We start from the raw sequence: 72,089 nt of genomic DNA, 5'->3' as shown, positions 1-72,089 counted from the left end.
CTTCCTGTCATAGTTGGGGAGAAAAGGAAGTCAGGGTGCAGGGAGTTAGTCATCTCAGAAAATGAAAGCAAAATTGACCCTTCAAAAAATGATATAAAATAAAATCCTGTTTAAGTGATCACATGCATGGTTGTGAATGCTGTGCCTCTCTCGTATTTTACATCTGGCACTTGTGGACCTGACTCTCTAATTACACTGGGGTTCAATACATGATTTCTGTGGTGATTGCATCTGTATGCGAAAAATTCTTGATTTAATATCCTATATCTGACAGAAGGTTAGGCCAAATATTTTTTCTCAGTAGTTTGACCTTTCCATTATTGTTTTTGGCATAGTGAATTCAGGAAAATAATACCTGTTAGCATTACGGTGGTCTTACAATAATGTTCTCACATCATTCAATTACATATAAAGTAGTGAGTGAATGATTTATCATTAATCCCTTATAAGAAAGAGGATTAATATAAGTTGATTAAAGAGATTGAGTTCTCAGGGAGAAAAAAGATCTATACTCAGGTTGTTCCAAAAGGAAAAGGAATATAATCCGGTTGAGGTATAAAGACTGAGTCTTTTAAGTCGGGGTTGGGGGGGGTGGTAAATCTTTTCCTTATTTCCTGAGGCAAGGTTCACTGCCTTTTTGTTCTTCTTAATTACTTTATTACATCTTCTTAATTATACCTTTTCCATCCCTAGAGCAACACTTCTCAGTGCATTCTCCAATGTAAAATCAAATGTCCTACCTATTTTGAAAGTGCTGCTTTGCATCAATTCTAAAACTTCTACTGTATTTTAAGTATGAAATTCTAAAAATTATTCAGACTTTCTCTGTTCGTAGCTTAGAATATTACATAGTTGCCTGCCTGCCTTAGAAATACAATTACTTCCTACCTGCCTTAGAAAAACAATTACTTCCAATAAATTTTCTCATTATTTTAGATTTGCTTAACTGTGTTCCTCTAATAAAGTGAAACATGTGAACAGGAAATTTATTCTTCCTAGGTTAAAAAAACCATGTATTTTGAAACGGGAAAGCTATCCACAATGTGGCCAGCAACGGGAATATTGCAGCCCTGTTTGTGTTACAGCACTTCTTTTAGCCTTGCCATTCAGTGGGTCCTGAGTTCCTGTCCTGTGACCAGGAAGAATGAGATATGCAGACAAATGGAGGATGAGCAAGTTGAAGAGGAGCTTTATTGAGCAACAGAACAGCTCAGAGAAGACCCACAGTGGGAAGCTTCTCTTTGTAGCCATGTTGTCCTGACAAGTGTTCAGCTCCTAGCAGAGAGGGTAGCTCCTCTCTGCAGGCAGGCATCCCAACAAGTTTCAGCTACCAGCAGAGAGCTTAGCATCACTCTGCAGCTGGTCATCCCATCCTCTCTCCATCCTCTACTCTGCTCTGGCTGAGCCTGGGGGTTTTATGGGCCTCAGTGGGGAGAAAGTGTGCATTGATTGATCCATGGGCAGCCATGGGCAGGCCTGGAAAAGGCACCACAAGTCCCTACTTTAGTTTGAGCCCTGCTGGCTTCAAGTTGGGCCTCACTGGGGACTGGCCCCCTTCCACCCAGGAGCCAGTCTGCCTCCTGCTGCTGTCCATGGCATCCAGGCTGCTTGTGCCAAGGGACATGTGCAGGCCAGCACCAAGCCACCCTCTGTCCCACCCCTCTGGTTCCTCTTCACCCCCGCAAGACACGCATCTGCCCAAGGTGCCGGGATCTGAGTGTGCATACACCCAGCCAGGCTGTGACAGTGCCTGGGCTTGGCCCCAATCCTGCTTCAAGATCAGAATGGGCACTGGGAGTGGGGAGAGGCCAGCCAGTAGGAGCAGGCACTTCTGAGCTAGCAAGGGAAGGATGGTGCCTTCCTGGATCCACAAGAGCACACAGAAGCCCGGTTCTACAACCCCAACTGGAAGGGCAGGGCTGCTAGCTGCTCCCAGCTTCTACTGGCTCCACAGAGCATGCATCCTGGCTGCGCCCCCTTGCAGCCTGGGCCGGGAGCTCCATATCCTCGCTAGAGCAGGGCCTGCATTCAGGGCATAGGCAACATGGCCAGGAGCTTCCCATATTGCTTGGGTGCTCCCAGGCAGCCCAGAATGGAGCGGATGGTGGGCTGCAGGCCCTGGTCCCAGCCTTCAGGAGTGTCAGGCTCAGCAGTCACCCATGGCAGGGCAGAACCCAGGGATGTGGTTCCACACAGAGCTTCCTCTGGAGGCACAGGAACCAGGCACCCTCTGAGGGGTGGGTGCAGTTGCTGCGCCACTGGCCAGGTCCCAGAAGCAGGCACTGCTCCCACTTCCCATCCCTGGTCCGAGAAGCATGGCCCCAGCTCCACACCCCAGGCTTGGCCCCTACAGTCCACGTGCGAGTGCCGCACAGCCCCAAGCCCAGCTCTGCCTTGGGGCCGCTCTCTTCCTGACTGTACTGCTCCCGCATCAGAGGGCAACCCAGCCCAGCCCCATTGAAGCAGCCCCCAGGGCTGTGGGGTGGCTGGCCACCTCCTTCCCGTGACCTCCCTGCAGTGGCCAGCGTGATGGCAGCAGCTGCTCCAGATGGCCCTGGCTGCCATCATTTTGAACATATCAATATGTGTGTGTGTGTGTGTGTGTGTGTGTGTGTGTTGGCTTAAAATATGCTAGATTTCAGGCTTTTTTTTGTACAATAACAGTGGGACAGCAAACACTTAAAATTGATAGAAAATATAATCTTCTTTCAACTGTGGACAAAACATGAATCCCATTCCACATTATTGCTGCGAGGTACGGCTCTTCGCACGGCTTTCCTCACACGGGGCACCAGTTGAGGTATTGCTCCTCCCACTTCCTTTGCAGCTTGCCCCATGAGGGGCTCTATCTGCGGGTAGTCTGTTTCTGAAGACCCCTAACGTTCCTCGTACGGTTCCTCACACGGTTCCTCACATGGGGCACCAGTTGAGGTATGGCTACCCAAATGATGGATGAATAAAACATACACTGACACACAGATGTTCTGCTTTGCAAGTCCTGCTGAGTGTCCGACCGCCTACACACCAAAAGAGGTTTGTCACTGCGGACCCTGAGCAGTTCACACTTCAGGCATTTATTTAGTATAGTATACAATTAACAACAGAAGCTTTGAGTCAACACACTTGCGGATAATTAACATGGTTAAGAGAGTAGTTCTACGAGTGATTAAAGCTCAGGTATCCCTGATCTAAGGTAATTACCATTAGGGGGCAATCCCTAGTCGACCTCCCCCTGAGAGGGCCATCTGGCTCAAAGGTTAGTTAATGCAGGTAGGGTAAACAGACTTAACTGGGGGAGCCTCTGTTGTCCCTAGTATTTACCCTATGACCTAAAGGTAAGAACCGGCTGCCTTCAGCGTGTTCAATTATTACAAGCTATGTAACCTTTTGGCCCTCCAAAAGGTTTGTGACTATTCCCTATAACTTTCCCTCGTATTTCCCTTTAATATTTCTGCCACCATCCTGAGTGAATCCCAACATACCTGCAGCTATAAACACAGCATCCACAGTAAAGAAAACGATGCTATGAGCTATAATAACTACACATTCAAAATTTCCCATAGTAGTTTTCATTTCAGATATTTTGTTTTCTTTCCCTCATATATATGTGAGTAGCTTTTAGGCTATGTCACCAGTATTTTGATTCAGAAAACAATGGCACTGCACTTACAATTCTTAGACTTAGAAGAGAAATAACACTGTGGTCATTAAAATACTAAGTATTGTCTAGTGACATCACTCAGTTGAAATGGAGTGTTCAAATGAGTTTATCTGAAATGTACATTTAATGTAAAACATTTGATATACAAATTATGTAAAGGGATTTTTATTGATAAATACAGTAATCTCCTGTGATTTTAATACTTAAGTCCTTTTTAAATCTCAACTGTTCTAATTTTAGAAAAATCATCAAGAGCTCTAATTTAAGATGAAGAACTTTTTTTTTCCTACTCACATCTGCTTTATTTTGATTGTCCAGTACATACTTTTTATGATTTTATCATAATCGGAATCAATTATCATAGTAGGAATCAGTTTGTCCCAATGAAAATATTTTTCTAATGCTCATCACTGCCAGTAGGAGAACTTCTAATTGACTGGAATTAGCAGAATTAGAGGTTGAGTCATTGAGCTTGGCATGATCCTGAGCTCTACTAGAAAATTAGACAGTTTTGCTTTGAGTATCTCACAATCAACTAAGACAAATAATAAGACAGTTACTCTGATATCAATCTAAGTACAGCCACATGATGCTTCTAAAGGTAAACGGAGAATACATGTAATACATACTTAAGGTTAAGATTGTAGGTGATTGCTCAAAGTAATTGTACTACTATGTTGCAATGAATATGTAATCATTTTTAATTGTGATAATTAATTCAGCAAACTAATAACCTACTGCTACATAATTTTAAATAAGCACTCTCCAGTTGATAACTTGATAACTAGAAAGTGTGCAACATGTTCCATAAATTCAATGACCATGAAAGATTAATATGTGTGTGTGTGCACACACATACACACACAAAGTGAAGTAACTTTAGGCAATGTCTTGGGATATTTATTGCCTATGCAGAATCCAAAGAAAGTAAATCAAAAACTAATGTTACTGCTAAGGAATAAAAACAGGAATAAAAATATGTATGATATAAGTTCATACATATTTTATGAAAAATGGCAATATTTACCAAAATTAAAGCTATGTAAATAAAGAGAACTCTGAAGGAATCATTGTCAGAAATTTTTCTCTAATGCACATTTTTCTGTTTTTGATTTTCACTTCTTCCCATCAATCAGTTAATGAACATGTGTGTCTATATTTTTATCACTTTATTAGTCATTGTTTAAAGAACAAATAAAAAGTGCAGAGCACATAACTTGTTTTTCTTTGGGGAGCTTACAAATGAATGCATCAAAATGAACTGTGAGACTACATATTAAATGTTCACTTGTGTTGCTCAAATATTACATATCTCAGGAATTCTGATACGTTATTTATTTCAGCTGTAAGAGACACAGTGCATATTGTACGCTGCCACCCCTTTTGTCTCTAGAAAGAGAATGAGAGGAGCATTTTAATTTAGAATTAAAAAAAAATGTGATCTAAACAAACTCTGCTTTATATGTGAAATGACAGGGACTGAGAAGATGTGGGGGGAATTACTAGAATCAGAACAATAACTACGTTAAAATAATATATATATAATATTAAATTCTAAAAAAGGAATCTATTTTTAAAATAATTGTAAAGAATTTGTGTGTGTATGTGTTGTGTGTGTGTGGGTGTGGGTGTGTGTGGGTGTGGGTGTGTGTGGGTGTGGGTGTGTGTGGGGGAGAGAGGGTGAGAGAGGGTGAGAGAGAGAGAGACAAAGAGACTGAGCATGCCATGTTTTACAGAGGGTCTCCCACAAGACTACTGCATGAAAAGTGAGAAAGAGAAATTTATCTTTCATTCCTTCCATTTCTTTATCTTCTGTGGGGAAATACAATTTATCAATAATAGAAACCAGCATTTGTCTGCTAGATCATTTTTAACAAGTATAGAATTATGTGTAATTTATTGAACAATTTAAACCAAAAATTACTAACTTTATGAATTCTACATGTTAGTATGGTCTGGAATTCTAATTTTTCAAAGTGGAAAAAACATGTGAGATACTCTGTCAAAGAAAGTGGAAAGTATCTTACATTTAAAAAATCTCAACCATGACCTATAAGAAGTACCGTATTTATGCAAATATAAGGTTTTATAACTTCAACCAAAAGTTATGGAGGATCCTTAAATAATTTTAAGGAATTTAGTCATGGCCTGATTCACTCTTTCAAAGACAAGTTTAGTTACTATGGCTTATAAGTTAACATACCTGGTTATATTGGGAAAATTAGAAGATTACTGTAATGATATTAATCAAAATTGTGATGACTTATCTAAACAAACTGACACAAGACTCATAAAGGAAAAGATGGAAATAAGAATGAATAATTGGAAATTCATTTTATTACCAGTATTCATGTTACCTTGATAATATAAATTCACTCATTAATTTAGATCTTCTTAGTATCTTTACAGTTTTATATTTTCTCCATATTTCACATGATACTATATTTGTTTTTATTTTAATAGTTTTGTAGATTATCAATATTTTAAATATAATCTACTTTTTGTTGACAGTGTGAAAATGCAATTTCTTTTTGGTATGTAGTTCTTTATACAACAAACTTGCTGAAGCATCTTAGTCATCTAATAATTGATCAGTATAATCTTTTTAGCTTTCCAATGATAGCATCTTCAAATGATAAAATTTTAGTTTTTCATTCCAATTTATATGCATTATAATTTGTTTTCTTCTCTTATTTTAGCAGCAGAGACCTTTCCCTATTTTAAATATAAGCAGCAGTTAGTATATATGTTTATCCTGACTTTATAGAGGATTCATTTAAAGGATTATCATTAGGTTCATTATAGATTCTGATAGATAACCTTAATAAGTTTAAATTACATTAAAATATTCCTTTCTGTTCCTAATTTGTTAGATATTTTAATAAAATACTGCCAGATGTTATTGACTTCTCTCAGCTGTCAAGGTAATTATATGGTTTTATTCCATTAAGATATTAATGGAAAAATTACACTAATAAGGTTTCTTTTTACTTTTAAACAAAACTTTCATTCCAGAAATAAAGTAACTTGGTTTTAATATGTTTCATCATTTACATTTTCTAAATTCTGTTTGCCAGTATTTTATTTTTTGATTTTTTGCATTTGTATTTATTGAGATTGGCCTGTATGTATTTTTTCTGAGATTGTTGGTATCTGGTTTTGATATTAAGGTTGTATCAGCTCCAGAGAATAAACTTGGATGTACTCTCTGATTCCTTCTTCTCTGAAAGAGTTTATAAAAAAACGAAAATATTTCAAAAAGTTGTAAAACTTTTGAACAGCAACAAAAACATTAAAGCGATTTTTTTTAAATAATAATTTTTACCTTAAACCACATAGGTTTGGCAATTTCTTTTTGGGATGAATTGTCATCGCAGATGTAATTCCCTTAAAGATTAAAGTGTATGTCTCTATTTCTTCTTGAATCAGTTATTAGGCATAATTTTCTTTTGATTTATTCATTTCTATTATTTTTTATGTTTACTGGCATGAAATTGTCTATAAATTTCTCTCATCTGCATTTAAACTTCTGCAATTTGTGGCAGTCCCTTCTATTCCTAATATTGTTTTTCTCTTCTATTTGTTTTACAGCCAAGCTTTTCAGAGATATTTATAATCTATTAAACTGCTCCAAGTAAAAACTTTTATTTCTCTGATTCTATCTAGTGAATCCTTCTTGTTTGTTTTATTTAATTCTCATCCATTTAGTAACTCCTTTCTTTTACTTGGTTTTGGTTATTTCTTGTTGGTTTTATTGGGGCTTCACTTATCATCTTTTGAGTATTATTTATTTCTAAAGTAAATATAAAAGGCCATACATTTTGCTTCATGTGCTACATAGTACTACTTTAGCTGATTTCTACAAATTTGATATGTAGTGACTTTCGTTATTTTTCAGTGATAATTGCTTTTTTTTTTTTTTTACCACCATTGATTCTTTTTTGAATCATACATGACATAAAAATGGGATTTTTATTTTTCAAATGCTGATATTTTATGTTAACTTTTTGTTTGAAACATTGCATTGTAGTCAGAAAATGAGACCTATGTGATTTCAACTTTTTAAAATATGTAATGGCTTTATGCAAACCTAAGAGAATATATGATCTTGATTGCTTGGATATAGGGTTCTGTGTAATTCCATCTAAGTCTTTATGTTTTGTTCTTCTTAGTCTCTCAACAACTCAGAAATGTATGTTGCATACTCCACAGATATGATGGTTTATTAAATTTCTCTGGAATGTTTAGTCAGTGTTTCTTAACATTTTGAGAAAAATTTTTAATAGCTTATAAATTGTAATAGACTAGTTTTTAGAACTGTTTTATGTTTACAGCAAAATTGAAAGGAAGGTACAGAAGTTTCACATATATGCTCTTCCCCTACACATATATGGCATCCCCCATTATCAACATACCCCACCAGACTCGTACATTGGTTACAATTGATAAACTTACATGGACACATCATTGCTATCCAAAGACCATAGTTTACATTATAGCTCATTTTTGGGATTACACATTGTATTGGATTGAGCAAATTTATAATGATCTACCTACAACTGTAGTATCATATGGTGTGGTTTTATTGCCCTAAAAATCCTCTGTGTTCTGCCCCTTCATCCATCCCTTCCCCTTATCCCTTGGCAATCACTGACCTTTTTACCATCTCCATAGTTTTGCCTTTTCCAGAATATGATATAGTTGGAAAAATATAGTATATAGTCTTTTCAGATTGGCTTCTTTTACTTATTAATATATGTTTAAGTTTTCTACATTTTTAATGGCTTGTTAGCTGATTTCTTTTAAGCACTGAATAATATTCCATTGTCTGGATGTACCATAATTTATTAATTCACCTACTGAAGGCCATGTTGTTTGCCTGCAAGTTTTAGCAATTACAAATAAAGTCGCAATAAACATGTGTGTACAGGTTTTTGAGTGGACATATTTTCAACTACTTTAGGTAAATAATCATATAGTAAATATGGGTAAATAATGGGTAAATAATCATATAGAGCTAGACTGCTAGATCATGTGGTAAGTGTATTTCTAGTTTTATAAGCAACTGTCTTCCAAAATGTCTGTACAGTTTTTCATTTCCACCAGCAATGAACTCAAGTTCTTATTGCTTTTCATCCTTTTAAGCATTAGGTGTTGCCAGTGTTCTAGATTTCGGCCATTCTAATGGCTGTTTAGTGGTATATGCATTTCCATGATGACTAATATCTTTTCCTATGCCTATTTCCCATCTGTGTCTCCTATTTGGTGAGGTATATGTTAAGGTCTTTGGCCCATTTTTCATCAAGTGGTTTTCTTATTCTTGAGTTTTAGGAATTCTTTGTATATTTTATATAATAGTCCTTTATCGGCTATATTTTTTGAAAATATATTTTTCCCATTCCATGGTTTGTCTTTTCATTCTCTTGACAGTGTTTTTAATAGGACAGAAACTTTTAATTCTAAAGAAGTCTAGCTTATTAATTATTTCTTTCAGGGATCATGGCTTTGGTGTCATATCCAAAAAATGTTGCCATACTCAAGGTCATTTAGATTTTCTCCTACGTTATCTTCTAGGAGTTCTATAGTTTTGCCTTTTACCTTTAGATCCGTGATTCATTTCTGTTAAGTTTGGTGAAAGGTGTAGTAACGTCTGTGTCTAGTAACTTACAATTTTAGAATGATCATAGTTTTCTAGTGAGTTGAAATATACATATATCACTATTCAATGACCTACTTTTCCATCGAAATTGTGGGTGTTCTTATTTTACCTGATGTTAATATGGCTAACATAATTTTTATTTGATTAGTATTTTGCAAGTATACTAACATTCTTTAAATTTTAGTCTGTTTTTATGCTGCTGGTGTTTTACTCTAAAATACTTTTATTGTATTTTTTGATGTAATATTCTATATTTTAGGTGGTACAATTAAATACTTTAAAATGTTTTTCAATTACATATACATTTGAATTTATTTCTACCATTTTGTTTTATACTTTCTATTTGTTCTTATTTTATTAAACTTGTTTCCATCCTCCTCCTCTTTCTCCTTTATTTCTTTTTTATTTCTTAATTCTTTTGAATTGATTTTTCTCTATTCTTGTTTCTACCTGTACTTGTTTGGAAGTTATATGGTTTCTTATTTTATTTTTTTGGTAGCTTCTCTCAAAATTGTCCACATACAATTAACAAAGTTGAAAAATAATCAATGCACACATTTACCTATGTAACAAACCTGCACATCCTGCGCATGTACCCTGGAACTTAAAGTAAAAGTTGAAGAAAAATAAATAAATAAAAATAATCAAGCTTTTTAATTTTTGCTTCTGTATAATAGAAGACAATTAGAATTTGTCTTAACAGCCTACATATCCCTACAATTAGCATTTTGGTGCACACAATTTGAATTTCACAGATATTCTCTCATAGTCCTAGAAATACGTTATTCTATTGCCTTCTGACCTCTGTTGTTCAACAGCCAGCACTATGTTGTGAATGACTGCTATGGTCTGAATATTTGTGATGATTTCTATTGCAAGCAACTCTCCCAAAAATGTGCCCATGAGACCAGACTCCATTAGTGTTCAGCCAGAGCAATATTGGGAAAAGAAAAGATACAGCTTCATGTTAAGGAAGTTCTAGTAATTATGAAGCCATGTTTGACTTCACTCTCGGCTCATAAACACTCTTCATTTTCAGACAGTGTCAGAGAAGGATAACATCTGTTCCTGCATGTTTCTGACAATCAGTTTCCATGATATCTGTGCCCTACTTACATCCCCTTGTTAGATATCTGCTAAAGATTATAACATGAAGTCTAACAAACCAAAACCATAGCTTAACTCAGAAATTCATGGTATAGTTTTATTTGAAAAGCAAATACATTCTTCATAAAATATAGGCCACAATTTCTAGAGGATATACAGGGTCCACAGTAAGAGCTTCTACATCTGAGGCACTGTGATGGCTTCAAAATTCCTGAGAGTAAATTTAGTAAGAACAAATATGAACAGTGTAGGGAATGATAGAGGCCATGGATGTTTATGGTATGTGAGTTTTTGAGTTGAGGTGTTATGAGAAAAGAGGAAAGATAGTAAGAAAACCAGAGAAGGTGAAGGATGCGCACATACACTGAAATTTTATTTGTACATGTAGGTATACAGTAGTAGCAGGAATGGAGTTTCCTAGGACAATGGAATGAAAAAACCAAATGTGATTTCTAAGAACTGACCTCTAAAAAAGAGTAGCTGTAGCACAGTTGAGGAGGAAGCCAGTCACAATGACCTTCCCATAGGGATACAGTCCCTATTGTCATGAACAACGTTCTTTGTGAGCATGAATATATCTGGCTCATTAAAAGTTCTACTAAATAGCCTATTTTGCCCCATAACCCACTGCTCAGAAGCCATCTTCATTGTTCTAGCTTATTCTGTTACTTAATGAGAAAGTGAATGCAAAAATAATAATTATAAAAGCCTATACTTCCATAATACTGACCATCAGTGATAGTACTAAGTGCTTCACAAACATTATCTTTGAAAATGTGCACACAGTCTCTGTGTATTAGGTGCAGTTTTATCCCCATTAATATATAATAAAACTGAAAGAGATATTAGGTAACTTCCTCAATGTCTGAAAGAACTGGGATTTGAAACTAGACATTTCTACTTTGCTATAAAAATCCTACCTTATCTGGACCCCAAATCTATACTTTACAAATTAGAAAATTGACACTGGAGTTGTTAAAAGGTATTTCATGGGCTATATTGATAACAAAATAGCAGAGACCAGGTTAGAAAGTATCTTGAATTTTGACTTTCAACCCTAAACCTCTAATGTAATTGGCAAAAGCAGCAGTATAAACTAGAAAGTTAAGGAGATTTAAAAATAAAGTTGTGACAAAATAAAACATAGGCATATCCTGGAAAGAAAGACACAAAAACATGGTGCTTCTGGTAGTGGGTGAGTTGCAATACAGGGTTCTATACTTTCTCTACTTTACCCCTTATGGATTTTCAGTATATTCAACCTGTCCATGAAGTTGCAGCTCTTCCGGAAAGATTAAAAATGGACCAGCTACGTTAGAAGTCTGAATCACTATTCTGTGTTTATTTACTGGTTAAAGTTTATTATTTTATGAGCATTATGATAGGTACAGGGTGTATATTAAACCACCTATGTCAGTTCAACATTGTATAGCCAGGTGACACAAAATTAACTCTAGACTCACCTCTTTGTTTCTTTAAAAATATACAAAAACCTAAAAGTTCTCATGTATCTTAAGTTACTTAATGTAAACTTGGAAAGCTCAACAGCTATAATACATAATATCACCTTAATTTTACTCAAACTGAAATAAATCATTATATCTTTCAAAATAATTTTATTTCCTGTGGGTAAATAAAAACAGTCATTTATTTTGTTTTTTAAATAATCATAAAACAACCATTTCAGACTAGTCACTCTTTGATAAGTTTACCTCATCTAGCTAGGAAAGTCAAAATTCTCAAAAGATTTAATACAACTTTTAAGAAGTAAATGAAGCTAATCATTGGCAAAGGCAATTTGAGGAAAACCTAGAAGGCAGATGGATAAAAGGCAGCAGGAATCTCTTCTAAAAACTTGTTCAGCGGTAAAATAATAATTTCTAAATATGTTTTTAAAAATTGATTTGGTGGTATTTTGATTTATTTGATGTATGTACAAATAACTACATTCAATCTAATACATAAACCATTCTTCGTTTGTTAAAAATTACATGAAGCAATGTATTCAATAGGGACACTGGCCTAGCTGCACACTTTGATATAGTTTGGCTGTGTTTCCCCAAAATCTCATCTTGAACTGTAGTTCCCATAATCCTCACGTATTGTGGGAGGGACCTGGTAGGAAGTGATCATGTCATGGGGGTGGTTTCTCCCATGCTGTTATTGTGATGGTGAGTTAATTCTCACGAGATTTGATGGGTTTGTAAGCATCTGGCATTTCCCCTGCTTGCACTTCTCTCTTTTGCTGCCCGTGAAGAAGGATGTGTTTGCTTCCCCTTATGTCATAATTGTTAAGTTTCCTTTGGCCTTGTCAGCCATGTGGAACTGTGAGTCAATTAAACCTGTTTCCTTTATAAATTACCCAGTCTTCAGTATTTCTTCATAGCAGCATGAAAATGGACTAATACAGTACATTGGTACCAGGTAGTGGAGCACTGCTATAAGGATGCCCAAAAATGTTGAAGTGACTTTGGAACTAGGTAACAGGCAAAGATTGGAACAACTTTATCAGGCTGAGAATGGATGAGGATCAGAGATGTGACCAGTATCTCCAAAGGTGAAGAGTTCACAGAGGAGGGGATAATGGGGTAAAGGTTGGAGATATTAAAGCGCAAATTACGTTAATAAAAATATAATTTTTATGTTTTACTGAAGCCACCTAAGAAATCTCAGTGTAAAACACACTCTTTTAAGAGAGCTTTTGTTGTTTCTTTTTCATGAAATAGAAACCACAGGCAGATATATGGGCAGTGGAGGCAGTAGCTCACCTTTCTTAAGGCTACAAAAAGAATAAAAGGGCCATCTGTGTCTCCCCTTGCTTCTTTCCAACCTTAGCATAAAAAGGAGAGGTAGTCTTGCAACTCAATCCCTTTTATGGTAAAAAAGAAGCAGGTGAGCCTCCCTGTATTTTTGTAAGTTAGAGTGTGCATGTTGGTCTGATTCCCGAGGAAGTAGTAACTCTCTTATCCTCTTTTATTCTGCCGAGAAAAGGATTGTGAGTGTATGTGTGCTGTATGTAGAATTGGGTGTGTATAAGTGGGGAAAAAACATATCTGTAAATGAGCATAAGGTAATTAGCTTTGTTATTTCCTTCTCCAGGGGCAAGAAACAGGCCAGAAGTAAATAGAAAAATTATAGTCCTCAAACAGGTCTTCTTTCTTTGGCAGCTAAGAAAGTAAGCACTCATGTAATTCCCAAGATTACTACAATTTTGGTACTGAGACATTCATTGTCTAGTGTTCTATAGACTTATATTTATTAACAATGAGAAAGAAAAAAATATATACCTATCTGCTTAGCCCCAAGAATCTTGTCTTGCCTAACCGGATACATCTCCTTTTCTGGAGAAATAAGTGACTATATTGGTTGGTGGCAGTTGTGTATGAGAATTTAATTTTGTGCTCATTTTGGTTTCAATTGTGTTCACACAACAAGCGACAAGTAAGTTGGAGAATCTTGATTTGAACTCAAGTCTTTTCTTTCTGATACTGGAGTTCATGATTTCACCACTGTACTACATTTGTATTGAAAGTTGATTAGTTGGTTTGGGGACAAATAAATAATTAGAGATGAAACAATTGTGATAACAATTACATGACTGTATTTACCAAGTACAATTGGCTCAATAAAATTAATCTGTTTTCTATACTTAGGACTGAAAATTCGTATTATATGTCACATAACTCTATGATTATTAACATATACCTAAAAGCCTTTCATTCAGAAATACCTTTACTGAGTACATTCTAAAGGCTAGGATCAGTGTTAGTCTATAGTACCAGTGTTACAGAAAAGGGGTCCCAATCCTAACCCCAAGAGAGGGTTCTTGGATCTCACACAAAAAAGAATTCAGAGCTAGTCCACAGTACAAAGCAAAAGAAAGTTTATTAATAAAGAAAAGGAGGCTGGGCTTTGGTGGCTCACACCTGTAATCCCAGCACTTTGGGAGGCCAAAGCAGGTGGATCACTTGAGGTCAGGAGTTTAAGACCAATCTGGCCAACGTGGTGAAACCCCATCTCTACTAGAAACACAAAAAATTGTCCGAGCGTGGTGGAGTATACTTGTAATCCCTGTTACTTGGGAGGATGAGGCAAGAGAATCGCTTGAACCCAGGAGCAGAGTTTGCAGTGAGCTAAGATCATACCACTGCACTCCAGCCTGATGACAAAAAAAAAAAATTTTTTTTTTTTTTTAAAGTGAAGGAATAAAAGAATGGCTACTCCAAAGTCAGAGCAGCCCTGGGGGCTGCTGGTTGCCCATTTTCGTTTTTATAATTATTTCTTGATGATACACTAAACAAGGGGTAGATTATTCATGCCTCACATTTTTAGAACATATAGGGTAACATCCTTACATTGCCACAGCGTTTGTAAACTGTCATAGCACTAGTAGGAACATAGCAGTGAGGATAACCAGAGGTCACTCTTGTCACCTTCTTGGCTGTGGTGAGTTTTAACTGGCTTCTTTACTGTAACCCGTTTTATCAGCAAGGTCTTTATGAACTGTATCTTGTGCCAACCTCCTGTCTCATCCTATAAGTTAGAATGCCTTAACTGTCTGAGAATGCAGCCTGCTAGGTCTCAGTCTCATTGTACCTAGCTCTTATTTAAAAGGCATGCTCCAGTTCACATGCCTCTGACATTTACTCCCTCCCCTTCATAGGAGAACCTTTTATCTTAAGAGAGCAGAGGGATGAAGATCCATCTTATGTAACTTTTTCTGCTGAATAAAGGTGATGATATTCCTGCCTAACCATGAGGGTCTCTTGTGTTTAGAATAGAGAGAAGCTCAGTCAGAAAGTGTTGGTATGACTAGTGCCATATATAACTCCGAGTTCTGACAAAAGATGATATCTGGAAGACTAATAAGTATTCAATATAATAAAACATTCAGTAAGCTTGTCCTGAATACCTATGCAAAGAGCAAAACAGCAATATATTCCACAACAATAAAGCAAAATAAGTAAAATTATCCCAAGTAAACTAAATCATAGGGCTTTCCATGAAATGGGCAACTGTTGGAACCAAGCTGATATGGGGTTGCTAGGTGATTCCAGCATATGCCCAGGATAAGAGTACTGATCCAGATTTTTCATTACCCATCTCTCTTGCTTCTTATGAGCAGCAGTTAGAGATCACTGGTTTGTTAACAGGAATACTCAGGATTACCATAAATTGCAGAAACATAAAAACAACTGAGGAGACTAGAATCTAAAAGCCAAATATAACATAGTTCTTGAAATGTAATATTTCTCTCTCTAGTTTCCCATTTTTACTAAAGACAAATCATAGTGAGACTGATTTGCCTTATTATACTTTGCCTGATTATTTGTATAAAGTACAGCAAGAATAATTATTTTTCATATAGGCTTTTTAAAATTGGTTTTGATGAAACCCTGTTCTATAGAAAAAAATCTGAGATAAGACATTTTTGAAGTTGAACCCTGCTATTTGTACCCTCAAATACCTAAGAGTTGGGTAAATTTCTCTTCCCTCGGGTCCCCAGATAACTTGGGGTTCCTGGAACTGTTCAAAAGTGAGATTCTTGGTTGGGCATGGTGGCTCATGCCTGTAATCCCAGCACTTTGGTAGGCCAAAGTGGGCGGATCACCTGAGGTCAGGAGTTCAAGACCAGCCTGCCCAACATGGTAAAACCCCATCTCTACTAAAAATACAAAAAATTAGCTGGGCATGGTGATATACACTTGTAATCGCAGCTACTCAGGAGGCAGGAGAATTGCTTGAACCTGGGAGGTGGGGGTTGCAGTGAGCCTAGAGTGCACCACTGCACTCCAGCCTGGGTGACAAGAGTGAAACTCCATCTCAAAAAAAATAAAAATAAAAGGAAAAAAAGTGACATTCTTCACTTACCACAGGTCGGGAACCCTGTACAGGGACTGTGTAGGCAAGGTATGAGGCCAGTTCCCCAAAGGGCTTTTATTGACTTTACAACTCAAGTTTGATTCCTTAAAGGAAAGCACACCATTCCAGTCAAAGCCTTGGTAAAATGATCAATTTCTCTGTGTCTCGTTGAAAACAAAACAAAACAAAAAACAAAACAAAACAGATTCTTATTGCACTTACACAAATAATTATAGTGTCATAAATTAAGATACTCACAAATAGTTACCAAATTCTGGAGAAATCAGGTAGAGAGAAACAAATATACTCCAAATTTGGTTTACAGAAGTACACTTTACTCAATTTCTACAAGCTGTAAATAGCTCAAAACTTTCCTTGACTCTGAAAAAACAAAGCAAAGGATCAGCAACATTTTAAGCAAAAAAAGTTAAAAAGTTTACTTCAGTTTTCTATTGGTTCAGTTAATTCAGTTTACTCTTATTCTGCTTGATATTCATGAACATTTCAGCTTTCTTTGAGTATTGAAAGTTTTCCCCTCTATTTTAATGTCATAATCACCAAAGATATCAGAAACCTGCATTCAAGAACACCTGCTAGAGTTTCATAGCTGATTATAAACCCACCCTCTAAAGAGGGTTAAAACAATTATTTGTAGATGACAAAACATCTTAGGACAGTCACTATTAAAGTCACAATTGATAATGAAATTTGGTTACTTCTGTGGCATATAACAATTTTACATAACAATTACAACTATTAATAATATACCCTAAATCATATTAGAATTATAGGAGTTTCCTATTATTATGGAACAATACCAATAACATATTTATACAAATATAGTCCAAAGAAAGCCAAGCATCATTTCATATTTGACAATGCTTCTTGTATGATTTTTATGCCAAATAAGCCAAATTTCACTGTTCTATTAGTGCATTATTTATGTCAAACTCAATTCTTAATAAAACTTTATAGATAAATCTGTCCAAGCTAAATCAGCTTGACCATAAGGTAAGATTCTCATAAACTTTTTATAAACCTTTGAAATTTTTGTTAAAGAGTAGATCATAAGCAGATTTTTGCTCTCAGAAAAACTTGTTATGCTTTTATTTTAATGTTCAGTTTACAGAAAAACTGAATAATACCCCTTTAACTTTAGCCAATATGTTCACAGAAAGAGTTTCTTTTACAATTAATTTTTTTCATAAACCTTCCACAACTTATGCAAACCTTTAGCTTTATTCTATTTAACCTAAAACCATCCTTTAACCTTTTAATTTAGGCAGGAAATCCACATTCCCATGCCTTCTTATAATCTTTTACCAAAAACACACTTCACTTTCCTTACGTGCCCTGCATGCAGAACTGTTTCTTTGGTAGTCTTAATTACGTGTTACACTGTGAGCTCTTAGTGACTTTTACATTTAGTGAAAAGTTGTTAAGTTCAGGATTTTAATTACCTACTAGGTATGGCGCCTAGGACAGCATACGGAAGTACAGATAAGGCCTACTCTTTCTAGTGTTTAACTCCATGTGTCCCAGGCCTTACCTAGCTGTAAAGCAGGCAGGTTGTACAATTAAGAGTCATAGTGACATTTAATTAAACATTTAGGAGGCTTAATCACCTTTAAATTGTACAACATTTCTTGCATAAATTCCCTTTTTTAAAACAACCAGTTATTTTACTTTAAGACAAGAATATGCCATACAAGACCCTTTCTTATATAAAATCTCTTTAATGTACAAATCTCTTTGCATAACTAGGAGGCATGGCTAATTCCCTATGTCCCCAAGCCTTATCTACAATATAATGGTCTGAAATAAATTGAACAATTTTCAAGAGTCAAAGAAGCAGTTTATGACTTTAAAGCATTTAGCAAACCTAATATCTGAGCTGCCTAATTTAAACCAAAAGTTTACATTTTTGAAGATACTTCTATTTTACCAATAATCTTTGAAGGTATCATTGTTTCCCAAATATTAATTAAGTCACATGAGCTAAATAAAAGGCATCACATTTTTACTTTTCTGACAAAATATTTGATTTAAGCTTTTATTATTAAACCAATTAAAGCTTGTTCATATGTAAACATCACACTCATAATACATAGAAGACAAAGGATCATCCCCTAAGCCAGGAATTGAACCTTGAACCAGAGGGACACCACATATACTTTATACACACACACACACACACACACACACACAGACATACACACACACACAGACATACACACACACACACACGCCAGAAGTCTGTCTGGTAAGAAATTCTTACCCTTTGACCAGGATGCCAAGCTTCAGGGTTCCCTTTCTCTGACCCTTCTGGGGTCCTACTGACCCTACTCACCCTTCTGGTTGCACCACAGCCCTGGGGGCCGAGTCACAGCCCAAAGGAAAATTATCTCTTTCATTTCTGGCCAGAATAAGATACCTGTGACAAAACATATACATTAGCCACTCTTCTTAGCACCCAATATCAAGCTGGCAAGGCTCAAATTTGCCCCCAGTTGGGCCCCCATCATTATTAATCCAATCTCGGACCAGGAGCTTCAACATGTGATCTCTGGGAAAGAAGGTTACCCTGAGTAGTAGGAAAGAAAAGAAAGGGAAAAGAGAGACAGTAAAGCTTTGCCTTGGCAGGGTGGGGTAGGCAAAGCACTCAGGGAGGCCAGAGAAAGGCCTACCCATTGCAGTGACACTTAAATTTCAGTTGGCTGCTTGTTGGTCACAGAGGGATCTTTTCCAGCAGTCCCATCAGCTCTCAAGTTTTCCCTTTTAGGGAGGCAAAAGCTCCCCATGTCCCACGATCCTGTGCATGCCTAATCCTGTCACTCATAGCTGTCAGCAAAAAGCGCAAGGCATATCAATCCAGAGAGAACAGCAGTTAACATCCCAGAGTGCCAAACCCATTCTCAGCTGAAAGACTTTATAGAGAGGGAGTTTACCGAGAGGGGCCTCTAACCACTGAAATTTTTGAAGGGACTCTAACCTTCCTAAGTTGGGCCTCTAACCCAAGGTCGGTGAAGCCTCCTTACCTTTTACTGAGACGAGCCTTTAACACACTCTGTCTTAGGAGACACTCTCACTCCCTTAAGTTGGGCCTTTAACCCAGTCCCATCTTTTACCCGGATACATCCACCCCGCTTACCCAAAATCATTTAATCAGTGCTGCAGTCTATTTCCTTTGGGTCGGGGTCTCCTCAGTATTGTCCCTTCAAGGCTTGCCAGAAAGATGTTACTAGATCCCACCAGATACTCAAAGTTAGCCTTTGGGTCAGGGATTTCCTTAGCATTGTCCTTTCCGAAGATGTTACAGGATAGGGGTCCCGATCCAGACCCTGAGAAAGGGTTCTTAGATCTCATACAAGAAAGAATTCAGGGCAAGTCCATAGAGTAAAGTGAAAGGAAGTTTATTAGGAGAGTAAAGGAATAAAATAGTAGCTACTCCATAGGCAGAGCAGCCCCGAGGGCTGCTGGTTGCCCATTTTTATGGTTATTTCTTGATGATATGCTAAACAAGGGGTGGATTATTCCTGCCTACCCTTTTTAGACCATATAGGGTAACTTCCTGACATTGCTACGGCATTTGTAAACTGTCATGGTGCTGGTGGGTGCACAGCAGTGAGGATGACCAGAAGTCACTCTCATCAATCACCATCTTGGTTTTGGTGGGTTTTAGTCAGCTTCTTTATTTCATGCTGTTTTGTTAGCAAGGTCTTTATGACCTGTGTCTTGTGCCAACCTCCTATCTTATCCTGTAAGTTAGAATGCCTCAACCGTCTGGGAATGCAGCCCAGTAGACCTCAGCCTTATTTTACCTAGTTCCTATTTAAGATGGAGTAGTTTTAGTTCACAAGCCTCTGACACCAGCACTTATGATTGTGCATATTGTGCACTTCACAGTTCCAGGAAGTAAATTTCATATCACAGCACACAACATAGTGTCCCTAAGTGGGATCTTGAAAACAGTCAGTATATGAAGAGGAAAAGTCAGAGGTGTTGCCATGAAAGGACACTGAGCTAGTGTTGAGTAAATAGATTCCTTTTCTTCTGAACATATCTAAAGAAGGAAGATCCAAATTCTATGAGCCTACTTTTGAATATTTCACTTATTTTCTAATGTCAAAATTTTGTTTATTCTGGATATTACTTTATCTAACAATGTCCCTTTGCTATTACCATCCTTCTTCCTCATTAAAGATAAGTCAGGGCATACAGGGAGATCAATATTTAGATGAGAGACTTCAATTGTGCAAAAGGAAATGAGAAAAAGCATTCTGGTGACACCTGTCAGTGGAACACAACTTCAGAGAGACAAGTAGATTCATCTTCATTCTAATCCCTGACTTCTCAGGTGGATGAGCTATGATGAAACAAGGGAGGTCAACGATGTGAATCTTACCATTGTTTCTATCACAAGAGAAAAATTATAACCCTGTGGACAGGAACTTATATGGATGCAAATAACTGCATTAAAAAATGTCTGCTTCTTTGAACTCACACATTCAGAAGAGGGGTAACTGGAAAAAAAAAATGCATGTAGAATTTGCTGGTAAATGAACCAATACATTTGGAAAATTTACACATTCTAATATTAAAATGCATGTCTCTAGATGAGAAAAGTAAAACAAATGTCCTCAAATTATAAAGTAAACTAGGAAAAACATTCTTTCTCATTTTTAGTCAACTCTAAATATATATATTTTTAAATTCCTAGAAATTTAGTGATGTTGAAAGAATCCAAACTTCTTAAATACTTCTGTGTAGACTGGATGATATGCATTCAGGACCAACTATAGAGAAAGAAATGCATTCACTGTGAATCTTTAAGTCTTTAAAAAATCTCTTCTCTGTGTATCATTTTATTTGTTAAGCCTACATGACTTAGAAGTCACAAGTAGTTTTCTGAGCCTGACTTTTTACCTAATACTGATAAGATCTTAACCAAATCCCTTAGAATCTCTGAATATGTTTCCTCATAGGTAAAATTTGAGCTATTAAGAGATTGAGAATGCCGACAATAAATTATTATTTATGAGTTGAGGGACAAACCTAATGCCTTTTTTTCCTAATGTAGTATCTCGGAGCTGGTAAATTTGGTAACTGAATGAACAAATACATGAAAGAATGATTCATGAATGAATTAACCATAGAAATCTTTGAAGCAAGAGTGATTTTTTTTATTTGTGCTTCTAAGTATGGTCCTCAAACTGGTAGCTTACCATCATTTGAGAACAAGTTGGAATTGCAAATTTTCAGACTCCTCCCTAGACCAACTGAATCAAAAACACTGAGTATCGGGGGGAAGCAGAATTCATATTTTATTAAGTTTTCAAGGTGATTCTGAAGCATTCTAAAATTTAAGAATCTCTTCTCTAGGTTGCTTTTCAATACTGATTTGGAGTTTAATTAGTTAATTAATAACGTGGTTTCCAGGTAACCTATGTACATTTAAGTAGAATTTTTATGTGACTAATACCTTATGTCAAAGTTTGCAAACTGCACCTCGTCATGTGCCATACAAAAGTGTTCGTCTGGTGCATGTGCTTGGTTATCAACACTTAAACACTTACTGTATGCACACTTCTCATGAAGAATCTAAATCTTTAAAATGTTGCCCTGTTGTCTTCATGACAAGAATATGCTGGACATGGCCGGGCGCTGTGGCTCACGCCTGTAATCCCAACACTTTGGGAGACGGAGGCGGGCGGATCATGAGGTCATGAGATCAAGACCTTCCTGGCTAACATGGTGTGAAACCCCGTCTCTACTAAAAAATACAAAAAAAATAGCCGGGCGTGGTGGCGGGCGCCTGTAGTCTCAGCTACTCAGGAGGCTGAGGCAGGAGAATGGCCTGAACCCGGGAGGCGGAGCTTGCAGTGAGCCATGGCGCCACCGCACTCCGGCCTGGGGGACAGAGTGAGACTCCGTCTCAAAAAAAAAAAAAAAAAAAAAAAAAAAAAAAAAAAGGAACAAACCTGCAGTTGTACCCTAGAACATAAAGTAAAATAAAAAAAAAAAATAAAAAAGAAGAAAGAAAATAATAATAAAAAAAGAATATGCTGAACTTTAGCCTCTCCATATTATTACCATATTTTTCTCCCAAAATGGAGACCATGTATCAGTTTGTTGCTTTATTGTTTTGCTTGAGCTATTACTTTTCTTAATCTCAAACTGTTTCATGAATGTTCCATGAATGTATGGGTAACCCATCCTCCCAGTTTGAGGCCCAGTTTACATCTTTTGTCACCACATAATTATTCATAGCCTCTTCTTTATTCCCCAAAATATCTTGGTTCGGATGATAACTGATGGGTCACCCTATTCATAGGCATGAGTTTTTGCAACTCCAGACTTAATGTCAGCCCTGTTCAAAGTTAATATTGAAGATAATCTCTCTAATTAGAGATGAAAGTAAATGTGACTGTAGGCACGAGGAAAGGAGAGAAGAAAAGTTAAGGGGCATAGCTCAAATGACCTGTTCAAGAATAATATTTTTTGAAACATTGTATCTTTTCTTTAAATCTATGTAATATTTCCTTCTGTGTTATTATATTTACTCTAAAATTAAAAGACCAGCTTTAAAATGAGAAACATAAAGGGAAAAATGTCTTTAAACTGTTTCAATCAGTTAAGGAAATGCCTTTGCACTAAGTATATTTTAAAAATTTGGCATGAATTGAAGAATAATAAACATCAGATTAAACTCCCAATCAATTTCACTTCCTTTCTTTGTCAGCACAATATCTTGAGAACCCTGGCTTTTATGAATATATGGATTAAAAATGCAATATTGTTTTCACTGGTTTATTTGTCATAAGAAGCCCTAAACATAAATGTTCACAATTTTCACAATTTTGCCAAAGACTATGCATAGCTACCAGGTGGAGGCCTTTTGGGTAGTTTCCTGATGTTGCTGAAAGGTTGCACATAAATCAGTTTGTTAGTTTTTTTTAGATATATTTATAATATTTTTCCAGCGTGGGAACATTGTTGATAGTAACATTGTTTAAGTGACACTGTAAATCTAATTTTGAGCTTCTTATAGGTTCCACAGTCAATTTTCTTCTTTCAAATCTCTTAATTTGTTCTAAGGTTATTTTCTTATATAAATAAAACCATGTAGGTGTGCATTGCAGCAGTTTATTGAAATTTTATTTTTTAATGAAAGCTCAATATGTATATTTTCTAAAGAGAAATTAATTTGTTTCCAAGAGTCTCTGATGGAAGATTATTTTTCTCATGAATAAACCCTACAATTCCACACAAATAAGGAGACCTTATTAAGTTAACATCAGTGTAGTACAGCAAGTGTTCAATGTTATTCTCATTAAAAAAAAAATAACAACAACCAGGATTTATATTCCTTTTTATAAAGTGTTGCTTGATTTTAACACATCTCTGCACATGTACACACAGATACTACTTTTACATTTTAAATGAAATCAAATAAGTAAACAAAAATAACAAAAGCCTAATTATTGTAAGAGAAATTTCTTCATTAGGGCTTTATTTTTGCTGTATGTATTTGAGATATGCAGTTGACCTAATTTCTAGTGTCCTTGCATAACGACACATATTTCTTTTCTGCCCAGACAGCATGGTCCATATCTGCAGCATGAAGCCTCACCATTTTCTTCCCTATGACTCTATGATATAACAACTCATCTTCCAAGATGATTTTAAATTTCACACCAAGTAAGAATTAAGTAATTTAAACATTTTTTGCTAGAATTTGCTTGTCCTTAAATTCATTCTAAACTTGATTCTCTCTTTTGGGTTGCAAAAGATTATTACATATTGTATGCATGTATTAAAACTTCATAGATACTCTATAGATATTAGCATATAATGTAGTATAGACCCATGAAAATTAAATATACTTTTTAAAAATTCTACTGTTTCCTTTAAGCTTTGTAGATTGTATCTCATATGCTGCTGCTAGAATAATCAGATATAGGGCTTTCTCACAGGACAGATGGTAAGGTTTCAGCTCATTTGTATCTCCGTAACAATAAACACTATATTTTAAACAAACTTTTAATTATAATGACTAAATTTCTTTGAAAGAATGTGATGGATAGGATATGTTCTAAGCACAATATTTATATTAACTCATTTAATAATCAAAACAAGTATGTAGACAAATGGGAACTGTTGTGCATTGTTGATGGGAATGTAAAATGATATAGACAAGTAAAACAGTATGGTGGTTTCTTTAAAAAGTTAAAAACATTCTTGCAATAGTTTGCTGAGAATGATGGTTTCCAGCTGCATCCATGTCCCTACAAAGGACACGAACTCATCCTTTATTATGGCTGCATAGTATTCCATGGTGTATATGTGCCACATTTTCTTAATCCAGTCTGTCACTGATGGCCAAATACTGCATGTTCTCACTCATAGGTGGGAATTGAACATTTAGATCACTTGGACACAGGAAGGGGAACATCACACACGGGGTCCTATTGTGGGGAGGGGTGGGGAGGGGAATGGGATAGCATTAGGAGATATACCTAATGTAAATGACGAGTTAATGGGTGCAGCACACCAACATGGCACATGTATACATATGTAACAAACCTGCACGTTGTTCACATGTACCCTAGAACTTAAAGTATAATAATAATAATAAGAAGAAGAAGTTAAAAACATAATTACCAGTAATCCTAGTTCTTGGCACACATCCAAAGGAAATGAAAGCAAGCAAGATCTCATAAAAAAAAATTTGCATGCTCCTGTTCATAGCAGCATTATTCACAATAACCAAAAGGTAGAAGCTACCCAAGTATCCACTTTATTTTATTACTTTTAAGAATTATAGTATCTGTAAAATATTTAGTACTAAAAAGGAAAAAACAATCTTATGCAAGCTACAACATGAATGTACCTTAAGAACATTATGTTACATGAAATAAGCCAGTTACAAAAGGACAAATACATTCTGATTACACATTTATGAGGTATTTTGAGGAATCAAATTTATAGAAACAGAAGTACAATGGTGGTTACCAGGGATCAGAGGGAGGATAAGTTGTTCTTTAATGGGTATAGAGTTTCAGTTGTACAAGATGAAACAGTTCTGTAGATTGATTGCACTGTAGTGTGAATATACTTAACACTGCTGAACGTACACTTAAAACTCATTAAGATGGTAAATTTTATGTTGTATGTATTTTCTCACATTCAAAAGAAAAAGGAGACAACTGAAACAACTGTAGAAAGAAGATGCTGTTATTCCCAGTGGGGCAATGGAGGCACAGAGAGGCTAAATTTTCTGTCCCTCTCACAAGGCTGGTTAATGATTGTGTTTGGGATTTAAAACCCAGGGCTTGTGCTATAGCCCATCCTCTTGCTCACTAGTCCTCTCCCACTGCCTTCAGTGTGTTTTCCTATCTTCACAAATTGTGGCTGGGTTAGAATAATCACCTTGTTCATGGATAAGTTTACTTAAGGAAGCCTGAGGTACAATTCCACAGGTTTCCAAAATTTGTCAGATTTCAGGCTGTCTGAATGTATTTTATTGTCTTGCCTATTGAATTGGTTGTAAATTTACACTGTAAAATAATTTTCAATAGCAGATTTATATACTCAAATGAAAATATAATTTGTTCAGCTTTTGTTTTCAGTGTTCACTACTGCAGAAAGTTGACCTATACAGACTCTACGTCTGTGGAATGTGTCAGTTGACTGCATGAAGGCTGGTAGGAAGGGGAGGTGGTCTGTGGGAGCCAATGGCTTTATGTGTCATCAAAAGGAGAAAAGAAAATCCTAGTTTATAAAATCACAAAATCATATTTAGAAAATAAACAAGTTAGTTTAGAAAGTTAACTTTCTAAGCTAGGGCATCTCAGAAAAGTCAAACATTTCAGGTTCTCAATCAAAGAGAGATATGACAGTCTCAATGCCCTCCATGTGCCTGTTCCGGATTCATTTGGAGGCATAGTGCTTCCCCATAAGGGCAAAAAAATACAACTATAATAGGTGCACATAAACCCCTTTTCTCTGTATTCTCTCTGTAATACACTTCCACCCTCTTTACAAAATGAAAATAAAACAACCCTGGCTGGCAAAGATTAGGAATCTGTTGGCAGCATCTTTTAAGAAGAAAACATGCTTTACATTTCTTTAATAAATTTAAAAGTTAAACTGATGGTCCAAAGGAATGTGCTACTTTCCCTCTGGTCTTCCTGGCTTTCCCAGGCCTTCATAGGTATAACTCAGGGGCAAGAACTTGGTGGTTGTAGTTGTGTGTAAGTTAGAGACGAGCGCTCTTAACAAATGGATTGATTTCCAGTCATTTCTTGTCTATGTGATTCTGCATACCAAAAGAAGAAAGAGCCAAGAGTTGTGGAAATGATTAGAGTATTTGTGTTTCAGGTGCCAAAGTAATAAATCATTTCATCTTTAATATGTTTGATATTTAATGATATTAGAAACTCACTTTTATTCCAGATGGAAACATACACTGACACATGCACACAAACATGCAAAACCAATTTTTATTTTTGTGTTGGCCAAAATTGTTAGAAGACATTCTTATAAGATATAGAGAAGCAAGAATTTTGATCCACTAACCCTTCATGTTCTTTCCCTCTGCATTTCTCAGACCCTTTGAAGCTTGCAGACAGCTTAAAATCTAAACAACCTGTGCCTGTGCTGACTTATGGCCACCACCCTGATCCATTTCCTGTCTTCCTGGCTTTGCTAGCTGTTGAAACAGTGGAGCTTGCCTCGCGCGTGTGTGTGTGTGTGTGTGTGTGTGAGATTGTGGGTGTGGGTAGTTTAACCTTTTTATATCTTAGCTGCCTGTAAACTCAGTGATTGCTACGTTCAGATCAAACCTTGAACTTGTTTTTTTCCTGGCGCCAGGAGCCTTCCTGGGCTCCCCATTCCCTCCCGGAACCACTGCCATTTCCCATGGTTACTCTACAACAGCTTCACTGGCTGAAAATGAAAACTGAACAAAGGGATTAAATTGTGAGGTAAAATTTGCTTTTCAATTTCTTTCTTTGAAGTTTTGTCCTACCCCCACAAAATATTGTGTGCCTTAGAACAATTTCTGTTTTGAACATATTTTATAATTAGCAAGTCTTTGGCATAATTCCAATTTTCTTATAGAAAACTGTTGTTTATGCTGTCTAACATCTCTGAAGCTTTCAATGTTCAATTTTAGTTGTCTACATTTAGTGGAACTGAAGCATGCAAGGAATGGAGGTCTTCTCATGAAACTGTAAACCACTTACGGAAAAAGAAATCTTTTTCAAGTTTTCGTTTCTCTGCTCCCACCTTTCATCCAGTCCCACTCACATGCATGCATGCAGACATATGCACATACACACACCTTTAAGGTGCATTCCAGAATATAAAATATGTCATTTACTACATTTATTTAAGTAGCTGGATTTGATGTGTATCAGATAGAGCTAAACTTTGCCAGGGTATGACAAATGGAAGAAATTGTTTTTTTCTAACTGAAAGAAAAATATAGTTTTAATGTTAAATGACTCAGTTTCTTCTAAAACAGGCATTGTTTTTTATTTTTCTCTTTTGTTCCATTAATATTCCTTAAAGTCAATTTTAGACATTTTAATTTTCAGCCTATGGCTCATCTTAAATATGAAGTCTTGAGATCCCATGTATAATTTACAACTACTTTAAATTGCCTGCTCCTTTCCAATAGAGTTTAAAATATTTTATGAACTAATTTTTAGATTTTAAAGCAAATGTCATTCATAAATCATCTTTCAGCATATCTAGTTTAATTATATCAATTATTTGATATCTTCCAGTCCTCCTCTCCATACCCTTCTCCCCATATAATTCAGAACTCATCATTTATCCACTGGTCATAACGAGGTAATGCTAGTTCATGCCTAATACCCTGTAGCTTCCTGTATTGGACACACCCACTTTCCAGAGGTGACTAGCATATATTCACAATCAGTTGCCTTATTTTCATCTTCTTACTCATTCTATTCTTCTCCAGCAACATTTTTACAGCATGAAGAGCCTGACCTTTTTGTCACAGGGGATTTTCATTGTCAAAGCAAAAATCCCTTCCAATTTGTAAACACTCTTGTTTGAATGAGATAAATCACAGACATTTTTGACTCTGGGTTGGGCCTACAGTAAATTTTCAGTATGATCACCTGAACAGAGCTGGACAAACTAAAGTCTATCCCTGGGTTGCCACTCCTTTTCTGTGCTTCTTTGAGCAGGGCCTCTGAAGATCTGTTTCCTAATCTTATCCACAGAATGAAAGTAAGACTGATCTTTTCAGGGTAGGTAATGATTAGAGATCATATACACGAAGAAGCACGATCAACACAATTTGTTTTAAAAGACACTGAATTCATTTTGATAAATCATTTACATGCACCCTGTATCATTAGATAATTAAAGGTAGTTTAAAGTCATTTTCTCAAGTTTTAAGTGCAAACAAATTAGTTGAGGATCTTACTAAAATGTAGATTCTGCTTCTGGGTTGAAGTCTGAGATATTACATTTCTAACAAGCTCTCCGATAAGGCCAATAACACATGGGGCTTGTACATGGACTGTAATTTGAATAGAAGTTGTAAATCAATTGGATTCATATAAAAGAATAGAACAAGTTAAATTAAGATGAATAAATAAAGAAAAGGCAAAGGATGAACCAAGACATGAAATGGAACCAGAAATGATGCTATAAATATATAATATAAGCTACTTGCTACATGGGGAATAAATTTGTCTATATAATTTTAGTAGACAGTATGAAAAAGGTATCGGCTCCATCAATATTCTTTCACTTTCGCATAATATGTATGCGTTATAAGAGTTGATAAGCAAAGTTATACTGCTACTAAACATTACATTCTGGAGCCAATGAATAGAGACTCATTTATTTTTCTCAATTAATTCAGAATAGAAAATTTTTGAAATGAGGTGTACCATTGATTTTTACCTTTAGATAATTTGGGAAGAAACAACTTGTTAAGAAGTTAATAAAATAAAATGTTTCAGAAAGAGCTATTTCATTTATCCTGTGGAAATCAAGTCTGATATCTGAATGTACTATGTTGACTCCTGTGGGTACTCATTCCTTTATATCCAAACAGAGAAGGGGCACCATTCTCGAGATATCAAAAGATTCTGGGTGAGAAGTGGAAATCTCATCATTCATTCATTTCTTCATTCAATTTATTCAATGCAAACTTCATCCCAAGTACACTACTTACAGACTTGCTTTCTTTTCTTTCAAATTCCTCCTTTTGCTGACTCCTTGACCATCCACATTAATTGTTCCTTTCTTGAGCTGCTAACATGTTCCACAGTATTTCATGCTGGAGAATATTTTCTACAAGACTATCTCCACTAACAAAATATTACAAAGACTACCTGACATTTTACTGGAAATGGAGGATAACTAAGAAGCATGTCGAAGATAAATATTTAATATAATTTTCCTAAAAGGCTCCATTCACTCAGCTGTCATTGGCATCCTTGCCCCAGGGCCTCAAATGCTCTAAACTTGTCAGTGTCTAATCTATTTTGAGACTGCTCCTCCATTAATATCTTCTATTCCAGATTTCTGAGGCCTACAACTCCATTACTCAATAAACAGTATGAAAATGCAAAATTCAAGATATTTTTATTAATTTTCACTCTATTTGTAGCATAAGATGCTACATGTTTCAGGACAAACCTATTGTTGAATAATGACTTTTACTGGAAAAACAAAATAACACAGCATTTTTGTGTGAAACATATGAATGACAGTGTATAAAAATATCGCATGTAATACATGTCTTACAATATAAAATGAAAAAATGTTTGCCCAAATTTCTTCCTCCTAGATTTGTGTGTGTGTGTGTGTGTGTGTGTGTGTTGATGAGGGTAGTGATGGTGAAGGAGTTGGCTTTGAAATACAAGGCTGTTATCATAACATGTTCTTCCTAGTCAAAAGCATACCTCTTTCTGTACAAATTAATGTTAGGTAAACTAGTTTAAGCTCCAGCTAGCTGTTAAGTTAGTGAGTTTTGTTTGTGGGTTCACAAATTACTTACAAAATATTTACCAGAAACTGTTATGCTTAATCAATTAAGAATTTTTGATTGGCAATTTTTAAAGTTATTTTACTAGAAGCAATACAATTTCCTCTAAGATATTATGCAATTTATGCTGCAATAAGTTCAAATTCTTTCTATCCATACAATAGTAAACGTGTTCTATGTTATTAAATTAACAGGTCTTAAGAAATAAATGGAACACCAATTATGAAGGAATCTATAAATTGTAAAATAAAATAAAATTGATGTAAAATGAAAACCATTATTAAAAGCAAGGCTATGGTTTTACTTACAAAGTTCAGTGGAAACGAAATGGAAAAAATAAATAATGAGTAGATCTTTGTGATGCTAATTTTATGTGTCCAATTGATGGGGCCACGGGAAACCCAGATATTTGATCAAACATTACCTAATGTGCATGTATGTGTCTGTGTGTGTCTGTGTGTGTGTGTGTCTGTGTGTGTGTGTGTGTCTGTGTGTCTGTGTGTGTGTGTCTGTGAGGGTGTTTTTAGATGAGATTAAAATTTTAGTTGGTAGATTGAGTACAGCAGATTGCCTTCCCTAATGTGGATGGGGCTCATGCAATCAGTTGAAGGCTGAATAGAACCAAAAGGGTGACTCTCCTGGAGGTAAAGAGGAATTCTTCCTGTCTGACTGCCTTTGAACACACACATATATGACATTATTTTAGAGGTAGGTATGCAGGCATATTCCAGGATATGTAGGGTGAGCAGGCAAACTGGAGACCCAGGAGAGCTGATGGTTTAGCTCTAGTCAAAAGGCTGGCAGGCTGGAGATCCAGGAAGAGCAATGTTTCAGTTTGAATCTGCAGGTAGGAATAAACAAACAAAAAACAACGATGTTTTCGTTAAAGCTCAAAGGCAGTTAGGTAGAAGGAACACTCCTAGGAGCATCACGCTTTTTGCTCTACTCACACTTCAACTAATTGGATGAAGATCACCCCCTTAGGTAGGATAATCACTCAGTCTACTAATTTAAATATTAATCTAGTCCTAAAACACCAATACAGAAGCACTCTGAATAGTGTTTGGCCAAATGTCTGGGGACCCCATGGCACAGTCAGGTTGATGCAAAAAATTATCAATGACAGTTTCTAAGCAAGCAGAAGTAACAGGAGCACCAAGCATCCAATAAAAAAATTATCAGACATGTAAACAAGGAGAAAAAAGACTACCATAATGAGAAAAAAAACCAGTCAACTGAAAACAACATATAACTATGCAGATGTTACTGTTAACAAAGAAAAAAATCATTAGAATTGTATTTAGTATGCTTAAAAAATTGAGAATAAAAAATATACGCATATTGAAATTGAACATTCAGAGACTAAAACTACAAAGCCCAAGATAAAACATATTGGAAAGAAGTAAGGACAGATTAAGCACTGCAGAAGAAAAGGTTAGTAATTACAGAGACATAGCGAGAGAGAATATCCCAAATGAAACACACAGAAAAGCCTTTTAAAAAACTAAATAGATAATCTCTCAGCTGTGGGCAACTTCATATGGTCTAATATATATGTAATTATAGTCTCAGAAGGAGAGAGGGAGAGAAAAAATATTTGAAGAAATAATGGCTGAAAATTATCCAAAATTGATGGAAACCATAAACTCACAATTCCAAGAAGCTCTATAGAGCTAAAATGTGCATGTGAGTGCGCGCGCACACACACACACACACACACACGAAAATAACCACACCTAGCAACATTATAATCCACTTGCTCCAAATAAGTGATAAAGAAAATAATCTTAGAAGCAGACAAAGAAAGAAGATGAATTACAAACTGAAGATCAAAGGTCAGAATGACAGCAAATTTTCTTTAAGGAAAAATGAAGTATAGCTGAAGTCTTAATAATGAACGGTGGATTTATTTTGCCTTAAGTCCAGATTGTTCAGATTGTTTACGGCATATTTCTGTGAAACATGCATTTTAACTCAAAGAAAGAGATGCAGTTTCATTTCTTTCCAAAACATCCACTAGAGACCTTTGTCCTGCTTGTCACGGAGCCAGTTACTGCTCTTGCAATCTACTGCACCTAATGCCCACAAAATACGCCCTTTGTACTTAGATCTCCATGTGCCCAGAATGTAAAAGGCCAATTTTACTTTGTGACAAATTGCGGTGTCTTAAGACCAACATTAGTTACTCAGATTCTGATTTTTATTCTCTGTATTTCTCCAGAACGACTGTCAATCTATTATATATTTGTACAATCTGGTATTAAGATGCTTTCCCCAAAAGATATTCTGCGAAAAGATCTGAAGTTGGTCCATGGTTGTCCCATGACCTGTGCTTTTGTGAACAACTGGGAAAAAATTGAACAGTTCCATAGCAGACCAGATGACATTGTGATAGCCACTTATCCTAAATCAGGTGAGTTCTGTGGCCTGACAAATTCAAGTCCGACCTCGATTTTTGTTTCTTGGAAATCAACTTGTCCATAAAATAATTATCATTCTAAATAAAGTTAATATTCATTTAGTGCAGTCACCTATTTTAGTATATTAAAATTGGCATTTGGGGCATAGAAAGGGGAATTAAGTTTGTAATAGAATGTGTTAAAATGGTAGTGTTTCCAATAGATTCTTCTCCCTTCTCCTGTGCAATTTGGGTAATTATTTTGAAAATGTTGCCTTTTGTCACAGGTACTACTTGGGTTAGTGAAATTACAGACATGATTCTAAATGATGGAGATATTGAAAAATGTAAGCGAGGTTTTATTACCGAAAAAGTTCCAATGTTGGAAATGACTCTCCCTGGATTAAGAATATCAGGTAAATTTAACCCACTTGGAATTATTATTTTGTAATATTATTTACACAGCATATGCATTATTGTATGTGTGACTTTCACTGAAACTGGAGTAGATTTGGTGACATAAAATGGAAGCTGGAAAACAATGTAAAACTGAGGAATATGAAGAAACTTTATTTTTGTCTGTTGTATATCCAGGTATGATATCAAAGATGAGAGTCTTACTGTACAAAACAATTACAAATTTGATTGATAAAATAAACAATACTTTTTCTGTCTTATTGACTTTTGTTGGGTAGAATTTGTCAGATTAGATCAGTAAGTTCCTAATTTAGGACATTGTTGTAATTAATAAACAAGGAGCAACTTTTCTTAAAACGTAGAATTCACTAATACTATTAATTTTTCTTCCACAAGTATTTATGGAATGCTGGTAAAGAATTATTCACTGTGCTATGGTATAGATACATAATGATTAGAAATTATATATTGTATCATAGGGAGCTTACAGTAATATTGTGATGTTAAAAAGTAAATAACAGTATGTCAATGTTAGTAGTCTTGCACAGCCAAAGAATAGGGTTCTGTGGAAGCGAACGATAGGAAAGCTTACTTTAAATGAGTAATAAAGGCAAAAAACTTAGACAAATTAAAGTAAACAAGTTTAATTGAGCAAAGGACAATTCACAAATCAGGCAGCCTCTTGAGCCAAAATAGCCTCAGAGATTCCAGAACAGCTACATGGTTTACGGAAGGAAGGAATGTGACACACAGAAAACAGAATTGAGATATAGAAACAGCTGGCTTAGTTACAGTTTAGTGTTTGACTTATTTGAACACAGTTTGAAGAGTTGGCCACCTTCAATTGGCCAAAACTTGGTGATTGGCACAAGGTAGAATGTAATATGTTTACACATCCAGTTAGGTTACAATTCACTATGTATAGAGAAACCTTTAAGCCAAACTTAAAATGTGTAAGATGACAGCTTTAGTCTAAATTTAACAAGGGGTATCTACTCCCAATTGAGTTTAAAAAGTACATACTTGGGTAAAGAATATCCCAGGATATAGTCCTGGAAAGCATATTCCAGGAAGACCTTGATGTAGCCTGGGGACTAAAATGATCCATGAAAGAAGGAAAAAGTGGGATGCAAAACAATTGGAAATTAGGCTAGGATAGATCATGTAGGACTTGTAATTCTTAAAATATTTTCTCATTTTATTCCAAGAACATTGAGGAAGACATTGAAGGGTTTTATGCAAGGAAAAATTATAGGGTTTTTGTTTTTTGTTGTTGTTTTAAATACAAAGATTCCACAAGTTGCTTGGTGGAGGCAGAATTGAGGATGCTAGAGAAGATATATTTTTGACTTGTTGATGGACTGTCAAGGAAATATGAAGGAAATGAAAGAATCAAGAATGACACAGTTTTATTTCATCAAGCAAGTGGACTGTGGAACCATTTGCTTGCAAGGAAAAGTACTTGGAGAGGAACACATTTGGGTGTAGGGTTATTAATATTTTAGTTGTGAAATGGTAACCTTGAGATGCCATTGGATATTATAATCAGTTAAAATTATAGTGAATTAAAATGATGGTATTTGGAGCTTATTAAAATATATTCATTAGGCAATGTCAGCATAATTGGACATTGGAATCAATGTGATTGCCCAGGGAAAGCCTGTGGAGCAATATGAGAAGAGAAGGACTGAGCTGTGAAAAACATCAACATGCAGAAGTTAGGTAGAGAAAGAGCGGCTAGCAAAGGAAACTGAAAAAAAAAATGAGCTAAGAGGGAATGGAAGAGTATGGTGTCCTGTAGATAAATGAGAGGGGTATTCAAGAAGTGAAGCTTGACTGTCTAATGCTGCTAGAATCCTGGGATAAAAATAAGTAGTAGGATCGTGATAGACCTGTATGATAATGTAAAGAGAAATATCCAAATCCTCTTCTGTAATGGAGGTGCCCCTCAGCAGACTGACTGAAATAGTTACTTCCATAGGCAGAGACGGATCAACTGGCAGGATGTCAGTCCTTCTATGTCATTGCCAGAAGTCAGAGAGCAAATGCCAATTTTTGTTTTGTTTCATTTTGTTTAAAAAATAGATTCAATTTTTCAGAGTTACAAATCTAAAATCCCAGTTCTTTCCTAAGCCATTAAGTTCAGCTTATAAATATTATTATTTTACTTATACAACAAAAAGAGTTTAATATTTGATCCAAGTTATATTTAATTAAGCTCCTTTAAACACTTGAGTGGCATTTATATAATTAGTATATTTCATTTCCTTGAGCACTTACTTTATCTGACCAAGACAAACCTTCCCAAGTACTTATACTCCAATAAATTAAGCTCACAAATACAGCAAATCTTAGCCATTTTAAATGTTTCAAAACTACATAGAAACTTAGCAATGATTCCACCACTGTACTCCAGCCTGGGCGACAGAGCAAGACTCTGTCTCTAAAAACATTTTTAAAAGAAAATTAGAAATTTAGCAAGATTTCAACTTAAAATTCAAGTATAAATACTCAACATTTTTTACTTAGCATTACAAAGCAAATCCGTTACTCTCACAAAGTTGTTACTCTTACATTTGTCAAGGACTTAAAATGCAAACTGCAAAGATTCTTAAAGCAAATGGTTATGATGAGATGTTCTTAAACGTGCCCATGTTATGGCTTGATGTTCTTAAACATGTCTATCCTTGGAAAGCTTGGAACTGAGGGATTATGCTGGGAGCAAGGAACCCAAATGAGTTCAAGAGTGAGGCAAGACTTCAGAGCCATAGAAAGTATGAAATGAAAAAGTGACAGAACCAAAGTAATCAGAGACGTGGGAGTAAAGGATAATAGATGGAAGGCAGGATTGGGGATAGAAAGGGAGGCTATGCAGCTTTGCCTGACAGTGAATGGCTGGAGTTCAGCAGGCGGATGAGGGTAAACTGCATCATTTAAATCTACTCTAGACCGGGCACAGTGGCTCACGCCTGTAATCCCAGCACTTTGGGAGGCCCAAGCAGGTGGATCACGAGGTCAGGAGATTGAGACCGTCCTGGCTAACATGGTGAAACCCCGTCTCTACTAAAATATACAAAAAATTACCTAGGCGTTGTGGCGGGCACCTGTAGTCCCAGCTACTCAGGAGGCTGAGGCAGGAGAATGGCCTGAACCTGGGAGGCAGAGCTTGCAGTGAGCCGAGATTGCACCACTGCACTCCAGCCTGGGGGACAGAGCGAGACTCTGTCTCAAATAATAAATAAATAAATAAATCTACTCTAGAGAGTGAATATAGATAGTTTTATTGTCTTTACACATTGCTAACACTCATACTTGTGGATATAAAGGGTTCATTTAGAAGACTCACTTGGCAAAATGATTGCAAAACGGGAAATTGAGAACTCTTTCAGGGAAGCTGAATGCGGAACAGGGAACAACAGATGTGAGAAAAACTTCTTAAAAGAAACAGACATAAGTTCATGTCATGGCCATTAAGTAATAACGAGTTGTGGAAGATTACAATTTCTCATTTTTATATGCTGGGTAAACTGACTGTAGTTGCTAGATCAGTAGAGGCATAGTAAAATCCCTGGTGGAGTTGTACGGTAATTTATGTTTACAGCCATTTATATTTGCAAATAAAATACAGGACAATTAATTAATTTGAAATTCAGATAAATATCAATTTTATTAAGTATACAAGCACTTTTCAAATGTTTTACGGGAAATATTCATGCTAAAAACAACCTGCTATTTATCTGATAATTCAAATTTAACTTGGATTTCCACATTTTTTAATTTCCTGTCTGCCAAACCTGTCTCTACTGACATTAAATAGTCTTCTTCATACTGACCATGTGCTAGTCACTGTTCTCTATGGACATTTATGAACAAAACAAGTTACATCTCTGTTCTTATGAAATCTCCATTTTAGTCTATGTTTAGGAGTGAGGTTGGGGAAGGGACATGAGGACATACAGTAAACAAACAAATAATTTAAAAATTTACTAAGTCAAAATGTGTTTTATAGAACATTAAAAGAAAAATGTTGTAATAGGCTGAATGACTTCTTAGCATATGCAGTGAATTATTATGAACATTTAAAACAAAGTATTGCTTTCAATGAGTGAGTCAGATGTAATTTTACATGGGTTTGCCTTTGTATTCAGCGATGGCAAGATGATTTAAGATTATCAGGTATTCCAGAGTTTAGACTGCGTATAAGTAATACTGTGGAACAAAAAGGAATGCATAAGAAGTTTATGTATCATCTCTCTTAAGACCTTAATTTGAAACCAAGTTCTACCATATATTTGTTGTATGACTTTAAAGAGCTAAGCTAATAACTAAAGATTACACATTTTTCCTGTCCATACATATATGGAGAGACATATGACACATATAGAATATAATGAAAATATAGATACAACAGCTGATATTACACTCAAAGTTAATGTCATCTATGCTACAGTATCTGATACAACACAATAGCCAGTTTTAGACTTACTAGTTATTGATTATCTCTTTGGCATGAAGAAAACATTTAAAAAGTCATTTATTGCACAGGTACAAAACATTTAAAAAGTCATTTATTGCACAGGTACAATAAAACTCCAAATTATTTAAGAGGGTATTACTATCTCTCGTTTTGGAGATGGGGAAACTGAAGTACAGAGATTCTGAGATACTTTCAAAGTGTCTCACACTGCTTAAGTGATAGAGTCTGCATTTGAATTCATGGTGACTAACCTCAGAATGTGTACCCTTGAATGTTACACAATACAGACTCTAGTAATGTGGTGAAATGCCTGTGATTGGTTCAGAATTTAGCTGCATTACATAATGCTCAAAAATGTCTTGAAAAACTGGTTGGCAAAATAAGGAGACGTAGCCTTTCTGGAGACTCTAATATTTCTGTATACTTAAACTAAATTTCTAGGTATAGAACAATTAGAGAAGAATCCATCACCCCGGATTGTGAAAACACATCTACCAACTGATCTTCTTCCTAAGTCTTTCTGGGAGAACAATTGCAAGGTATACTCCAGACTCCAAGTCAATTTTTTAGTGTGACCCTATCCCTTTACCCACTCACATAGTTTACTAAAAAAAATTTTTTTTGTTTGTTTAACCAAATACTTGCAACAATCTATACCCACTCACATTGTATGTAAATCTTCAGAAGTCATTTACTTGTGACCATGAAAACTGAGCTACATTGAAATATTTCCATTAAAAATTAAGTTTTAGTCTGAGTTTATATACTCAAGTTTTCCGAAGTTGAGCAGCAACAGAATCAAAAATCTCAGCACAATATTGCTACTTTTATTTCCCAACTCTCCATAGATCGTCAGGCCTTCTGTAAAAACTGAACTTAAGGATGTGAGCTCTTATTTGAAGATTTGGTATAAGTCCTTGGTGAAACATTTGTTCCTGCTTATCTGCTTTGGGGGAAATTTTATATTTCAAATTCTATTGCTTTAATAGTTACAGTGCTATGCAGATTATGTGTTTTTTCTTATCTGACTTTTGATCATTTGTGATGTGTAAGAAACTTTCTTAAGTTGTTGACTTTATGAATGAAAAGTTGTTCATATTATACTCATTATTATTTTAATGGCTGCAGGATTTGTTCTGATACCATTTTGTTCCTGATCTCAGTTATTTGTGTCTTCTCTCTCTTTGTCAGTCTTGTCATAAGTATATTAATTTTATTTTTTTTAAAGCTAGTTTTTTGTTTTATCAATTATTTCTGTTATCTGTTTTTAGTGTCATAGATTACTGCTTTTTTTCTCTATTATTTCTCTCCATCTACTAGCTTTGGGTTTATTTTACTCTCCTTTTTCTAATCTCTTTAAGCAGGAACTGATATTATTGATTTGTTTCTTTCCTACTTTCTAAAATAAGCATTTAGTGTTGTAAATATTTTTCCTCAGTAAAGCTTTAGTTGCATCCCACACGTTTTGATATGTCATGCTTTCAATTGCACTCAATGCTATGCATATTTTTATTTTATTTGAAATTTCCTCATTTACTGCAAGATTTTGAAGTGTATGATTTAATTTCTAAGTGTTTGAGGATTTTTATGTTTTCTTTTTGTTACTGATTTCTAGTTTTATTCCATTTTAGTCAAAGATCATACTCTACATAATTGCAATTCTTTTAAATTTCTTATGGTTCATCTTGTTCTATCTTATTAATGTTTCATGAGCACTTGAGTAGGCTGTGTATTCTTCTTTGTAGTTGGATGTACTCTCTGTATTTTTATTACATCCTCTTGACCAATAATGTTGTTCAGTTCTTTTATATCCTTTCTTGTTTTCTGTCTAGCAATTCTAGCAATTGCCTGAGAGTGGTTTGTAAACATGCTCAACTCTAACTATTGATTCGTCTATTCCTACTTCAGCTTTACTGGTTTTCATTTCATGTATTTTGAAGTTCTGCTATTTGCTATTTGGTATTCAGAATTGCTTTATCTTCTTAACAGATTAGTTCTTTTATCATTATGTAATGCCCCTTGTAATTTTTTTTCCACTGAAGTCTATCTTGTCTTGTATTGATATAACCACTCTTAGTTTCTACTGATTGTTTGCATTACATATTTTTTGCTACCCTTTTACTCTCAATGTATCATTGTCATTTTGTTTGAAGTATGTCTTTTGAACAGCATACAGCTAAGTTCAGTTTTTATACACTCTGCCAATTTTTGCCTTTAGATTAATATGTGTATATTACATACATTTAAAGTAGTTATGGAATAGAGCCAAGATAGTTGACTAGACGAAATCTGGAAGAGCTTCTCCCACTGAAAAAGATCAGAATATCAAGCAGACTGGCATACTCCAAGAAGATCTTTGGATAAAAGGCATTCAGAGTGAATAGAGGGAGAATGCAGATACTAGAGCTACAAGGGGAGGAAGCTAGGAATTCTGAATAGGGTTGTTGAGCACCATGACTCATTCCTGGCCCTGCACAGTTCCTAGAGAAGGAGTGAGTGAAACAGGCATGAACAGCCCCCTTTACCATGGACCTCCAGGATCCTAGCTGCAGGAGACTCCATGACTCCCAGAGACGTTTTAGTTGGCAGGCAGAACTTCCCAGAGAATTGGCAGAGACAGTACTCTACTCTGTGTGGAGTCCAGAGGGTTTGGCACAGGAATAGCTGCAATGGAACACGGCCATAGGTGCCCATCCCCCAAGGCTTTCCATATTTCTTTAGGTGGCTTTAGCTTTTGTTAGCTCACAGGTCTGGAGAAAGCAGGCCTGTCTTGCACATGGGCCAGGGCCAATCTGATCTGACCGCTCCTCTCTGTGCTGGCTTCTACTAGGGCCCCTGCATAGCCACACTCACTTAGTGCATAGCCTCAGCTGCCCTACTGAAGCACTTGCCAGCAGCTGCTGTCATAGTTCTTCAATGAGCAGCCCCTAACTTCCAGTTTTTAGCCCAGATTTTTGCTTTTGCATATGGATCCTTACTGGTGCAGATTCACTTTCAGCCTTCTCCCACCAGTGCACAGTAACCTGCAGCCTACTCCTGCTACCCTATGAGCAAGTGGATGCACGTGGCTGCCCCATCACTACATATGTGCCTCTGGCCCCCTGCTTCCCTGTTGGATTACACTCTCTCATGTCATCTCCAATGCCCCACTGAAGCACTTTTGCCAGCATCCCTGATTGGAATGTTGTTGCCAGTAGTCTGGGAACACATCAGCACCTCCAGCAGAGCAGGTGCTTCACCTCAAGGTGGCAGAGAGCAAAGCAAAGGGTCTTGTTCTAGCTCCCTAGAGACAGAGCACATAGCCCTGGAGTGCTGAATTAAGCCTTGGTCCCCTAAAAGCATCCAAAAAGGAAAACAATCTAATAAACCCAAATTTACACTAGAGTCAAAACCTCAAGGGCAACAAAGAATATAAAAGCAAAAAGCACCGTCCAAAGAAAAGGAATTTCAAAGATTAAAGAAATGTTAGCTGTCACAGATGAGAAAGAAACAGCTCAAGAATTCTGGCAACTCTAAAAGCCAGTGTCTTCTTGCCTGCAAATGACCTAACTAGCTTGCCAGCAATGGTTCTTAACCAGATTGAAATCGTTGAAATGACAGACATAGAATTCAGAATCTAGATGTCAATGAAATTCAATGAAACATAGAAAAATGTTGAAACCCAATCCAAGGAAAACAGTAAAACTGATGAAGAGCAGAAAGAAAACATAGACACACTGAGAAAGAACAAAACTGAACTTCTGGAAATAAAAAATTCACTAAAGGAATTTCATAATACAATGGGAAACATTAATAATAGAATAGACCAAGCTGAGAAAAGAATATCAGAGATGGAAGACTGTTCCTTTGAATCAAAGCAGGCAGACAAAAATTTTAAAAAGGAATTTTAAAAAATAAACAAAATCTCCAAGAAATATGGGATTATATAGACACCAAACCTGTGACTCACTGGAATTTCTAAAAGAGATAGAGAGAGGCAATTAACTTGGAAAACAAATCTGAGGATACTGTCAATAAAAATTTTCTCAACCTTGCTAGAGAAGTCAACACACAAATTACATAAGACAACAATTCCCAAAATATAGAATGAAAGAGGATCTCCCAGGTCAACGTGAAATAAGAATTCTTAAAGACAGCTAGTGAACGGGGCAGGTCATGTACAAAGGGAACCTCACCAGGCTAGCAGTGGACTATTCAGCAGAAATCTTATAAGTCAGACGAGATTAAGGGCCTATATTCTGTATTCTTAAAGAAAGAAAATTCCAACCAAGAATGTCATATCCAATCAAACCACTTCATAAATGATGAACAGATAAAATCCTTTTCAGAAAAGGAAATACTAAAGGAAGTTATTTCCCCCGAGGTCCTTAAGGGAGTGCTAAACATGGAAACAAAAGACGTACCAGCTACCACAAAAACATACCAAAATACACAGAACATTGGCACTATAAATCAATTACATAATCAAGTTTACATAATAACCATCTAACAGCACAATTACAGGATCAAATCTTCACATACGAATTTTGATCTGGAATACAAATGGGCTAAATGAGCAACTTAAAAGGCACAGACTGGCAAGTTGGATAGAGAAGCAAGAAGAGTCTGCTGCCTTCAAACTTCAAGAGACTCATCTCATACGCAACAACACCCATAGTCTCAAAGTAAAGGGATGGAGAAATATATATCAAGCAAAAAAGAGAACAACAACAACAAAAGCAGGAGTTGCTATTCTTATTTCAGACAAAAGAGACTTTAAACCAACAATCAAAAGGACAAAGAATAATATACAATAATAAAAGGTTCAGTTCAACAAGATGATTTAACTATTCTAAGTACATATGCACCCAACTTTAGACCACCCAAATCCATAAAACAAGTTCTTACAGATCTACAAAGATACTCACATAACCACATAATATTACTAAAAGACTTCAACACCACGCTGATAGTGTCAGATCATCAAGGCAAGACACTCAGGACTTAAACTGGACACTTGACTAAATATACCTAACAGACATTTATCCAACAACAGAATATACATTCTTCTCGTCTGCAGATGGCACATATTGTATGATTGACCACAGGCTTTACTCAGCCATAAAGCAATTCTCAATAAATACAAGAAAACCAAAATCATACCAACCACACCGTTGGGCCACAGCACAATACAAATATAAATTAATGCCAAAAAGCCCTATCAAAACCCTACAATTACATGGAAGTTAAATGACCTGCCCCTGAAACAGAGTAAAGAATGAAATTAAGGCAGAAGTTTTTTTAAAAAGTCTTTGAAACAAATGAAAACAGAGATACAAAGACATAACATATCAGAATCTTTGAGACAGAGCTAAAGCAGTACTAAGAAAGTTTATAATGCTAAATACCTACACCAAGAAGCTAGAAAGGTCTCACATTAACAACCTAACATTGCACCTACAGGAACCCGGAAAATAAGAGCAAACCAATACCGAAAGTAGCAGAAGAAAAGAAATAACCAAACTCAAAGCAGAACTGAATGAAATTGAGATGTGAAAGTCCAGACCAAAAAATAAACAAAAACAAAAGTTTGTTTTTTGAAAGAATAAGTAAAATATACCACTAGCTAGATTCATAAAGAAAAAAAGAGAGACGATCCAAATAAACACAAGCAAGAATAACCACCAACACCACAAAATTACAAGGAACCTGCAGAGACTGCTAGGAACACCTTTATGCATACAATCTAGAACAGCTAGAAGGAAAGGGACACGTTTTTGGAAAAATACAACCTCCTAATGACGGCAGCGGCAAGGAGTCCAGAGTGGCTGCTGCCATCACATCAGCTGCAGTGGGGAGACATGGGTGGTGGTGGCAGGAGCGGCCACAGGAACAGCAAAGGCAGCAGTGGGACCCCTGTGCCCCGTGACCCCACAGCAGCCTACTGCACCACCCTTACCTTTGCATGGCCGGGCAGGACCCACTTCCAGGCCCAGAGTCTCCGCTGTGTCGGGTTCCTTCGTTCAAAGTTGGCCAGGGCCGCTGCGCCTGCGCTGTAGGGAAACACAGAGAGGAGGCAGGAGTCCCGAGAGTCCACCCCTGGGACTCCCCCGAGAGGCTGCTGCCGTGGTATCGCCCTGCTACTGCGATGAGGCCGCGCCGCGTCACCCACCGATGGGGGAGCAGCGTGGTTAGACATGGAGGGAAGGGCATAGAGGGGTTCCAAGGCAGAGCTGGGCCGGGGGTGGTGCCCTGCTCCACGAAGCCAGTGGGAGCAGGGAGCAGGCAGGAGTCCCACACTCCTGGGCACAGTTGCAGCAGCCCAAGTAATTGTGGTGGACCCAGGGCTCCCTGTGCTTTTGGGGGCCAGGAGCAGGCAGGAGTACTGCCTTCCTGGGAACATCTGCAGCCACCCATGCGCAGCTGTTGACTGAGGCATTTCTGCAATCTCAGAGGCCAAGGAAGGCCCCCACCTTGTTCCCATAGGCTCAGGGGTGTCTGCTCCCACTGTCTGGCCTCTACCCACTCCCGGAACACACTCCAGTATCGGAGAGTGGTTGACACCAAGCCCAGGTGCTGTCATAGCCCAGTTGGATGTGTGCACACTTGGGGCAGCTCTGACACACCAGCCCCCTGCCACCTCCGTCCCCTCTGGACTTTGGGCACCCAGGACACAGGAGGGAAGCCGAGGGGCTGTTGAGGGCAGGTCGAAGCTGGCCTCCAGGCAACCCTTGGCAGTGACAGCCTTGGTGCTATGAAGGGTGGCAGGCGGTAGACAGGCTCCTGGGCAGAAGGGGGTGGGTCCCAGCTGAAGCCCCACCTTCAAGCTGGGGAGGGCCTGAAGCCTGGGAGCTGGACTGCTGGTCCTGTGGACCACAGTGGGAACTTGTGGTGCTTTTTCTGGGCCCACCCATGGCTGCCCATGGACCACTGGGCCTGCACTTCTTCCCATCTGAGGCCCATAAAACATCCTAGATTCAGACCAGAAGAGACAATGGGAGGAACAGCTACAGAGAGAAGCTACTCACCCCAGGGTCCGCTCTCTGCTGAGAGCTGAACACTCATCAGGAAACCCTGACTACCATGCTCAAGAAAGCTCCTCATCATCTTGCTCACCTCCATTTGTCTGCATACCTCATTCTTCCTGGATGCAAGACAAGAACTTGAGACCCACCAAAAGGCAGGCTGAAAGAGCTGGAACACAAACAGTCCTGAAACAGACACCTTGCTCACCACCTTGTGTGCGACAAGAAAGACAGAAGAGAGAAAGAGAGAAGAGCTGTGGCCCTTCAAGGAGCCCAGACCTAGGAGCACCCTGAGCCAGGGCTGTGACACCCTCTTTAGGGCTCTGTGTTTCCTGGTGTCTCCAAGCTTCTGGGTGTCACTGTGTTCCCTGGTATCAGCTGTGGAAGTTGTTTATGGTGTGCCTGGTCCAGCTGCAACCTTGCAGAGAGCTAGGGCCATGAGGCTGGGGCCATGCTGGTGCCTGGAGCTGCCCACCCCATCGCAGCTGGTGTGCTAGGCTTTACACAATGGCCAGACTACAGGCTTGCTCACAAACCCATTGCTGCTTCACACCTGGCTCACCCTCGGCAGGCATGAGATCCAGGCTGGTAGCATAAGCCAAGCACAACCTTCAAGGCTGAGTGGTCAGAATGAGTCCAGAGGGCCGGAGAAAACCTTGAACAAAGGCATCACTGGCCACAGAGGTTTCCGGCTGGTAAAGCAAAACCCCAAGGATCTCATAACACTAGGATTGAAACCCTCATAAATTTAAATCATGAACAGTCCAATAGCCAGTCCTGAAAATGAATTAGTAATAACAAACCTACCAATCTATCAAAGGCCTGGGCCAGACAGATTCACAGCTGAATTCTATCAGATGTACAAAAAAGAGCCAATACCAATCCTACTAAAATTATTTCAAAAAGTCAAGGAAGAAGGACTCCTCACAACTCATTGTATGAGGACATAATCATTCTCATACCAAAACCTGGAAGAAACGCAACAAAAAAGAAAACTTCATGCCAATATTCCTCATCGACATAGATGGTAAAATCCTCAACAAAACACTAGCAAACTGAATCCAGGAGCACATCAAAGATCTAATCCATCATGATCGAGTAGTCTTTATTCCCAGAATGCAAAGTTGATTCAATACATGTGAATTAATAGGTGTGATTCACACAGCAAGTACTAAAAACAAAAACCACAAAATCACTTCAATAAATTTAAAAAAAGGTTTTTGATAAAATTTAACATCCTTTCATATTAAAAACCTTCAGTAAACTAGTTATTGAAGGACCACACCTCAAAATAATACAAAATAATGACAGCAGTCTATGACAAACCAACATTCTGAACAGGAAAAAGCTAAAAGCATTCCCCATGAGAATTGGAACAAAACAAGGATGCCCACTTTCACCACTCCTTCTCAGTATAGTACAGGAAGATCTAGCTGAAGCAATCAGACAAAAGAAAGAAATAAAAGGCATGCAAATAGAGAGAGGAAGTCACATTATTTCTCTTCATAGTCAATATGATTCTTTAGCTAGGAAACTCCACAGTTTCTGCCCAAAAACTCCTAAAACTATTAACTTCAGCAAATTTTCAGGATATAAAATCAGTGTATAAAAATCAGTAGCATTTGTATACACCAGTGATGTCCAAGCTGAGAGCCAAATCAAAATATAATCTCATTCACAATAGTCTCAAAAAGAATAAAATACTAGGAATATAGCTAATCAATGAGGTAAAAGATCTCTACAATGAGAATTACAAAACATGGCTAAAACAAACCAGAGATGAAAAAAATTAATGGAATAACATTTCATGCCCATGTATAGGAAGAATGAATATTGTTAAGATGACCATACTGCCCAAAGGAATTTACAGATTCAATGTTATTCCTATCAAACTATTAATTATATTCTTCACATATTTAGAAAAAGAACTATTTTAAAATTCATATGGAATCAAAAAAGAACCCAAATAGCTAAGGAAACCATAAGCAAAAAGAACAAAGCCAGCAGGATCACAATATCCACCTTTATACTACAAGGCTGCAGTAACCAAAACAGCATGGTACTGGTACAAAAACAGACACATATACCAATGGAACAGGTTAGAGAGCCTGGAAATAAGATGCACACCTACCTACAACCTGCTGATCTTCAACAAAGTTGACATTAATAAGCAATGAATAAATAACTCTATTCAATCAATGATGCTGTGATAAATGACTAGTAGTATGAAGAAAATTGAAACTGGAGCCCTTATTACCATATACAAAAAAATTAACTGAAGATTGATTAAAGACTTGAATGTATTACCCAAAACTATAAAAACCCAGAAGAAAATTTAGAAAATACCATTCTGGACATAGGCTTTGAAAAAGGTTTCATGATTAAATCTCTAAAAGCAATTGCAACAAAAACCAAAATGTCGAAGTGGGACCTAATTAAATTAAATAGTTTCTGCATAGAAAATGAGAGAAAATATTTTTGAACTATACATCTGACAAATATCTAATATACAGAATTAAAAGGAACTTAAATCAATGAGCAGAAGAGAACTCTATTAAAAACTGGCAAAAGACCTGAACAGCACTTTTCAAAATAGGACAATTAAAACAGAATTACCATGAATCCCAGCAATCCCATTACTGAATAGTTACCCGAAGGAATATAAATTGTTCTACCAAGAGGCACCTGTACTTGTATGTTCATCATAGCACTATTCACAACAGCAAAGGAATAACCTAGATGCCTGATACAGATTGGTTCTGTGTCTCTACCCAAATCTCACCTTGAATTGTAATAATCCTCATGTGTCAAGGGCAGGACCAGGTGGAGGTAATTGAATCATTGGGTTGGTTTCCCTATGCTGTTATCATGATAATGAGTGAGTTCTCGCAAGACCTGATAGTTTTTAAGTGTCTGATATTTCCCTTGCTAAAACTCCCTCTGTCCTGCCACCCTATAAAGAAGGTACCTGCTTCTCGTTTGCCTTCCACCATGATTGTAAGTTTCCTGGGGCCTCACAAGCAATGGGAAACTGTGAGTCAACTAAACTTCTTTCCTTCATAAATTATCCAGTCTCAGGCTGTTCTTTATAGCAGTGTGAGAATGAACTAATACAGTAAATTGGTACTGAGGTAGTGGGGCACCACTATTAAACATACCAGAAAATCTGGAAGTCATTTGGAACTGGGTAATGGGCTGAGGTTGGAACAGTTAGAAGGGTTCAGAAGATGACAGGAAAATGTGGGAAAGTTTGGAATTTCCTAGAGACTTGGAGGGCTCAGAACACGGGAAGATGTGGAAAAGTTTGGAACTTCCTAGAAAATTACTGAATGGTTTTGACCAAAATGCTGATAGGGATATGTACAATGAAGTCCAAGCTGAAGTGGTCTCAGATGGAGATGAGGAACTTGTTGGGAACTAGAGTAAAGGTTACTCTTGCTATGCTTTATCAAAGAGACTGGCAACATTTTTCCTGTGCCCTAGAGATCAGTGGAACTTTGAAATTTCTAAGTGGCAAAGCATTCAACAGAAATCACCGCAAAAAAGTTTGAAAAATTTGCAGTCTGACGGTGCAGTAGAAAAGAAAAACCCATTTTCTGGGGAGAAATTCAAGCCAGCTGGCTGCAGAAATTTGCATAAGTAAAAAGAAGCCAAATGCTAATCACCTAGACAATGTGGTAAAGGTCTCCAAGGCATGTCAGAGACCTTTGCAGCAGCCCCTCCAATCATAGGCCCAGAGGCCTAGGAAGAAAAAATGATTTCACAGGCCAGACTCAGGGCCTCCCTGCTATGTGCCGCCTAGGGACTTGGTGACCTGTGTCCCAGACCTTCCAACTGTGGCTAAAAGGGGTCAGTGTATAGCTTGGGCCATGGATTCTGAGGGTGCAAGCCCCAAGCTTTGGCAGCTTCTACATGGTATTGAACTTGTGGATGCACAGAAGTCAAGAACTGAGGTTTGTGAACCTCTGCCTAGATTTCAAAGTATATGTGGAAATACCTGGATGTCCAGGCAGAGGTGTGCTTCACGGGTGGAGCTCTCATGGAGAACCTCTGGTAGGGCAGTGCAGAAGGGAAATGTGGGATTGGAGCCCTCATATAGAGTCCCTACTCGGGCATCACCTAGTGGAGCTGTGAAAAGAGGGCCACCATCCCCCAGACCCCGGAACAGTGGATCCACTGAGAGTTGTACTGTGCACTTGGAAAAGCTGCACACACTTAACACCAGCTGTGAAAACAGCCAGGAGAGGGGCTGTACCTTGCAAAGCCATAGGGGTGGAGCTGACCAAGGTTGTGGGAGCCTATCTCTTACATCAGTGTAATCTGGATGTGAGAAATGGAGTAAAAGGAGATCATTTTGGAACTTTAAGGTTTAATGATTGCCCCACTGGATTTCATCTCGAATGGAGCCTCTAACCCCTTTTGTTTAGACCATTTTCTCCCATTTGGAATGGGTGTCTATACCCAATGCCTGTACCCCCATTGTATCTAGTAAGTAATAACTGACTTTCAATTTTACATGTTCATAGGCAGAAGAGACTTGCCTTATTTTAGATGAGACTTTGGACTTGGACTTTTAGGTTAATGCTGGATTAAGACTTTGGGGGACTATTGGAAAAGCATAATTATGTTTCAAAATGTGAGGACATGAGATAAGGGAGGGACCAGGGCAGGACGATATGGTTTGGCTCTGTGTTCCTACCCAAATCTAATGTTGAATTGTAATAATCCCCATGTGTCATGGGAGGGAACATGTGGAGGTAATTGGATCATGAGGACAGTTTCCTCCATGATGTTCTCATGATACTGAGTGAGTTCTCACAAGACCTGATGGTTTTTTAAGTGTCTTGTGTTTCCCCTGCTTGGACTCACTCCATCCTGTCGCCCTGTGAAGAAGGTGCCTGCTTCTCTTTAGCTTCCGCAATGATTGTAAGTTTCCTGAGGCTTCTCCAGTAATGCAGAACTGTGAGTCAATTAAACCTTTTTCCCCTTTTTTTTTTTTTTTTTTTTTGAGGCGGAGTCTCTCTCTGTCGCCCAGGCTGGAGTGCAGTGGCGCGATCTCAGCTCACTGCAAGCTCTGCCTCCAGGGTTTACCCCATTCTCCTGCCTCAGCCTCCCGAGTAGCTGGGACTACAGGCGGCCGCCACCTCGCCCAACTAATTTTTTGCGTTTTTTAGTAGAGACGGGATTTCACCGTGTTAGCCAGGATGGTCTTGAACTCCTGAACTCATTATCCACCCACCCTGGCCTCCCAAAGTGCTGGGATTACAGGCTTGAGCCACTGCGCCCAGCCCTTTTTCCTTTATAAATTATCTAGTCTCACACAGTTCTTACAGCAGAGTGAGAACTTGTTAATATAATCCCCATTAATGGTGGAACACATAAGAAAATGTGGTGTGTATACACCATGGAATACTACACAGCTATAAAGAAAAGGAAATCATGTATTCTGCAGCAACATGGATGCAGCTGGAGGCCATTATCCTAAGCAAATTAATTTAGGAGCAGAAAACCAAATACCGTATGTTCTCACTTACACATGGAAGGTAAACCTTGAGTATACTTGGACACAAAGATGAGAGCAATAGAAACCAGGGCATAATTGAGGATGAAGGGTGGTAGGAGGGTACAAGTCAAAAAACTGCCTTTCAGGTAATATGCTCACTACCTGGGTGACAAAATCATTTCTACACAAAACCCCAGTGACACATAAATAAGCAACAAATCTGCACATGTACCCACTGGATCTAAAAGCTAAAAATAATAAATAAATAAATAAATAAAGACATTATTGGCATTTTAGGACTTATGTCTACCTCATTATCTGTTTGTTCTTTCTGTATCTCATTTCTTTTCTTTTTCTTTCTTTCCTTTGTTATACCTAAACATTTTGGAAATAATTTTTACTTATTTCTAGTATTTTTGAATATATTTTTGCATAGTTTTCTTAGTGAGTTCTTTAGGTATTGCCATAAATATACATAACTCATCACAGTCTAATGGTGTCAACATTTTCTCACTTTAAGTGAAGTGTAGATATCTTACTTCCATTTAGGCCCCTTTACTCTCTCCGTATTTTCAACATAGTGGTCCCGAGTGATCCTGTACATAAACTGAACACCGCATCAGATAATGTAACTTTTGCCTCAACTGTAAAATATGACTTAAGAAATTCATTAGGTGAGTGATTAGCTATTATATTTACTTCTATTTTTACCCATTCTATTTTTCTTTTTCCTTTCTAAAGTTTTCATCTTTCTAGTGTCATTTTCTTTCTGTTTGGAGAACTTCCCTTAGCTATTCCATAAGATAGGTCTACTAGCAATTGATTCTCTTAGCTTTCCTTTTTCTGAGAATGTCTTTTTCCCCTTCTTGACTGAGAACAGTTTTACTGGATATAGGATTAGGAATTGACAAGATATTACTTGCTGTACTTGAAAAACTATTGTGCTATTTCCTTTTGGCCTTCATGGTTTTAGATTAGAAACTTGTCATTTGAATTGGTGATCTTTATTATGCAATGTGCTGTATATCTGGCTTTTTTCTAAGAGTTTTATTCATCTTTAATTTTTAGAAGTATTTTTATAATGTTTCTTGACATCTTTTTTTTTTTTCCCCCTTTTTGGAGTTCACACAACTTCTTAGATATATTGATTTGTTTATTTCAACACTTATGGGAAGTTTTTGGTCACCAACTCTCCAAATACTGTTTCAGTTTCTTACTCTTCCACCTATAAATGTGTAACTCTAAATATACAAATGTTAGGCCTCTTGTTATTGTCCCACAGATTCCGAAGGTTCTCGTTATTGTCTTTATTCTATTTTCTCTGTGTTGTTAACATTGAGTAAATTCTATCGATATGCCTTTATGCTCGCTGATTCTGTCCTCTAACATTGCCATTACACTATTCGGTCCATCTAGTGATTTATTTATTTATTTCAGTTATTATATATTGCAGATCTATACTTCCCACATATTTAACTTTACAAATATAACTCAAATTTCCTTTCTATTTTTTCACTTGTTTTAATTTTTTTTTCAATTTTTAACTTTTGTGGGTACACTGTATGCATATATATTTGTGTGAATAGGAGCCCCATAACTCAGACTGGTACCTTATCCTACTGTGGCTGAGCTGGTATCTAAGATGTAAGATAAAGTCCTCTTTGCTCTTCCCTCTCCTCTGCTCAAGTGGAAAGAAGGGATCTCTTTTGAATCCACCAACTGTGCAGCCTGGAGCTTGGGGAAGGGTGGTACAAGCATTCCCTTAGTCTTGTATATCGCAGTACAACTTGTAACCCTCAAGTCCACTGGTTCTGAGGCCATCTCAGCACTGGAACATGCCTAGAAGCATGTGGTCTAGACTGTCTTTCAAGTTTATTTACAGGTGCAGAGCACTTTAGCCTGTGTGGTGAGGCTTGCTGGAACTCATATTTCTACCACTGGAATGTGTGATTCCCTCTAGATAGGATTGGTCTATATGCTTCCTTCATGGAAGGCTGCCAGCTGAGTTCAATCTGGTTTTGCTTTCCACTGTGACAGGGCAGCACTGAGTTCAATGCAATGTCTCATAATTACTGTGCTCTCCCTCTCCCAAGTGCACAGATTCTCGCCATGCCACACAGCTGCTACTCAGGGTTGGGGGAGGCGTGGCAATGGCAATTCTAAGACTGTCTTTCCTGTCATCTTTGATGGCTGTTTTAGTGAAATGAAGTTAAAACTAGGTACTGTGAGTGCTCACCTGATTTTTGTTTCTTATGAAGGTACTTTCTCTGTGTAGGTAGTTGGCAAATTTGATATTCCTTTTGAGGGGTGGGGGATGATTGGTAGAGCCTTCTATTCAGCCATCTTGGTCCACCCTCCAAGACAATTTTTAATGGAATGTTGAAGCTCTTTTATGACAGCTCCTTTAAATCTTTGTCAGACAATTTAACATTTGATTCATCTCCGTTTTGTTTTTCTTGCTTATTTGATTTCTGGGGCTGCTGGACATACTGTACCATCCCTGCTGATGCCACGTAAAAGGGGTATAAGGTACTTTCCTGGACTTCCTGCTCTTGTTGGCTGACCATTTGAAAGTAGGAGAGAAGCCTTGGGGCCTGGGAGAAACAGGGCTTCTCTGATGTTATCACTGTGAATGGGTGGGACTGCCCATGAAGCCCCATTTGTATCACAGGAGTTTGAATGGCCCAGTGCTTCATTGCCACTACTGGCAGTGAGTTAGTTCACCTACAGGGACACGAGTGTGGAGCAGAGTTTGGGATTCTCCACTATGTCTCCGTTGGGCTTCCTCTTTCCTAATCCTTTGACCAGGGAGAGCAGGTTTTTCTAGATTTTGTTTGTTTGCTCCAGGTCACAGTCCTTTTTGCTGTGCAGTTCAAGAGTATACAGGAGATAAAAAGGACACCTAGGAGGAACTCACCACATTGGCATTACTCAGCTCTTTATCCAGTATGCCTTTAGAGTTCTTGTATCATTGTAGGTTGAATAATTACCAGGGCTTTAGTGATATTAAGAATAGAGAAGGCCAGGCGTGGTGGCTCACGCCTGTAATCCCAGCACTTTGGGAGGCCGAGGCGGGTGGATCACGATCTCAGATCATTGAGACCTTCCTAGCTAACACGGTGAAACCCCGTCTCTACTGAAAATACAAAAAATTAGCCGGGCGTCGTGACAGGTGCCTGTAGTTCCGGAGGCTGAAGCAGGAGAATGGCCTGAACCAGCGAGGCACAGTTTGCAACAATGAGCCGAGAGATCGCACCACTGCACTCCAGCCTGGGCGACAGAGTGAGGCTCTGTCTCAAAACAAAAACAAAAACAAAAACAAACAAACAAAAAAAAGAGTAGAGAAGTAGCGAAGCAGAAAATGGTGTGTCTATACCTTCTAGTTTCTGAACTGGATGCCCCCAAACTTATTTTAATGTCTTTTACTATCTTTACCTTCTTTTCCTTTCTATATATTTTTATCAGCACCTAATATTTCTCTGGGTATTTAACTGGTAGAAATGAAAAGTGAAAACTTTTTTTTTTTTCCCCACTATTTTGTTATTTTCAATTTGCTGGTATTCTCTCTACTCACAGTGTCATTTTCTTGATAATGTGTGTTCTAGAACCTTGCAGTTCTTCCAGAAGACGCAGTAGTCTATTTGTGCTTCACCGTGTCAAGTGGCCAGAAACTGAAATCTTTCTTTCAAAACCTCTATAGCTCAATGTTTCTAATCTCAAAAATTCATTGCTGTATTGAAAATCACTTGAATTGATTCTGTATTTTAGCTGCTAATAGAAGGGCCTTCCGGGCCCACGATTTCCAGTTGAAAAAGTACTGTGCTATTTTACATGCTTATAGGTTAATTTTTTCCTAAATAAAATGTCTTTTGTTTTATTTTTTTCTCCTACCCCCCGCCCCCCACTGCAGATGATTTATCTGGCTCGTAATGCCAAGGATGTTTCAGTCTCATATTACCATTTCGACTTAATGAATAATTTACAACCTTTTCCTGGTACCTGGGAAGAATATCTGGAGAAATTCATAACCGGAAAAGGTACATGGACTTTATCTCAAAATTAATAAGTATTATTTTATTTTAATAATACTATTAACAATAACTGTTATGACTTTCAAAATATTTATTTTTCCAACCCAGTGAAAAGTATGTTCAAATATTATCTAAAAAATTAAATCTAATGCATTTAATATTTTACCACGACATTCAATTTATAAAACTAGTATTAATCATTGGCATACGAAAGTATTCTATAATCTGTTCTCAGTTGCTAGAAATCCATTCTCAGTCCCTGCTCGCAATAGACATTTTTTAACTTGCTTAAGCAATTAGTTAGATCTGTTAATGCATATGTTATATATTTATAATACTTAGGTAAATAGTTGATATGAGTACTTTGTAAGATAATGGTTTTCTTCTTTATGAGACTAAGCATAACTTTTTGGAGGTCAGAGTATTTTTGTCTGAAATGCTTTCTTTGTACTTGACATTAAAAAATATCTGATGTTTATATATCCATACCTAGCTAATTTTACTTTTTAAAATTGGCCTCATATTCTCAGTTCCTTTGGTTACTAAATTCCACAAAATATTTTCACAATTTGATTTACTGTTCAGACAGAAATATTTAATTTGATGAATGTTTATGAAAATAGACTTTTATCTGGTTTTAGTGGCCTATGGTTCCTGGTTTACTCATGTTAAAAACTGGTGGAAAAAAAAGGAAGAACACCCAATACTTTTCTTGTACTATGAAGATATGAAAGAGGTAAAATGATAGATATGGATTCTGGATAATTTCCCTACTGAATCATGGTGTAAAAGGATTGATTTTTGCTTTTCAACTTAGTCTATGGAGTCCAAAATGCTGATTGCTTTGCCTATTCACAATGCGTTTTTACCCAAATCTTGCTATAATTAATGACTTTCTAATTGTTAAATCAATTATTTATTTTTGTTTGTGTTATCTCTTAGCCACTGCATTGTAAGTGACCACTCTTTCTTCTGCAATTATTTCTACATTTACCAGGATATTACATGCTTATGGTTATCCTCTAGATATCTACTCATTAATATTTTAAAATTCTTTTTTAAAATTGTTTGCTATATTTGAGTTACCCCTTTCACATTTACTGTTTTTACAGCTATTTATGTGCTAATCATCCATTATCTGTGCCTCCATTTTTACTTCTACCTCGATTTTCTAGCCCATGCTTGTATTAAATTTAACATACTCAAAATTAAACTTATTTTCTTTCTCTCCAACATGTAATCTTTTTTCTATTTTATTCTCTCTCAACAATAAAAGTTATTCTTATTCTGTTTTCTATATTTCGCACATTCAGTTGGTTCAGATAGTGTATCTACTGTATCTTTCAAAGTATTCCCTCCTTTACTTCCTCACTACCTCACTCAGTGTAGAAACTTGTAATCATCTATCTAGTATGAAGTAGTATTAATTAAATACAACTACAAATTTTCATGCCACCATTATGGAACTCTTCTACTTAAATTGGCCAAATACACACAGAGACACACACAACAGGAAAACATGTTGAAATTAATTCCTTTACTTATAAAAGCCTGAATATACAAATTAGAATACTTTCAGATCTACAATGAAAATTACAAAGTTTGTCTTCTTTGTAACTACATCCCAGTACTTAGTACAGTGCCTACCACATAAACAGGGGCTCAAGGTTACTTGCATGGATCATTGATTGCTTCAATAAATAAATGAGTGAGAGGTAATATCCAAAACTTTAATGGCATTAATCCTACTTTGCATAACACAGAAATTTGACTCCATGTGAACTATTCCTTGCTTTAGTTAGTTTTGAGAAACTCCCAGGGGTTTCTTGTATCTTAGCACAAAGAATCCTCTGAGTTTTTATTCACTGCCCAAGTTTTCGTTCTACATCACAGTTGTCCACATCCCATAAAGAATCTGTGATGTATGTCTTATCATTGTCCCTTTATACAGGGTTTGAGATTATTAATGTTAATTTACTCACACCATACAGCTGCAAAACCTTGCATGGTTTATGAAACTACTGTAACAAAGTCATACGTCTCTTGAGAGCTTGTTTAGCCAGGGATAAGTTATAAATTCTTCATAAGAGAGAAAATTATTCCAGCTCTCTAACAAATATCTCTCTTCATGTTTTGGACAGCAGAGCAGCACTTAAAAGCTTTATAAAAAGAACAATTTTAGCTTCTGGCACTAGTTCCTTTTCTCCATAAGACTAAGAAATACATTTTCTCTGTTTGGCTGTTATTCAAATTCCAAATCAACCATTACACTGTTTCCCACATAATATTTGAGACCATTTCTGTCTTTATTTAGCTAAAATGTTTTGTTTAAATAAACTTACTCATTTTGATTTATAGTCTAACCCGGTTACCTTTTTAAGCATATCCATATATTTTCAGTTTCCTTCAAACTTGCAACATACATTGCATTAACAGACAATATTTTTCTTCTGCCATACAATCATTTGTAGATAATGTTATAGAGAAGTTTAATACAACAACAATAATGGAAGAAAATTATACAATATACATCAATAATAAAATTTGAAAAAAAAATCCAGTAATTTACAACATGTTTATAAGTATCTACATAAATTCCTAATAAGTGAGATAAAAGAGTAACAGATCAGGGGAAGATTCAGACCAGAGCCAGGTCTCTTTAACTTCCATTGGTCTATAGACTAACACAGAGGTTCCCAGCCTTTTTGGCACCAGGGACCGGGTTTGTGGAAGACAATTTTTCCATGAACAGGGTGCAAGGGGGCTGTAGATGGATGGTTTCCAGATGAAACCGTTTCATCAGATCATCGGGCATTAGATTCTCATAAGGAGTGTGCAACCTAGATCCCTCACATACTCAATTCACAATAAGGTTCATTCTCCTGTGAGAATCTAATGGCACCACTGATCTAACAGGAGGCGGAGCTCAGGCAGTAGTGCTTGTTCCTCCACCACTCACATCTTCCTGTGTGGCCCAGTTCCTAACAGGCCACTGATTGGTACTGGTCTGCGGCCAGTGGATTGGGGACCCCTGGACTAATATCATCATTCATATTTTAGGATTAGCCAAATTATTCTCCAAATATTTTTGACCCCAAAAAGAAAATGTTCTCTATTTGCCTGTCCATCTACGTGTTTTCCTAGCACGACTACTATCTTTTCTTTTGGGCTTATATCTACTATCATCACGTCTGCTCTTTTACTCATTCTAACCACTGACACACCTTAAGTTCTGATCTCATTCTTCTGTCAGAGAGGACTGACATAGAAAATAAAATAGATATTCTTGATTTTTAATATTTTATGATTAGTTTATTTAAAAATTGAGAAAAATAAACCCAAACAAATATGGATTTCCTATACTATTCAGAGTTAACATTTAGAAAAACAGATTATAAATGTTTTGTAAGTATTCACATTGTGTGAGTTACTTGTTTATTGTCTTGGGTTTTACCCACTAATAGAATCCAAAGGAGGAAATCAAGAAGATCATTAGATTTCTAGAGAAGAACCTGAATGATGAGATCTTGGATAGGATCATCAATCACACCTCATTCGAAGTGATGAAGGACAATCCTTTGGTAAATTATACACATCTACCAACTACAGTGATGGATCATAGCAAATCCCCTTTTATGCGTAAAGGTAAATACTTTGCTGGGTTTAATTTCCCTTTTGTACTTTCTCATGAATTACCATGAGCTAAGGATTAGTTCTGTGATCTCTACTAAGTTGCTTAGCCTGTTTAAGCTTCACAGTAAATACATACCACCAAAAGTTGCTGAGATTCAAAATTGTTAAATGAAACAATGCATTTAAATCTATTACTAGAATACCTTGAATATTTGATAAATGTTTATTCTCCTATTTACTACTGTGCTAAATGAGAGTGCTTTTGGCAATTCTGATGTGAGCAATTCCAAATTTGTCCTTCTTACTCCCTTAAATCTTTAAGATGGCATAGATCAGCTTCCTTCCACTCCTCAGTGAAATGCTAATTTCACTTAGTACGGTACCATAGTCTTTAAAGTCCCTATATCACTTAGAAAACCATGGTAATCGCATTAAAATTAATTCATCAAAAGGAGAAACTGTTATGTGACCTTATAAGAAGTTTTAGCCCTCTACAAATACTGTTTAAACTATTAGTAACATAGAGTCCAAATTTAACTTAGAAGAATATGGCATTTACTGTTGAAATACATTACTTCCATTTAAGTAGTCTGTTTATTGTGGTTCATTATACATAATATATGTAAAAATGTGTTAATAAAAACAATACATTTAACAAATTATAAACTTAAATAACTTTGAGAAGTTATCCACCTAATAATGCCACGATTGGTTTTCAATATCCTTGATTGAATTGGAGGGAGAAGGGTAGAATTTCAATTTATATGTAGGAAGTAAGCATAACCTTAGGAATGTATTATGCATATGAACATATGAAACAAAACCAGTGATTTTGAGTAATATGATAGATATTTTTTGAAAAGTTGTTTGTTAACTTATTAAGGTAGCAAATAGTCCTAGTGTTTTCAAATTATGCTCTTTCTTTTCTAAAAACAATACATTTAACCTATTAAAAATAACTTACAGAGTATGAAAGCAGGTATATTTTTCATCAAAAATTGTATGCATTATAGGTTTGAGCAAAAAAGACGGATGTATACATATCTCATCTGTATGCTTACACACAGATGTAAATGTATGTGTATGTATAGTCATCTCTTGTTATTGTGGGGGATTGGTTCCAGGAACTCTGCCTCTGAATATACTAGAACCTGCCTATATGAAAAGTTGGCACTCCAAACATGTGTGTGGGTTTCTCATCATGCAAATACTGTATTTTTTATTGCTTTTAATTGAAAAAAAACTGCATATGAGTGAACCTGGCCAGCGCAAGTCTGTATTGTTCAAGAATCAATTGTGTACATGTACATATATATTCTTTTTCCTGGTAGAAGAATCAGAAAATAAATCCTTATTAAACATGGTAAATTCTCATTGTGATAGATACCTGAATATAATTTCCCAGAAATTTTATCTCAAATCATATGAAAATTGATGCCATTTCATGACATTTAATTATGGTGTAGACATAAAGAAGACAAGCTCAGTATCTGGATTCTATGGCTTCTCCAACCTCAACAGAAAAAAAGCACGTGTTGTTCTAATATTGAAGGCAGTCTTTATATCCCCTCTCTAGGGGGTTAAGAACATACTTTTGTGGTCAGATTTATCTGAGGTATATCCAGGCTATGCCATTCCCTGAACCTATTACCCTGAATACATTAATTAACCTGCCAAAGCTCTGATTACATCACTGGCAAAATAGATAATATAATAACACCAGTGGCACAAGTTTCTGGGGAGGATTATGGTAAATGATATGCAAGTATTTAGGATATTTTCTCACAATAAATAATGCATATAGAAGTAAAAAGTATTATTAGTCTAAAAAGTTTGAGATTTCCTTCTTCCTTCCTTCCTTCTTTCCTTCCTTCCCTGATGTATCCAGTAAACATTTAGAGTACTCATTCATCCATTCATTCATTCATTAATAAGAAAAACTTCTTCATGAATACCTATATACAGCACATATTCTTTAAAAGATTCAAAGGTAAATGATACATATCTTTGACTCAAGAAGCTCACTATGTAATGCAAGGGGCATGTACATAAATGAATGCTGAAAGAAGTGAAGTATGAACAAATGTGCCAGGTACACTGAATTTTGAAAGTTGCCATATTAGATAAATCAATATTATTATTATGAGGGTGGGATAGATTATGTCCAATGTTTATTCATATGTCCTAAATTATAACAAACAGAAAAACCTGGCCTTTGACCAGCATTTATCAAGTTTTTTTGTAAAGCAAATGTGTTTGTGTATATTATAAAATTTATATGCAGATCAGATCATTGGAATGATTTATGTATAACTTTTAATTGCTTAAATCTGTGTTCTCTTCTGTTTTTAATGACATCCTTATGGATGCATTAACCCCACTATGTTTACGTTGAACCCTTATTCAACCCTATGTTGAATTCCAGAGCTATTGACATCTGGTGAACATAGAACAAAATGTAACAACTAGGGAAACAACCATATCTATAAGAATGTTTTTCTTTTAAAAGACTTGGAAGTTTTATCAAACCACTGTGGATTAATATAACTTGTAATTTAATATGATGTGTTACTATTTCATAAAATATTAAGATGTTTTTCTCTAAAAATATTGGCAGTACATTAAAAGTTTGTTCATTTTCCAAATACGTATTTATATATACCCAAGTATGAGAGATTAAATTTAAATTTTTATCCTAAAAGATTTACTTTAAAAACATGGTTCCAGGATGTTGTATATTTGATATTAATGTTATTGTTCCCACCTAAATTACAAATAAAGAACAAGCCTAATGAATTTAGGAAAAACAACTATCATCTCCATATCATAGCATCCTTGTTTATAAATTCCAGGAAGTGATACTTATCAACTTTTTATTTCGCAGTTTTGTTGTGCTGATGGCTAATTTTTTGTCTAGTTTCCAAAAGTTACTTTATGAAATGAAATATGCCCTGACTATTGATCTAAGTGCTCAGTGATAACCTCATGTCCCACGGCCAATAGAAACAGTGAAATTATCACTCTCAGGAAACTATTGTAAAGCCCAGGAATTTAAACAAGAAAATTAGTCTTTTTCAGAATGCCTCTTCAAATGTCAGACTCTATTTAGTTATAAGCCACCTTTCCAGATGGAAAAAAATTATTGAATTTTTAAAAGGCTTAAAAATTTAAAGCTTAATAAAATTTAAGGGCTGTTTTAATTCATTCAAATAAAATGAAAGTCTTTCTTTAGTCTTTCTAACCTTTTCCTTTGGTATATACTGCTTTTTCTTCTTACAGAAATATTTTATTCTTTCCTATGTTTTTTTTTTTTATTTATTTTTAGGGACGGCTGGTGACTGGAAGAATTACTTCACAGTGGCCCAAAATGAGAAATTTGATGCAATTTATAAGACAGAAATGTCTGGAACTGCACTTCAATTCCGCTCAGAGATTTCACGTGTCTAAATCACAGATCTGAAGAAATAAGAGATTTTCTGTAGTTGAATGAAACGAGGGCAGTTATGAATTGATTTGGGCAATCAAATGAATTTATGAAGGAGAATAATATGCTTTTAATATGTTGATTCTTTTCAATGTCATTAATCAGATTCCAATTTTGTTCCTTTGATTCTGAGGTTCCAAATTCTCTAAGGCTAAAGTTCATTGTTAACTTTTTGTAACAAAGGAACAGTGTAACCACAGGCTCTTCCTGCCTTTTTCTACACTAGAACTAATAAGAAAGAAGGGATTTATTTTACTTAGTCTCCCATATATTATGATTTAGAATTAAGTTCCCCTCCCTAGTCCCATGGTCCAAGAAATGCTGTTTTCATAATGAGACTGTATTTCTTAACTCTGCCCCAATTTCCCTTTGCTGAAAATTTGACCCAGGACACTGTGTTCCACTGCTGTCTACCGAGTTTCAAGTTGTTCTCTGAGTCATAGCTCATCTTCCTGCAGTGCCTCTATTTGGATAACATAGTTCATGTCCCCGATCGTGTAGTTCAGATTTTGGAAATGTTTTTTATATATCATGCCTAATGTCTAAGTCTCCCAAAGGCAAACACCTACAATAGTCTCTGTAGGGTTCTTTCCTGGGAACTGGAGCATTGTTCTGAAAACCAACCCTGAGGGCTGTGACCTGCTTCCTATGGGGAGTCCTTTTTTTCCCAACAGACCCGTTTGAACTTCAGAGAAATCACCTACTGCTGTGTTCTGGTCACCATTTGGGAACTTCAGTTACTTAATCTTATGTTTGAAAAGATGTGGATACTTTAATAGCACCTTTAATACCCTAGACATAATCATAACCTCTGCAGAATATTTCACAGTCTGGTGCCCAAGACTCTGCCCTCCTGACCCAATGTTCCTTCTACTTATTATTACGTGCTTATGTCTATTTGTTTGGTCTCTGATCTATGGTTTTTTTGACATTTGTTAATCAACTCCAGCTTTGCATTAGAAGTAGTTGTTTATATATCCATTTGCAACAAAGTATTTTTCCTGAGATCAGATCACAAGGGCCACGTTATATGTCAAGCCATGGTTCTCAAGCTGAAGGTAGAGTACCCTGGGCCCTTACTTGTTCTGAAAGGGGTGGGGATGGTGGTTCAGACACATTGCTAGACTTTCTGAGTCACAACTGAGGTAGCTATGGCTTATGGTATTTTGACTTCACAGGTGAATCTCTGCTGTCAGCCAGGAACAGCTGAAGTAGCTCCTTAAGCTGTAATGTTTCTCTTTTCCAACCCCAGCAAAGGATTTGTCTAATGTTAACCACAAACCCCATAGAAGTAGTACACCTATTATTCTGGAGATAGTTGCTTCTATAGATTTATTACAATATGTATTATAAAGTATTTGAGTATATAAGTTGTGTTTGTGTTCCACAGAAACATATTTTATAGTAGTTAATCGTGACTATCTAAAGGTATTGTGAACTAGTTCCAGCTTTCTCCAATACCCTTGTCCACAAGAAGTAAACTAAAATCATGTATCTATTTCCTCTATTATCTTTATTAAATAATAAGTTAATGTGGCCTGAATATATATGGATTTCTGGTACTATAGTCTATTACTGGGGGGAAAAAACACCACTAAACTATCCTCTAATCTGTGGAATAGATTAGCTACACTTTCTTCACTAGCAAGATAAAATAATTTCCACTTTTTCTAGTTTTACTATGTAGAAATAAGTCTCTGTAATTCGACTTTATTCAACAACAACTTAGTAAGTTGCAATTATGCCTCAGATATGGTTCTATGCACTGAGTGAAGAGTGGAGATAAAAATAGAATTTAGATTTTCTTTTACTTTTTTAATAGGTTGTTGCCTCTTATATATTTATTCTATGATGCAAATGCCACTATCCTAATTCCTGTTTATGTTTAACACCACACAGTGGCACTTCTATGATTCAAATACATTTGATATCCTTTGAAATTATTCAGAGTACTGCACAATTAATTTTTCTAAAACAATGCTTTTATCATTATTTCTCCTAGTGAATCATCAGTACAATTTCCAAATGAAAACACTTAATCTCATATTACTATCTTTCTCTAATAGAACCATGATGTAAGGACAGTGATAACAAATATCTGACAATGATATGATTATTTCCTCATCCATGGAAATTCTCCTTAATCAACTGAAGGGCTATTTTCTAAAAAGCCAAAGCATTGCTTCCAAGAACTTTTCATCGTGACATGGATAGACACTCAGATTCAGACACTCAAAGGAAAGTGTCAAGTATTCCCTTTCACTCCACTCTATTCTATTGTGTTATCTTCCTAAATTATTTTCTATCCACATTCTTCACTCCCTTTCCCATTGACCCTATGTTCTGTGTGATAAAAATTGCATCATTTGTGGCTTTTGAAGGTTAAATATTATGCCCCATTTCACCATTAATAAACATACAACTCTACTCCATATTTTGTAACTCCTTTCATACACAGAAAAAAATAGTATAATTTCTTCAAAATGCTTGATATTAATGATATATGGGAAAACAATTATTTGGTGCAGTGATCTTCGGATAACTGGGAAAGGCCAGGGGAAAAGGAGAGATACTGGTGGTGATCAATGGACCCATGTATAAATTGTTTTTATTATATAAGCTGTCTTCACACATGTCTTATAATGTATGATCATTAGAACTGTTTTGTATGTATGTAAAATTTCCATATTATTTAGGCATTACTTTCAGCAGCGAAGTAATCCTTTTTTAGCTGCCACTTAATGAATACAATACAATATAATTTATTGTATTTGGCTATAGTAAACCTATTGATGACTATTTGTGTGCCATTATGACATTTAACTGGCTTATATTTTGAAATCTCATGTGTGTTTTTTGTGGCTATTTTAATTTTCCACCCTCAAAATATAGACGAGTATCTTTGTAGTAGGAAAATCATAAAAATTAACAGCTTCTTCCCTAGTTAATAACCCTGCGTATTGTTTTTGTGTATGGAGCAGGGGATAAATCAGGAGGCTATTTGAGGCAACACCGAAGACCAAGCAATACAGAACAAAAGATAAGAGCACAAAATCTGTAATTATAAAGCTATTTTAGAATTAGGTCTTTGCCACTTTCTAGCCATGAAAGCTTGAGCAAATCACAACTTTTCTGTGCTCAATTCCTTATCTGTACAATGTAGACAATGAATATTTCTTGCAAAGATGAAATAATGTATAAAACAATTAGAACAGTGCCTAGCATACTTCAATGTGCTCATTTAATATTAGCTGCCATGAAGGTAATCACTGTGAAAATCTTGAAATTTTATTTATTTAAATGGGATTGAGGCATCGGATTTCTTGTTCCACACTGCTAGCTGGCTTCAAAATGTGCAGATATTTTGCAAATTACTGGGAGGCAAGGAGGTTTCTGGCTTCATTACTGTTTCCATTGTTCTTTTGTTGTTTGCTACCAAGTTAAATTTTTCACATGTGTCAAGTACTCCTACTTAATGCATTACTTTCAAGTACTTAATATTTTCAATGTGTGTCAATGATCATCGTTCAATAGAAAAGCACAACACTGTAAAGATTGGAATAACACTGCAAATGATGTATAGGTTGTAATAATCCAGCTATTGAAACAAATAAAGATGAGTTACCTACTGTGACATAGGTGGATTGAAATTTCTCAGTGGGAATTTTATTACATGGGGAAGCCTATTTTTTAAATTTTAAATTTTTATTTATGTAATTTGTAGAGCAGGTTTTTGTCATGTTGCCCAGGCTGCTCTCAAACTCCTGGCCTCAAGTGATCCTCCAGTCTCGGCCTCCCAAAGCACTGGGATTATAGGCATGAGCCACCGTGCCTAGCCATAAAATCTACATTGTCAAACTTAGCATTTGGATGTCATGACATTCACGTATATATTCTATCAGTAATGCTTTGTAATCATTTTGGTAGCAACTGGGAAAGGCCATGTCTCAGCATTTTTTAGAAAATGCCAGTGGACACATAGAAAATGATTTTCAAATGTGTTTGAAAATCTTAAATACAAGTTTTCTTGGCCCTATTCAAATCATAAGTTTATTGGTCAGGAATGTGAAAATGGCTAAACCCAAATGGGTTCTATCTCTTACTTTATCATCTTACCTAAGGCTGATCACAGCCTTTTCTCATTAGTTTACAAGAAGAAATAATTTTCTTAATCATTATAGAATATGATAATAGAATTACATATACACAATTGTGTAATTTAATTCAACATTAATATGATATGTAGAATGATATATAATTATTATATTTTATATTTTATTACCATTTTAACTGATAATTTATTAGCTATCAGACAATACTATAGAAGCATCAATATATTCCATTTTAAAGCAAGCAAACTGAGACTTAGAACTGGGATTCAAATATAAGTCTGTTTGTCTTCAAAATGTCATTCAACATTACATAATACTTTGTAGAATTATATGTAAATAATCAACTTCAGATATTAGATTACCTCTCAAACATGTCATGGAAATAATTAAGTAATGGTGCCTAAGCTGACAATGCTAAATTTCAAGTTCTGTTGTCTCTTAGAGACCTCATATTGCAAGGACACTGCCTGAGAACTTATGAAAATTAAATTCGTGCATACTTTTTCTCTATAAACTATGTCATAATTGGTGCTTGTTTATAGTCTTAAATAATGATGGCAATACCATAGTTCAAACTCATCTAGGTTAATTTGAGTTTCAAGTGTTGATTTTAAAACTTACTCATTAGAAAGGAATGTCTCTGGTAAAATGCATAGAGTCCTAACAAATGATTAATAAGATAATGCAGTCTATTCATAAGAAGGGCACTAACTGTACCTTGTCCTGTTCTCTTCTATTGAGAGAAAGAGAACAAGATGTCACAAATCTTATGAAAAAGCTTCTCCTGTAACTTTGAATATGGGAAAAAAGGAGAGAGAGCAAACTATTTTCTCACAACTTGCATCCTCTATATCCCCTCCCTCCCCTCCTCTGGAACTATTGGCAAGAGTATCAAAACTGCTGTGCATCTTAGAAGTTTTTGTAATAGCTCTCTCTAGAGATTCTGATCAAGAAAGCCTGGAGTGGGACTCTAATTTACACGTTTTATAAGACACCAGAGGTAACTCAGTAGCTTTATTATATATTGCAATTTCCAAGTGATGAAGATGAACTACTCATTTTGCAAGTAATAGATAGATAGATAGCCAGATTTAACAGCTACAAAGTAGCTCCTTTTGTACGAATGAAATTCATATTTAGAAATGCAGAAAAATAAAATAATGGAAACATAAAACTTAAAGCCAATGCCTAAATATAATTGAAGGGAAAGAGGAAGTTAAGTGAATCACATAGCTTAAAACTGGCCTCTAGACAAATATGCAGTGTGTTTCAAAATAAAATAAATGGGCAACTCTCCCAGTACAGTTTGCTTAGTGTGTATACTATTCATTTGCTTAAACAATCAGTATACATTGGGTTGCATTGAGAACATTTTTTTTCTTATTCCCTGGGTAATTATTTCTTCCACTTTTTGAAAGGTAAGTTTCTGAATAGATTAATATGTGATAAAACTATATTCTACCATTGGTAACGCAGAAGCCTGTGTTGTTCTTATTGTCATATTTTGGGGTCTTCGACTTGAACCACACTGGGCTTCTGCAACAAAGCCAAAATGTAAGGAAAGCAAACCAGAAAGGGATAGCAACATATAATAAAAATAAATAGATATGAAGTCTCTTCAGAGCAGCCTAGTGGTCAAGGTGTATTTTAGGGGTACCAAAATTTCATCTCAATATCTAAATTTTTCATGATCATTGAAATTTTACCTTTTTTTTTTTAAGTATAGCATACAGATAGAAAACTCCAAAAAACATAGATATACAGAGAAACCTTCCAAATAAACACATCCGAGTAACCAGATTTCATATCTCTGTTTAATCAATGTTTAAGAAATAGAACATTACCAGCATACCAGAGCCTCACCCTTCCTGTCAATGTTACTCCCGATGGAAACCACAAGTCTAATTTCTAACACCATGGATTACTTTTGCCTTTTATTTTGAAAGTTATGCTAATGGAATCGTACAGATGGACTCTGTGGACTTTGTGACTTTTTTCGCTCAACATTGTATTTTACTGATTTATCCATGTTGTTGCATGTAGTTGTAGTTTTAATTTTTATTATATAGGATTCCATTGTGAGACTATACCGATATTTATTTGCTTTTGATAAGCATTTCAAAATTTTCAGTTTGGTTTACTACAAATAGTACTACAGTGAACATATTATTTACATTTTTGGTATATATATTTTAGGTGCATTTTCCTTGAGTGCAGCCTAGGTATTGATTTACCAAATAATGTGATGTGCATAAGTTTAAGATATGCCACCATATACTTTTCCAAAGTGGTTATATTGATTTAAAATTACACCAGCTGTACAAAAGCATTCCAGTCATAGATTGTATACTCATCACCTATTATTTTATATAATTTTCATTTTAGCCATCTTGGTAAATGTGTATTAAGTTCTGGTTATAATTGATATTTCACTGCTGATAAATTTTGAGTCAGTTTTCACATTAATTCGTCATATTTCTTATTTGTTATACCTCTTTTGTGAAGTACCCATTCAAATCCTTTGTCTAGTTTTTTATGTGTTGCCTTATTTTTTTCACTGATTTGAAGAATATGCATGTCTATTTATGAGTGTGCATGTGCATATGTTTGCTTACGCATATGTACGTATTTTTATGTAGGGCAATTATTTCTTCCACTTTTTGAAAGCTAAGTTTCTAAAAAGATTAGTATGTGATAAAACTATACTCTCTCATTGTTTCACCTGAATTGTTCTTATTGTCATATTTTGGGGTCTTGGGCTTGAACCACACTGGGCATCTGCAACAAAGCCAAAATGTAACGAAAACAAACCAAAAAGGGATAGCAACATATAATGTAAATAGATATAAAGTCTGTTCAAAGCAGTCGGTTCAAAGATATATATATACATCTTATATATATATATAAAGATATATATATATCTCTTTCCTTTTTAAGATTTTTAATATCTTTGCTCTTGTCAAACATCTTTCTTATTTTCATATTGTCTATAGAAATATTAGTGATATTCCTATTTCATCCTCAATATTGATGCTTATTCTCGCTCTCTTTTTAAATATATCTTGCCAGGGGGTTGTCAATTTTATTACTCTTAAGAAACACAAAACTGTTGGCTTTTTTGCTATTGCATCTGCTATTTCATCTGCTTATTCTATGACTTGAGTTTTTAGTCACTTAACAGTGTCTTTTGGTATTATTAGTGTTAATATTGTTCAATTTATAATATTTCTCTGCAGAGTAAGCATTTTGTACCCCACATAAGAAATATTTGTTAGCAACGAGGTAATAAATATGCTTTTTTAAAATACAGGATTTATTGTTTACATTTCACATATAAATCTAAAATATATCTGGAATGAATATTTATATGGTAGAACTCCAGTGGTTTTCCCCACCTAGAGATAGGTTGACTTAGCACAATTTACTAAAAAGGCCATTCGTTCCTCACTTTACTGCAGGCACGTTTGTCATACATCAGTTGTCCTTATAAATGTGGGTCTGTATCTGGACTATTTTATTCCATTGGTCTTTTATAAATGTTTACACTAACACTATATTGCTTTAATTAATATAGCTTACCAATGTGACTGAATGACTGATAGTAGAACTCTTTCAATTTCATCTTTCCTCAGCAATGCCTGGTCAATTATTGACCTTTTGCGTTTCCATATACATTTTATAAGAACCTTGCCAATTTCCCTCAAAAAAAAAAAAAAAAAAACCTGCTATGATCTGTATTAGGATTGCATTTAATCTATTGATCAATTAGTAAAGTAATTACATGATTACAAAAAACTATGGTTTTATTTGGGAATTATTTGCTTCCCTCTAATAATTTGTTGTTTCAGTGTAGAAATCATATACTTCTGTCAGATTCAGTTCTCTATATTTGACCTATCTTGGTCATTTTAAATGATGTTTTCTTTAAAGGCTATTTTATGATTTTCGTTGCTGGTATAGAAATGCAACTGATTTTTTGTTTAACCTTTTATCCAGAGACCTTATTAAATTCATTTGTTAATTTTAAAAGTCTACAGATTCTATCAAGTCTTTTTACATACAGTATAATGTCAATTATCAATGATAGTTTATAATTATTCCTTTAAAAACTTTGTATTTTTTTAGTTCTTCTTGTGCTGCCTAGCACATTTAATAAAATATTTAAAAAATAGTGAATTGAGAACTTAGGCTTTTGTTTTCAGTCTCAGAAGTAGAGCTTTTAATATTTTATCACTAACCTATTTTTTATATTTCAAAAATTGAAATTCTTCAATTTGTTAAGAAAATTTTGTTTAACTGTGTGTTGCTAGAATTGTATCTTTATGCATATATTGAGATTATTTAATTCCCTTTTATAATTTTAATAGAGGTGAATGACTAATTTTTCTAAAATAATGTAAAATCAATATTGCATTTTTGAAATGAACCCACCTGGTTGTTGTGGATTATCCTGTTTATTCCTACATTCAATTTACAAATCTTTGAGATATTTTTATTTATATTCGTGAGGCTAATATATAATATTTTTTCCTATATTTCCCATGTTAGATTTTATATCAATTTATGGGAGTCTCATAAAGAGAATTGGAAAGTGTTTATCTACCCCTAGCCTATAAAATGTATGAATAAGATTGACGATATTTCTCTTTTAAGCTTTGGTGAAGCCATTAGTGACTGGGATTTTCTTTGTGGAAAAGTTCTTAATAATAATTTCAGCTCTTTAATGTATACAAAAATATTATAATTTTCTATTTCTCTGTCAGTTTTGACAAATTGTGCTTTTTGAGTAATTTTTCCATTTCTTTCAAAATTTTGATTTATTCTTTAATTATTTTATCTTTATATTTTCTTTTTTTTTTTTTTTTTTTTTGAGATGGAGTCTCGCTGTGTCTCCCAGGCTGGAGTGCAGTGGCGTGATCTCGGCTCACTGCAAGCTCCGCCTCCCGGGTTCACGCCATTCTCCCGCCTCAGCCTCCCAAGTAGCTGAGACTACAGGCGCCCGCCACCACGCCCGGCTATTTTTTTTTTTTTTGTATTTTTAGTAGAGACGGGGTTTCACCATGTTAGCCAGGATAGTCTCGATCTCCTGACCTCGTGATCCACCCTCCTCGGCCTCCCAAAGTGCTGGGATTACAGGCTTGAGCCACCGCGCCCGGCCTTATCTTTATATTTTCTATGGAAATATTAGTGATATCCACTTTTTCATCCCTGATATTGATGATTGTTCTCTTTCTATTTTTTAATATGTCTTGCCAGGTATTTGTCAATTTTATTACTCTTAAAAAATATCAAATTTACTTGGCTTTTTTGATATTACATGTAGGATTTCATTAAATTCTATCTTTATATGTTTCTTAATTGAGGCTTATTTTGTGTTGTTTTCAACTTTCTAGAGATAGAAGCTTTGATCATTAATTTTCAGCTTTTAAAGCTGTTAGGACAGAATGTAGTGGCTCATCCCTGTAATCCCAACACTTTGGGAGGCTGAGGCAGGCTGATTACCTGAGGTCAGGAGTTTGAGAGTAACCTGGCCAGCATGGTGAAACCTCATCTCTACTAAAAATACAAAAATTAGCTAGGCATGGTGGTGGGCGCCTGTAATCTCAGCTACTTGGGAGGCTGAGGCAGAAAAATTGCTTGAACCCGGGAGGCAGAGGTTGCAGTGAGCCAGGATTGTGCCACTGAACTCCAGCCTGGGTGACGGAGCGAGACTCTATCTCAAAAAAAAAAAAAAAAAAAAAAAAAAAAAAGTTAATAGGTAAGAATTGTACATATGTATGGAGTACATATGATATTTTGATACATGCATATAATGTGTAATGATCAAATCAAGGTAATTGAGATTTCCATCACCTCATTTATTATTTGTGTTCAGAACATTCTAAATTTTCTTTTCCAGCCATTTAAAAATATACAGTAAAATATTCATAACCACAGTCACCCTCCTGTGCTGAACCCCAGAACATATTTCTCCTAATTTCAAGATTTAAATTTTCCAATATGTGCATATCAATATAACTCACTTGAAACATTTTTTATCTTCACCCTTCAACTTCTTTGATTTTTTTGGTTTTTGTTTTTTTGGGTTTTTTTTGAGACAGGGTCTTGCTCTTTCACCCAGACTGGAGTGCAGTGGCTCAGTCATGGCTCATTGCAGCCTGGAATTCCTGGGCTCAAGTGATCTTTTCACCTCAATCAACCATGTAGCTGGGACTACAGACGTGTATCACCATGCTCAGCTAATTTTTACATTTTTTTGTAGTGACACAGATCTTGCTCTGTTACTCAGGCTGGTCTCAAACTCCTGGTCTCAAGTGATTCTCTCTCCTCAGCCTCTCAAAGTGCAGGGATTACAGGTATGAGCCACTGTGGCTTGCCACACGACAACTTTTGAAGCGCCAAGTTGTATTATCACTTAATTCACAAATTTATTTAATTTCCTGTCTTATATTATCCTGTTTAAAGGTGAGAATACCCGAAGCTCAATGGGTTAAGTAACTTTCACAAAGTTAGAGCTGATACCTGAGAGCCAGCGTCAAATCCAGTTCCACTGATTATAGGGACAGTGCTGTTTATACAGGGGCTTTCTGCATGCCAGGAAGTGAGATATTCTGTTGCTGCTACATTGCAATAAGAGCAGGCAAGCAGGCATGCAGTCAGCATTAGCCATTGTAATCTTTACACAAGTTATTACATAGAT

General features: G+C 36.1%; 1 protein-coding gene across 1 annotated transcript; it reads left to right on the top strand.

Moving 5' to 3' along the window:
- The first annotated feature begins 32,475 nt into the window (after positions 1-32,475).
- SULT1B1 (sulfotransferase family 1B member 1) lies at positions 32,476-64,050 on the top strand. Its single transcript, XM_050791421.1, has 7 exons — positions 32,476-32,743; positions 33,016-33,144; positions 38,064-38,161; positions 54,040-54,166; positions 54,802-54,896; positions 57,625-57,805; positions 61,119-64,050. Exons 1-7 carry the CDS (start codon positions 32,596-32,598, stop codon positions 61,238-61,240), a joined length of 900 nt encoding a protein of 299 aa, XP_050647378.1. The 5' UTR covers positions 32,476-32,595; the 3' UTR covers positions 61,241-64,050.
- The last annotated feature ends 8,039 nt before the right edge of the window (positions 64,051-72,089 follow it).

Source organism: Macaca thibetana, chromosome 5 (genome assembly GCF_024542745.1).
Source record: "Macaca thibetana thibetana isolate TM-01 chromosome 5, ASM2454274v1, whole genome shotgun sequence".
Classification (NCBI taxonomy): Eukaryota; Metazoa; Chordata; class Mammalia; order Primates; family Cercopithecidae; genus Macaca; species Macaca thibetana.
The sequence above is the reverse complement of the archived record's forward strand: the minus strand, read 5'-3'. Positions and strand labels throughout refer to the sequence as shown.

Excerpts from the sequence above, each read along its gene's own strand:
- SULT1B1 (XM_050791421.1), top strand. The coding sequence starts at position 32,596 with ATGCTTTCCCCAAAAGATATTCTGCGAAAAGATCTGAAGTTGGTCCAT. Across the intron at positions 54,897-57,624 it reads ACTATGAAGATATGAAAGAG|AATCCAAAGGAGGAAATCAA; the intron begins GTAAAATGATAG and ends ACCCACTAATAG. Across the intron at positions 57,806-61,118 it reads ATCCCCTTTTATGCGTAAAG|GGACGGCTGGTGACTGGAAG; the intron begins GTAAATACTTTG and ends ATTTATTTTTAG.